General features: G+C 41.4%; 1 protein-coding gene, 1 long non-coding RNA gene and 1 other non-coding gene across 13 annotated transcripts; all 3 read right to left on the bottom strand.

Annotated features, from left to right (window-relative positions):
• LOC110402084 lies at nucleotides 9,497-25,875 on the bottom strand. Its single transcript, XR_002440886.1, has 4 exons — nucleotides 25,662-25,875; nucleotides 22,899-22,914; nucleotides 22,551-22,689; nucleotides 9,497-9,732 (listed from the first exon to the last, which is right to left on the bottom strand). It is a non-coding gene; the product is annotated as an uncharacterized LOC110402084 (long non-coding RNA).
• On the bottom strand, nucleotides 34,918-43,554 carry LOC110402044. 11 transcript variants are annotated; one of them, XR_002440848.1, is made up of 4 exons: nucleotides 41,991-43,552; nucleotides 39,661-39,747; nucleotides 35,604-35,771; nucleotides 34,918-35,237 (listed from the first exon to the last, which is right to left on the bottom strand). XR_002440848.1 is itself a non-coding variant. In XM_021403698.1 (4 exons), exons 1-3 carry the CDS (start codon nucleotides 42,497-42,499, stop codon nucleotides 39,661-39,663), a joined length of 747 nt encoding a protein of 248 aa, XP_021259373.1. In that variant the 5' UTR covers nucleotides 42,500-43,554; the 3' UTR covers nucleotides 34,918-35,237. The 11 variants fall into 11 exon arrangements, 1 of the variants encoding a protein (XP_021259373.1); XR_002440844.1 differs by lacking the exon at nucleotides 41,991-43,552 and adding an exon at nucleotides 41,656-41,911; XR_002440843.1 differs by lacking the exons at nucleotides 39,661-39,747; nucleotides 41,991-43,552 and adding exons at nucleotides 39,798-39,858; nucleotides 41,656-41,911.
• Nucleotides 41,789-41,861, bottom strand: TRNAT-UGU. Its single transcript has one exon. It is a non-coding gene; the product is annotated as a tRNA-Thr (tRNA).

The following is a 72,089-nucleotide window of genomic DNA, read 5'->3' on the forward strand; positions in this document are numbered from 1 at the left end:
CCCCCTCAGGGCAGCTGGAGCATCTGCAGAGGGCTGGTAGATGGGACAGGACCTCTGGGAGACCCTCAGTATTTGCAAAAGCAACTAGAGGCCAAGTGAAACCCTTGGGCATAATAGCTGACACTGGATTCCTGGCTTTGGGTAATGAATCCCACACCATCTTCCAAATGGCTGTGTAATGTCCTGCTCTTTCTTATTCAGATGTCAAGTCTTAGCCAGAGATGGCTACACCCTCACACCAGATTGACCAAATCCCAACATCTCTTATTGAGCATTTTTCAGATCCTCCTTGCTCATTTAATTGCAAACATTATGACACATCACTTCTCAAATGGGCCAATTCTACGAGGCAGAAAGCACCAACTGTGCTGGGGAAGAGTGGGGAGCACTCAGAAGAGCCTTGGTTCTCACTCAGCACCTGAGTCACTGCATCCATATCTCCATCTAATCAGAGTCTCCAGTTTCCACAGAAGCAGTTGTTAGAAATATTTGTTTGTTGATTATTCTCTTATTTATCTGACATTTTAAGCACCTTGTAATTATCTAATTCTCGGTCTATTTATTTATTGCATTTCTCTTTGGTTTAAGTGTAATTAGCAGCAGAGCTGCTAGCAACACCTGAATGTTTCTGCAGATATTGGAAAGAATAAAATACTCTAATTTTCTAAAGAAATGCTGGCTGTGATGTATCTGCTACTACAGATGGCAAAATATAACTCACAAAGAGCATGAGTAACTATGATTTTTTTAACTGTAATTCTCATGTGGGTCAGAGCTATCATGCCTGATGGGCAGATTGTTGCCCATTGATTTCCATCAGATGATAAGACAGAGCTTCTGGTGTTTATGAGGGACTCCATTTTACATCTGCCAATAGCTCTTCTCATCTGGGCTTCAAAGAATCCAATCTGCAAGAGACCTCAGGATGCCCATATCCAATAGCCTGCATGCAGTGGCAGCAATGGTAGTAGAGTTAGATGATCTGGTCTTCAATGATTAAGTGAGTATTTCAGATATAACAGCATCTGCACATAAAGCTCCACCACAAATGCAAAAATTTCAAAAAGAATTACAATTCTTTCTGTAATAATTATTTTTGAACACTGAGGAGTAAGGGCATGCTTTCCAGTGACAAATTTTCAGCAGCACAGTAAGATTACTGGAAATTTCTCCAGCAGAGTATCCAGTCAGGTGGAGGCAGATCACAGCTAATATTTGTCAGAACACTAACGTACCCATGGGCTCAGTTGGGCCCCCTGTTTCACTGGGTGTGTTTTTAAGCCAATAGCTGTTTGCACATAGCAGGCACTGCCTTCTGGGGAGAGGATATGGTAGATGCTGATCTGTGCTGGGGATGTTGGGCAGACTCAGCAGCCTTTCTGTGTCCTGAGTTTGTCACTTGCTGTGGAATCAGCAGTACTGCAAGCCTCTGGAGACCAACAGCTCTTGGGAGAATTAAACGTTACCTCTTTGTGTTGAACTTGACCATTTTCAGCCTCTTATTTTCTGGAAGCTTTTTTCCATCCATATGTACAGGCATCCACAGAGACAATTCCCACAGACTCATGGAGAAGTGGCTTTTAGGCCATGATAAGGAAAACAAGGGCCAAAGAGTCCTTGTTTCTCCCTCTTGTATATATACTGATGCCTGGAACACAACATCCTCAGCCAGAGGAGGAAATTTAGCCAACCCAGCCTCAGCAGAACCCTGGCTCAGGTAGAACTTCAGCTGCTGCACTTATACAGCTCTGGGGCCTGGGATGACACCTCAGAGGCTGTGTGGAGCCCGCATTTCCCCATCTGTCAGACAGCAGAACGGAGACAGCAAAAGAGGGCAAAACTCTTGGAAGGTCTGCAGGCTTGCTACAGAACAAGTGGAACATCTCTTATTTGGTTTTGACAAATGAGCAAATTTAAATGTCATCTGCACCTAAATATCCCAGTGGCTGCAGAAGGCAGTGCTCTGAGCCTCTGAAGGACATTTTATCATAGAATCATAGAATGGCCTGGGTTGAAAAGGACCTCAAAGATCATTGAGTTTCAACCCCCCTGCTGAGTGCCAACCACTAGACCAGGCTGCCCAGAGCCACGTCCAGCCTGGCCTTGAATGCCTCCAGGGATGGGGCGTCCACAACCTCCTTGGGCAACCTGTTCCAGTGCATCACCACCCTTTGAGTGAAAAACTTCCTCCTAATATCTAACCTAAACCTCCCCGTCTTAGTTTAAAACCATTCCCCCTTGTCCTATCGCTATCCACCAAGGGAACCATTTTACCAAGGGAACCCAACCTTTCACTGTAACCCAGACTGTGACATGTGTTTGTTCCTTTCCATTAGAGGTGTAGTTGATCCATTGTGCAAACTAGTCAGTAAGTACCATGTGTGTGCACGTGTCTATAAAACCCTGGTATTTTCAGGCAAACAAAGACTGCCATAATCCAGGCATATGATGAAGTACAGATCGTGTTCCTCCTGTAACCTCTACATTTCCTTGTTTTTGCTTGCCTAAAACCCCGTCCTCCTGTTCTTCTGATTGAAGGAGTGTGTTTTGGCAGGGAATATAAATTGCATTTTTAGCTCTTTGGTTGGACAGTCTTAAAATATCTGTCAGCCTTAGTTCTTTCACAGACTGGGTAGTGTGGATAATTATAGTAGAACAGATTTGATGGGTTAAGACTAAAAAATTAGAATTTATATTACATTTCAAAATATTACTGTACAATTTGGAGACGCTGCCATGGAGACTGCAGTATCACCCTGCTTTACATGCAGGTTCAGTCTCTAGGTCTCCCCAGGCTTTCATAGCAACTCAGTCTCCTGTAGGTTTTTTCCCCTTCTGCCTGATGGCTCAGATATTTGCCAGGTCCTGTCAGAAGGGCACAGACCTATACACTTCCCAAGCCTTGGCACTGCCAGTTCAATCCCAAGTGCTGCTAGTGCAGCTGCTTCTAAGCGTGGCAAGAAGGAAAGGGGTCTGGCCTCACACATCCCCTCTGACTCCAGGAGGAATTGTGGATGCTCTGTTACTTAAACAACAGAGATAAGAAAAGCCTGTTCACAAATTTAATAGAGAAAACATTGCACCTGGGGTTTCACCTTAATCTCCTTTGTAAGTCCTCTGGTTTGGCTCTCAATGACCCACAGAAGGATGCACGTACCCAACTGACAGCCCATAACCTTCAGGCCAGGCTCCTCAGTTTAGGCTTGTGATTAGGAACACATTGATATCTTCTTGTGCCCAAAGGCCAATAGTTATATATGTGTTATCCTGAAATTTCTAGATCAGAACTGTATCATCAGCAGAGACCTCATGAATCACTACAGGTGAAGCACAAAGAGGGCTGTAATGAGAAAACCCCATAATAATCTTTTCTTCTATCATCCCTAGGCTATGCATCTGTTGGAGCCATGAGATAAGAACCCCAGCGTGTACCAGTTGCATTCTGTGGAAGAATATTCCAGAGGAACCACCAGCTGCAACACTGTCAGGGCAGGGAGGCTCTCTGGATGGCTCATACACACATCTTGCTTTTGAGCTTGGACCAGAGCATCCTCGTAATAGGAAAGGATGCAATTCCATGCTTTCATCCTACCTGTTTGCTAACATTTTCTTCTATACAGTTATTTGGGGCACAGGGAGAGCACAGAGCACCTGGGCTCCCAGCCTTTGGGAAACTGTTCCACCACTGAACTAGGGTTGTGTTGTATACACATTATCTTGTTGACACTGAACTTCTTTGTCCCACTGCAATGTAGTTAATAAACCATTTTCAGTAACTGCCCACATAACCTCAGCAGCATAAACAAAATCACTACCTGAGAAAAAAGATTACTTCTGTCTGGTCCTAGACAGAAGGAGAAGCACACTGAGGACTACTCAGGGTGTGAATGTGTTATGGTCATGTTCCAAAAGCCACATGTACCCCAACATGCTAAAAGTGTAGCACAGTTCCAGTCTTCAGGCTTCGACCCACTTACAACACAGGCAGCAAAAACGGAACAGCTCCCATCCCGAAACACACAAGAAAAAGAACAAGTTCTGCTTAGATGAAGTCCTCTGAAGTGATGATATCATTGCTTCCAGGACAGTAACTCCAGGGAGTCCCTTCTACTGCCAAGACACTCTTAGCACTTTAAACAGTTCACAGACTCAGCAAATTTCGTAAGAATTCAGCTCCAGAGCAGCTGCATTTGCTCCCAGAAGACTGGCCCACATCCTCCTAACTGCCTAGATGCATTAATTCCTTCTGAAACCCCAGAGGCCAGAGTGGGAGGGCATCACTGTGGACACTGCAGCTTCAGAGCTGATCCCACAGAGCACAAGCACTGCCTCATGCTGATGTAAATCCCATCAAATCAGCTCAAGTAAAAAAAAAAAAGTAAAACAAAACATATATTTCCTCGTACCATACAGGTTGCTTCCATAATTTATACGTACCCACTTAGGTAGAAGAACGATTGTGAATTCACAGCATACAAGATGTGGCATTGGTAGGCAATTTATCCCTGGCATTTCTTTAAATGCTGTCTTTCAGTTGGACACAGCTGTTACTTCTTTCCTTGGACCTTGTCACAAGGTCAGGAACATCACCACATTACCTTTCTTGATTTCCTGCCCAAAAGAAAGCTCTGAGGCACCCAGAGCCTCTGCTCCTGCTCAGCTTTTGCTGCTGTTCACAGAGAGCCCAGAAAATTCTTTGTAGCTTTGAATTATTATCATCAGGAATAAAGCACTCCCTAAAGCTGCAACTTTATTGTGATGGGTACTGGTGATGTTCAGAATTGTTTTCCACTTGCTTCAACAAATACATTACACATCACCTTTTCTCTATTGGGCAAAGTATAAAGAACATTCAATATTTGTATCCAGAACATTATCTGTATCAATACTTTTTTCCAATCATTGTGAAAGAGATAAAGAGGTTGTCAAAACACGTGGAAAACTTCAATGTTTTCGGTTGGCGCAGCCAATAATAAATACCGTTACTTCCCCTATGCCATAGAAACACTGGGGAGCCTGACAACAGCTTCAGTCACTGACTTAAAACTGAGACTCAAAAAACCTTATAACGTCAAGAAAATTCCAATAATGTAGCTACTGCTTGGCATACATCCAAGATCATATTTATCACTAGAAGTGCATTCAGACTACATCTGCCTTCAATATCAGTTGTCTGTCATACACAATAGAAAGATGCAGTTACACCTGTATTTTTGCTATCAGTTTTTGTAGAGAGCTCTAGGTGCCTGTGGGAGCAGGTTCAACCATGTTAACTGTTGACCTGCAGGAAGGAGATGAGCAGTTTTGAGGTGACCATTTTCTGATGCTGACCACATGCATATTACTGTGCCAGCCTCACACATTCAGGAAGGGCAAGACATTTTCTCCATGACTTTTAGACATCAGTTCAAATATTCCTGGTGAAAAAGAGGACCTCTCTGAGGAAACAGAGGCATACTGTATATTTACAAGTTGGTATGACTTCTCTAGGCTGGCATATCACACTTGCAGTCCCTGGTGAGCAGAGCAAAGACACAGTCCCACTACCAATTGTGACTTTCCCTAAACAGCAACAGGACTGAAAGACAATTGCAGCCAACTATGAAAGCAGATAACTCTCTGCTTCATCTTTCTGTCAAAGATAGTTTCCAGCAAAGGCTGGATTCTACAATTGATCATCCTCATGAGACAGCCTTTGAAATAGGAACAGTATTTTTCTCATTGTGATGCCATAGCATTGTCATGACTGCAATATTTTCTATAGTGAATTAAGCTTAGCTATTAAAGTGGGTGCTGTATTGACTTTTCTTTCTTCTCCCAAAGGCAGGCATGTGCACCATACAAAAAGCAGGAGGGATTTGCTGCTTTTCTGTATTTTCAGAAATACAGTGCTCAAAAAGTCCTTTCTGGTCATGTAGTCCCACTTCCTCCACCTACAGAAAACCAAAACACCAGCTTCTCTGGTGCTGCAAGAATGGCAGGCAAGGCGAGATCAAAGACGTGTTAAGTACTTACAGCCTTCTGGGCGAAGTCTGATTGCATGCAGAATTAATCCCTTATCATGAGGACTCACATTTAGAAATGTGAATATGAGATAAAGTGCTTTCTGGGACAGCAGAATTCTTAAGCAATGCCCATGGCTATCAAGATACTGCCAAAAACACTAGCCACCAATTTGCCATGATGTTTAGCTTTCCATCCTGGAACCAGGCTGTTGTCACAGAGATGTAAGTTAATGCCAGCATTTCCCAGCTTTCTTTCTTCACCTTTTTGAACAAATAATTGTGTTGTCATCTACTCAAGTAGCAGTAGTAAGTGACTTTTAAATATCAATACACATGGCCTAGCTTATGAAAACATTCCATCATCCTACCATAGGTTTTGATGTGCTAAAGTAAGTTTACGCAGGGGTGGTTTCAGGCATATTCTTAAATATTTAAAAGATTTTTGTCTATGATTCATCCTACTAGCCTTGGAAAGGGGTTTTTTGTTGCTGTTGTTTGTGGTTGTTTTTTTTTGCCAGAGGGCACAGTTTTAAGTTTGTTGCATTATTCATTCATAACGTCAGCTGACACTGCGTCAAGACAGGTAGGTAAGGATAAAAACTGTAATATGAACTGCAGTGTTTAACAGGATCATTTGTATATGGGGAGGAGGAGTAAGAGAGCAAATAGTATCTGAGTGTCTCACAAGGATCGCAATGACGTTCTTAATGTGTTTGTGTTTAAGGACAAAAAGGATATTTTATATATGTTTTCCCATAATGAATTTCCTACCTGGTCATTTAGAAGCTATTCATAGTTTCATAGCTCCCTTCCATGACATCTCAGGATGACAAACACACCAGGAAATGTGATTTTCAAGGTGCGTAGTGCTGATTGTGATGACTAACAGTGAATAAGGACTTTCTGAGAAATAAACCTTTTATCCAGGCACCAGAGAATGCATTTGTTCATGAAACATAAATTTGGAGTTTGGGTTTCACGACCAGCCTTTTACAAATCAGACTTTGTACTTCTCCTAAATCAAATAGCAGCTACATCCAGAACAGGGCTTAAACCAATTCAGATCAGTTTGAAAGCAAGAAAATTATACAGAGCAGTATCAAATTTCCTTTCTCCTCCCTGATGCCTTGGAAAAAGCTGTTCCCTATAGTCATCAAGGGAAAAGTTATCAGTTCTGTTTGACTGACACATCAATGCTCTTGCTGTCACTGGGCAATCATGCGGCAGGAAGATAAGTTCTTCAGAATCAGGGGCATGAACAACACTTAGGATGATTTTGCAAACTAGAAAGTTTCATGCCTATTGCCAATCATACAGTGAATGGGAAAATCACCTACCTGAATGTTGATTTTGTTATGAAAGTTTTCTATTTTTCATACACATTGGATCAGCAGGTGTCCTCTTAATTATAGTACAATTATATGAAATCTCCATAGGTGAGATACTTACTTCAATGGAACTGCCTCTGCAGGAGTTCTTCTGGAGAAGTTACGACCTTCTTAGCATCATTGGAGCTGCAGATTTAGTTTTTCTGGAGTGAAACACAAATGCCAAGCCCATAATTCTTAGCAGAGTCTCCAGCTCTATGGCTTGATGTGCAAATGGCTTCATCCTTTGCACTTTCCTCTTGCTTCAGTAGTAAATACGGAAAATTAAGAAGAAAACCTTAAAAAGAACAGTCAGCGCAATACAGAGAATTTGCGCTTGGACTCCAGCCCCAGGTAGTGAGGCTCAGTGGCAGCCAATGCTGCCTGAACTTCTGGGGAAGGCTGCTGGTGGGCAGTTAGGAGGGATCACCCTGACATGGTGCTAAGGCACAGGCAAGATGCACACCCAGAGAGATGTACTTTTCATAACACAGAAAGATGTACTTTTATGCCTCATCCTTTCTTTTACTTCCCTACCCATCTGTACTGGGAGAGGAGGGCTATCAGATACCAGCACAAGGCAGAGAAGCTTTCACCCACTCTAGGGTTGGGATTGCCATAAGTCTGGCAGCTGACCACAGCTGCTTCACAACTTTCCAGCCATGTGTAAACCTGGGGAGTGAACTTTCATGACCTAACTTACACCACCTGGGCCTGTAAGTCAGGTCAAGGCCTTGATGCTAGTAGGGCCCATCAGGAACAGTAATTCTTTAAAGTGGCTTTAAAGTGGTGGGATTGCCTGTGCTCTAAACAAAACACTGGCAAGCAGGCAGGCTGGCTATCTTGTCAGGCTTTGGCAAGCGAGCAAGGGGCATGACCCCATGCTCCTCAACTTCTCTCCTGTCAGAGTAACTGGCAATATCAGCCAACCTTCCAGATCTACTATGAAGATTTAACTTTCCTTTACATATCCTTATGTCCTACAATCCTTAAAGATTTCCTTTACATAAGCAATCTGAAATCTTGTACTGGTGGCTACTAATATACCCTCATATATGATAATATACCTAATTTTAAATCAGAAGACATTTTCTGCCCTTCTAGAATTCTCACAGCAATATCATTCATTAGAATAACTAATAAATGGCATGCATTTTTTACCATTCCAAGTGTCTGAAGTACATTTTTTCCCTCAGTTACATTAAGTCATGCAGTGAGAGATGCAGAAAATAGAAATTCCTCATCATTAAAAGTTTTGAGACTAACAAGTCTTAACTGTAAGAATACTTTTCTCGGTATTTCTCCTTCTTCCAGGGTGGGCATTAAATGCCATCCCAAGAGCGTGCTTTGCCTATTAGAGGATTCTATTAGATGGGGGCACAGATGCTTCCACATCAGGAAACTCACAGTTCATTAGGTGGGAAACAACTGGTGAACCTGAATTAGCATCACAGTACACTTCACAAATGCTGCTAAAATGAAAATGATTAGTCAGGGTGAAATTGCCATAAACTTGGAGTACGAGGCATTAGGCATCACTTCACTTCTCCCTCAAAGTTCTTTAGATACGGATGAATGTCCAACATCAGAAGGAATCAGAACTGTGGCTTTTCAAAACACAGACATCAAAGTGCAGACAGACAAACAGCACTGTGTTCCCTCACAGCTGAAACTCGACCCTCATAGGCTTGGATTTCCAATGACACATCTCAACCTACAGCAATTTTTCATGGCTGAGGTATGATGCAGTACTCATGTGGCCAACTCACAATGCATTTACAAGAGACAGGGCTCCCCTTCCTGCACACTTTGATCACCTCTCAGATTGAAGTTAGGAAGCACTCTGACAAGCACAGCTGCTGAGATCATTTGCCCTCCTTACTCTTTTTTCAGGGTCGGGGTATGGATGAGGGCTCTTCCTGGTGAGAGCTGCAAGAGGAGCGTCACTGTCTCCTCACCTGAAGGTATTCTGAGAGGGAAATATATCATTTGGTGGAATGCATCATTTTCAATAATTCCTCTGAGATCTGGGTTTTGGTTTTAGCCATAGGCAATGCAGCTTTAATTTTCCTTGACAGAACATCAGTAAATCACAGAAAATTCTAGTAGCAAAGCTGCAAAATTTCCCTTCCCTGAGAAGCACAGCACAGGCACAGTGTGACCTCAGGACATGGGGCTCTCTAAGACAGTGTATCCCACATTGGGTGCAGTACAGAGTGGGCAACATCTGCAAGACAGCATGGGTGATGCAACTCTTCTTATGCCTGCACGTTGTCCAGGCAGCCTCACCTTTCCCACACTTGCCCACACTCTAGGGATGCTGGCCGTCATTCAGAGGACTCTTCCAGGTAGCAATTTATCTGACAGAGATGAGGCAAAAGGGAACTAAGATAAAAAGAACAAGTCAGAAATAAATTAAAAAGCAAAAAAAACAGAGAAAAATCCAAGACTTTCAATTCTTTATGTCTCCCTATAACCAGAATCCCTTGGCCCAGAGGGATTCCTTAATTTCCATTTAGCAGGAAAGACAAAGAATAGCTCATTATACCATTCTACTGTCTTAAAACTGAGAAGGCATTTTGATTTCCTTACATATACATCAGCTACCTTCCATACCTGGACAGTACCTGAAACTGAATTATATAAAGTGAATTATTCCTGTAACAGCAGGACAATTAACATGTTTAGCAAAGCTAGCAACATACTCTTCTCAAACAGCAGTGCTTTATTGTCAGTCCCCTTCCAGATGAGGAGCCCAAGGGCCCACTGAGGCTTGAAAGATGCTCTGTTGAGATGACCAGGTGACAAAATCACCACCAAAGAAGGCTTTCTTAATTCAAAAGTACACTGGGATTATTCAGAAACAACAGTTTCCTCTAGCCTCTAGCCTACTCCCTTTCTGTTGCTAATGCAGCCAGACTGATACGTGCACCACTTCACAAAGGAGAGAGATTATTTCATTATTTATGCATTGCTACATCCTACTGACATCAGTATTGCATTTATATACAGCCTTCATGAGGACCAGCACCTTGAAGATGTACTTACTGCCTTTGATTTATTATAGAGATACTTAATCTGAAAGGAACAAAAAAACCCCAAACCTCTGCATATTCAGTATATCTCACTGTTTATTACTGAGTAATGACCTGTCCTGCTCTTCTGGATCAGTCTGGAAGGCTGATCTTAGAGAATTACTTTTACCAAATTAAAAAACACAGGATGTTCACAATTTCTTCTATACTCCAATTTTCTTATGCCATGCATGGCATTTGGTTTCCACCAATACTCATTCTACAAATGCTGCAAACCAGAGCTGAGCTGCACAGTCTCCTGTATTCCTAGGAGAATCACTCCAAGCTATGCTGCCGACAGACAAAGAGAGGCATAATTCTGCCAGAGTGACAAAAAAACAAAGTGGGAAGGGAAAGTAAAAAGGCTTGGGAACTGCTTGAGAAAGAAAACTAGCACGCTTTCCACACAGACTTCAAGTAGCATTTGTACTTTAGGGTCCTCATTTTGCCAGGGACCTACTCATACTATCCCAATAATAAGAGACTCTCAAAATTAAAGGAAGAAGTAGTCATAAAATACTATATCTCTCTATAGTAGGTTTTCATCTGCATTTTCACATTGTTTTCATTACAGCCAGCTCTCCATTACACATGAAGGGATTATAAGGCATGTGGTAAACTCTGCCAAAGTCACAAATGATATACTATAGAAATTTTAGATGATATGTCTGGAGCAGGGTATCCATCTTTGTTGTCTGTGTACTGGTTCCCTGTTACAATGCAGTCAAAAGTAGACTTCTTCAGCCAATATTTTGTTCCTTTGGACTGTATGTATGAAATGACACATCAAATAATCCTTGTTATCTATCATTCTGAGAACTGATGAGCTTAGAATGTAAATACCATAAACTTTCAACCTTTCCAACCAGGTATTTTTGATCATGACTACTGAAGTCAAAGTTTCTGGGGACAGATTGCATACACACTGAACGTGCATGTATGTAATCAATAATTCTACAGCATACACCAACTGTGCAAATACCGCATTTTTCTACTGCACCTTATTATGGCTCCATGTGGAGGGAACCATGGCCCAAATGGAACATGTGGTCTTGCATTTCTCAGAATATTTCTGTACATTGTCCATTTTTAACTATAACTGTAGACAAGGAGCAGAAATATTTCAGTTTAAGTTTTTTATTATTGTTATAGTTGTAAGCAAAATTCATCTGTTGCTCATTCAAATCCATCTGGCAACCAGCATATTCACATTTGTTACAGGAAGGAATTATTTCAATTTATTCCAAACAACTGCTAGTTGAATTAACTGAGATCACAGATACATGCAGATTTCCTCCATTTCATAGGCTGTCAGGGAGGTTTCAGGCACAGTGGCTGATCTTGGAGATACTTCTGTACTTAGCACACAAGGCACAGACTTCTAATTGGTACACACCACAAATACTGTGTATTTATGTTAGTGCCTCTAGAAGTGAACTCTCTGTATTGTTCACTTAACTGTGCTTTGGAAAGCTGTCCTGGCACACATAACCTGGATTCTTTTCAAGTGAAACTGAACTAGAAGGTCACTGACGAACCACTAAAGGAGACTTACTTCTCAGGACCAAATGAGAAACAGTCTGGAGCAAAATCCCTTGAAAGGAGCATGGCATGGACAACCAATCACAGCATCAGCAGTTTTGTTCTAGCCACCCACTCTCATCACACTGTACTATTTGGTAATATAGACATACTTAAAGGCAATCATTTTCTAAAAATCTGCAGTGCTAGGTTACTGTCACTTGAAAAAAAAAAAATCACCAAAAAAGAACTAGGTTAATCTGGCAGCTGATGTAGTTACCTATTCCTGTTTCCCCTGCCATGAACTTGGGGATAATTCTAGTTACAAAAGTTGTAGATAGAAGTTATTTATTATGTTTTCATGAAATAGATTTGAGAAATAATGAAACAGTAAAGAAGTCCTCGGTGGGTGTTTTGCTTGCCATCACATCTAAAGCCAGTGGCTAAGCCAGCAGCAGAACAAAGGAATTCTCACCACAGTAGTTCTTGATTGCTTTAACTAGAAAAGTTACTTTACAAAGCTACCAGCAAAGGACAAAAATATCCCTCACACTTCAAAATGTTTACTCAAATTATTCAGGAGTTAGCCGTGCAAAGAATAGGACTGATCACATTGGGCTGGATTTCAGCCTAAATCACTCTCCATCCAATTGGTTTTCTTTCTATACCCTACAGAGCCACAAGAGTTTCCAGTAGGATTCACCTGCCTCTCTGCAGCACACATTAATTAGCCAGATATTTCTGACTGCAGCCTCACGACGTGGTGGCCTGACTGAGTTCTTTGCCACCGCACTGCAGGCACTGTAGCATTGGATGTTGAGAAAGACAGGTGTATAGTGGGGGACTTCCTCTATTCTCCCAAAGGAGAGGAAGAATCATAAATAATTCTTAAGCCACAAAGTACTAATTGCAATGGGTTTTTAATCAAAGGACTTTCTCCACAAAGTGCACGTAAGCTGAATGAGCAGCTCCCTGTTAAAAGACACTGCTGTGACACTGTCCATCACATGCAAAGCACCACGAGGACAGGCAAAAGTTCTGGAGGTGCTGAAGTTGCCAAGTTTTATATGATCTCACATTATCTCCTTACAATGAATCAATAAACAATAACTTGAACTAAGCAGGGTGTGATATCAATGATTGCTCTTGACACAACACACTATTTTTAAATAAGAGCGTGATGGTCCGGGTTACAGGTAGGCTACAGAAAAGAGGCAGCAGCATGCTGAGTGATTTCCTTTGGAAGACTATAGGTGCAATGCAAAGCATTGCTGCAGGAGCCTGTGCAGCCCAGAGAGTGGTGGTGAATGGAGTTAAATCCAGCTGACAACTGGTCACAAGCCGTGTTCCCCAGGGGTTGGTATTGGGGCCCATCCTGTTTAATATCTTTATTAGTGATCTGGATGAAGGGATTGAGTGCACCCTCACTAAGTTTGCAGATGACACCAGCTGGGAGGAAGTGTTGATCTGCCTAAGGATAGGGAGGCCCTACAGAGGGACCTGGACAGGCTGGATCGCTGGGCTGAGGCCAATGGGATAAAGTTCAACAAGACCAAGTGCAGGGCCCTGCACCTTTGCAACACTACAGGCTTGGGGCAGAGAGGCTGGAAGACTGTGTGGAAGAAACAGACCTGCGGGTGTTGGTCAATGCTCAGCTAAACATAAGCCAGCAGTGTGCCCAGGTGGCCAAGAAGGCCAGCAGCACTGTGGCTTGTACCAGAAATAGCATTGTCAGCAGGAGAATGGAGGAGATTGTCCCCCTGTATTCAGCTCTGGTGAGGCCATACCTTGAGTACTGTGCTCAGTTTTGAGCCTTCATTACAAGAAAGACATTGGGGCCCTGGAGCATGTCCAGAGAAGGGCAACAAAGCTGGTGAAGAGTCTGGAACACAGACTCTATGAGGAGCGGCTGAGAGAACTGGAATTGTTTAGTCTGGAGAAGAGGAGGCTTGAGGGAGATCTTACTGCCCTCTACAACTCCCTGAAAGGAGGTTGTGGTGAGGTGGGGGTCAGCCTCTTCCCTCAGGTAACAGAGATAAGACTAGAGGGAACCACCTCAAGTTGGGCCAGGGGAGGCTGAGGTTGGATATTAGGAAAAATTTCTTCTCTAAAAGAGTGGCAAGGTACTGGAACCAGCTGCCCAGGGAGATGGTAGAGTCACCATCCCTGATGGTGTCCAAGAAATGTTTAGATGTGGTACTACGGGATGTGGTTTAGTGGGGAAATATTGCTGGTAGGTGGATGGTCATACTAGAAGATCTTAGAGGTCTTTTCCCGCCTTAATGATTCTATGCTTCTCCAAGCACTGGGCTTAGAAAACCTCAACCTCACGCTCCAATAGAAAGATAATTTGTGTCACTAAAACAAGCTCATCCTTCACTGCTTGCACTGAAGGGACTGAAACAAGTGTTTCCATGGTGCAGAGCAGTGCTGCATATGTCTCAGTAGATCAGAAACAAAACCCTCTTCTCGCTATTGGGTGGGTCCCACTATGCAGCAGTAACTACTAAGCCATCAGATCTTGCTTGCAGTTTTTCAGAGATTGCACCTAAGGTGCATCTCTCTCATACTTTTTTCCCCTCTGCAGAACAGCTGGCAATATGTAACTTGGTATAACTACTCATATTATAATTACTATAACTAGTTATACTGATGGGGAAAATAATAATGATGGAGAGAAAAAAAGAGAAATGTTTATATCAGTGGAAGACTGTCCTATTAACAAATACGATGGGTCCCTGAAATTGAAACAAGGATGAACAATATAAGCTTCCTGGATAGTAATAAACACTTCATTATCCCCTCTGTTTCCATAAGCTCGTAGCAACAGATGGAATGAACGGAAAAAGTTAAAACAACTGAAAGAACTAAGGAATCAATACAACCTATTCTTAATGTTTCTGAAAAAAAAAATTAAAAACCAGAACACAGCATCTTGGGCAAGTGAGATTGAGTAAACATTTTTTCTTCACCAGAGCAAAACTGCAAAAAGCAGACTTTAAGGTGGACCCAAACAGGGACATTCCTACAAGGTGTTTGTCTCTCTTCTCGGCACGCTTAACATGCATACCCATACTGTAACACAATTTTCCCATTGCCTAATATCAGCAGTGAATGTTTTCTGCTTAGACATATTTAAAGTTGTGCAGAGGCCAAAGAATATTTATTGTTTCTGTATGAGCTTTTTTAAAAGCATAAAACACGATTGGAGTCAGCCACAGAATTCAGTAACGACTGACCAACTGGCACTATCATCTTTCACAAAATCACCTAGCATTTGATTTTGGAAACACATTTGTTGCTTAGACTCTACCCAAGATTACTTTGATGGGTCTACATAAAAGTCCAAGTTTCATAGGAGAAGGCCTTTCCACCGCTTTATAGAGCGCAAAGAGAAAAAAGAAAACATGTACATACTGGGAAATCACCTTCTTCACTAATCCACTAGAAATACCAAGCAGGAAATGAAATCCTTTAGCAAGAAACCTTAGAAGACAGGGCTGCTCTGCTCCTCTGGTATCAGTCTGCTTAGAAACAGAACTCAAGGAACATCAGGCAGTTTATGCCTTGGGGAGTCTGGCTGCAGATAAATGTGGTTTTTTGTAGCCCTGCACTGTATAATACTAGCTTACCAAACAGTAAATTAAAGTTTTGCCTACATAACACCCATACTGACATCACTGCTTGAGAAAGTGCCCCACAGGGAGAATTCTTTTTTGAGATCTGACAGCAAAGATATAGCTTTAAGATATTGAAGCCCATCAGTGAGAAGTCATTGTCCATGAGGACATTTTATTGTGAATCACGATTCTTGGGTGGGAGTCAGATGAAATGAAGGTTTGAGGCATTTTTCTCCACAGTACTGTGCCTGGCAAATTTCCAGTGAGGCATAATCCCAAGATCCCAGAGACAGACTGAAAGCTTCTCAAAGACAAAGTGAAAAGCTACATTTGGCTCCATTAAAAAAATTATACCAATTTAGAAGAAATGCAAAATATAAATCTAGTTGGAATGAAATCAGAGCCTGACTAAAAGCAAAATTTCTCTTGCAGATTTTGTGGCTATCATTTCTATCATCGTATTTCATCTACAGCATAAACATAGAAAATTCTTTAATGCTAGGCCTAAAAACGCTTTAAAGCTGTTCCCTCTCTGAGCAATGCATTTCCAGCACTCTCTGTATACAGTATTTGCAGAATGTTTTAAACACTGTCCATTAGGCATACAGATCCCCAGTGTTCTTTTTTTGACAAACTAATGCTTCAGCTGCATAACAAAATCTTGTCTTTTAGCTTTTCTAGTGGAAGGATTTCCTTTTTTTAATCTCAGTGATGTCAGATTAGTGAGGGAGGCTACTTCTTTCCTACTCCTGTTACCCAAGATTTTGTTGCATGTGGTTAGTTTCATTTTTCATCCTCTGCTTTCAAAATTAACTCAGCTATGGATGAAGATATATATCCTATTAGTGCTATTCCTTTGGGGAATGCCTACAACAGCTGCAGCTGCCATTTCATTTCTCCTTAATACCTTTGTATCCTAGAACACAAATAAAATAAATTCTGGTATCTTGTCCACTGCACACCCCACATCATATTATTTTAAACATATTGTACAGCTAAATTAAATTCCCCTGATAAGACAGTGTTAATTGTTTTCAAAGGAGCCATTAGAATAAGAGTTTGTGCCTCCATAATCCACCCAGGAATAATGAAACTTCACACAGAAAAGCAATGAATGATCCAAGATCTAATAAGTCTTCTTAACTCTGAACAGCGAAATATTAAAATAATGTAGAAATCATGACAGCTGACAAGTGGAGTCATTAAAAAATGTACACAAACCCAGCAGCAAATGACTGCATAAAATAAAGGACGTTGCATCTAATGACTTATACTGATGCACTGTCCCATGTTCTGAAAAGAAAGCATCTAACATTTACACTGATGACAAGTAGAACGGTAATGCTTAAATTGAGATATCTTCTGTTCTGCGCTGGGCTCAAACTTGGGACATAAACTTAAAAACCGATTGCTAGATATCTCAGATCTCACTTATACATGCATTTTGACATGTCAGCTTATGAATTTAAAAATCAGCTAAGGATAAGAACCCAGCATATCATTAGCGTTGAATTTCCATCTGCAAGATACTGTTGCTGACTAGAATAAGACTGTGTCTTATTTTTGTGCAGGCAAGTAGCATAAAGCTTAATGAATTTTAGAGTCTTTGTCTGATACTGTCTCACATATTTGTTACCTCTCACCCTAGCTGTCTTGCGATATGCTGAGAGAGGAGCTGATGATGCCCTGCCTATTGGTAGGCAAACTAAGGAGACATTCAAGCAGTTTATATACAACTGCAGGGACGGAGTTCATGATGCTAAATTTCCTCCTGCAAATGAGGATACAGACTGGGACCTAAGATTAGAATTCACAACCAAGTACTCTCAAAGGAATAGGATGGGAAAGAAGAACACCCAAACTGACTTGAGAGGACATGTGGCCTGCCTAAGGCTGCACAAAAGCTGTCCTGTACATCACAGCGAGGTGCAAAGTCTAGTTGAAGGCCAAGAACCAGCCGTTAGCTCTTTTTCCTAAACCGAAAATATTTATTCTCTGACAAAACCAGGAGTAGGGGCAGTTGTTAGAATTCCTGCTTTTTAAAGTTTTATCAAATTTATTGTCCCTATTCTAAAGTATAGCACTAAGCGTCTTAAAATGAAGAGACAAGAAGAGGTCTATTCAATTAACATTCTCCTAAAATTGAGACATACTCAGATTCTATGGGATTTCAGGATCAAAGAAAAACTGATTCAGAAGCTTTGCCACTTTTAATTGCTTTGAGACAGTATTTTTAACCTTACCACTCTATTTCTGACTATGTCTGTATTTTTCTTGAACCTAATTTTAAAAGTGTACGGTGTAGATTTAGTAGATAGAGATTATAAAGTCAATATTTTACTTAATATAAAGCCCATTCAAAACTGCAAAGCTTACTCTAATAGCATTTCTTTCATCTATTCAGTTACTTGTACCACACTAACTGGCAGCATCTTCAGCATCGCTAACAAATTCAAACACAGGAACCTCCCTGCACTCACCAAATCTGAACAAATTACCCAAATAAAAGGAGAGTTTGCTGTGATTTAAGGTGTCTAGATGCTAAACAATTCCAGAGAACTGTTCTTCCTGAGGTTCCATTGATGGTCTTCTCAAAGTAAAATAAAATAATAAAAAATAAACTTTAATCATCAGCTTTTTTCAGAGCTGTGTGGCTTAGGCACTTCTACTAGTCATCTCCAACCAATGTGCAATAATTGGTACTGGATGTTGTGCTTGTTTCTGCAAGGACTCACAAGGCAGTAAGCACTGAGCATTTCTGCAGGTGACTGTCAGTGCTTAGCCATGACATTTGCTTATGACTGACCAGGGAGCAGAAGCTGGAACCAAGAGCAGGTAGGCTGATGACAGAGGGGAAGATGCTGTGCTCATGGCAGGTCTCTACAGAGCATGGCAGAAGAACCAAATGGGATTCTTTTTGACACTGTGCCTCTGCTATTCTCAAAGCCTGAAGCAACTCTGTAATCTCGTGATAACTGGATTCTCCGACTTTTCTTCATTCATGTCCTTCCTCAGAGTTCTTCCTCCACTATTTGTTAGCAACTGTATATCCTGGGATAAAGGATACTCAGATTCAGTTCTGCCCTTTCCAGCAGGACTGATCCCATGCTTTCTGTTTTTCCTACTCTCTGTGCTGATCAACCTTCTAGGGAGAGCTGGTGTCAGTGTTTCAGGCTGATACAATATCATTTTGCACAAATAAATAACAAGTTCCCAGAACTGAGAATGAAAGTGCTTTCCCCAGGCTAGAGTGTGATTTGTACAGTCTGGCTCCAAGGCAAGAAAATCTTCTATCATCACCAGCAACACCTTCCTGGCAGCACTGTGAATCTAGCCATAGAAATACAGCCAGAACACTCCAGCAAACTCAGGGTGAATGTACAAACAGCCTAGAGAATGACTGAAAGTGTTATTCAGCTACTAGTCTTTGTCTTGTAGGCTGTACTGTAAAAGACATAAATAAAATTAAGGCAGCTGGAAGACCCCAAACTATCATTAGTATGGTTGTGTACCTCCTGCATGGCATTTCTCTTTACTACTTTTTCTGTGTGAAGGAGTCAGTCAGCTGATTTTTTTTAAAATGCAGTAATAAAGGAGATGTACTATTCGTTGGTTTTGCAGGCTTCCTCGGGGCATCAAATTTACAGATCAATCTGATAAATATTACTTCCAATTCTACATGAAATGGAGATAACTTCTGCTTTTGGTTGTGCTGACAGTATCCATAACCAACAAAGTGATTTCCAAAGAGAACAGAAGGCAGGAAGCTTGCTATGAGAAACATGTAGAATCCACAGATAAAAACAAGAAGCGAATGGGCAATGTGTGGCAAAATATGCTTGGGTCTCTAGCAAAAATGTATCATGTACTTGAGAAATGACATATGGCACTTGCCTACAACCCTGGCTGGCTAAACGCCCGGTGCAATGTGGAATTGCTTCACACCAGTGAAAAGCCCCTTCTGCACATTATAAACATATTCATATTGATTCCTTAGTTATGAGACAGGAGATTTTGAAAAGGAAAATAATTTTAGAAAGGAATGAAGTCAGGCAGTACAATTACAAAGATGTAGCAACACTTTCTGCAATGTGCAAGAAATGTCCAAATATTAGAACTTTCTGATTTCATACTCCCCATTGAAATAAATATTATGAAATAAACACAACTCCTTTCTATATAATGTGCAGAAGTCAGTGACTATTGAAATGTTTCTTGTTGAATATAAGACATCATAAGAACCTGGGCAGCCTTCCTCAATTTACATGCAATGTAAAAAGCTCAGGATAACTTATTAATTTAAACCAGAGCCATTGCAGCAAATAAACTAATAATAATAAGAAAAACTCACCCACTCATCGCTCCCTACTTTGTACTGATTTTTATATCATTTTCAAATTAATTTTTTCAGTGCTACTTACATGGCTGTGGCCGCTAGCCTGCCTTGAGTTCAAATCAGAGGACTTCTGCCATATCTCCCAAGCTAACTGTGGGCCAGGGACACTTCAGCTCCATTTTAGGCTATACACTCTTGTTAATTACATGCTCATTGCATGTTTTTATGTTTTAAAGCTTTCTATCTGTGACTTCTGGGAACACTGCAGGGTTTCAGCGGCAGTAAGATGCATGCTCCCAGCTCCACTTATTGGCTGAACAAACCTTCCCTCATCTCCTTCCAACACCACCACTTCCTTACCTATAATTATGCTATTCAGTTCTTACAACCAAGTGCTAGAATTATAGAAACAGCCCATTTGAGACATACAGATTGCTTTCTTGTAAAACCTTTAGCTCTACCCTTGCAGGAATACAGCTGTTTTGTGCTGTAACTAAGGAGTAGGTTGTAATGCCACATGTCTGCTCATTATCACTGCATGAAACTTTCAGTAACAAAAGCCCGTGGCCCATGAGTTTAATCCAAAATGAAATGGGCTCAGTTTCACCAATTCTTCCATTTCCACTGCTGAACATGTATGACTGTGGGACACCCAGCAAAATAGCAGGAGGGGAGGGCCAACAACTGTCACTTGACTATAGTAACCAATACCAGGAAAATCACTGGATTTTCATCCAGATTTCTTCAGTTGCCTTCATGAAGCATATCTGTCATTATTGATTCACTGACAGCTATTGCTGCTAATCTGCTGCTCCAGTTATATGAAAGTATATCTGAAAGTAATGCCTCCTATTTTATTATGTTGGTGTTATGACAGTAGAAGTTGAACCTTCCCACCAATATTCCATTACATGTTGTTGCTGTGCAACATGGCAGCAGAGGGGCAGTCTGACAGAATGGATGGAAGTGCAGATGAAGCAAAGTTGCGTCACTGAATTCCTCCATGCAGAAAACATTGCACTCATTGACATTCATCGACACTTGCTGAAAATTTATGGAGACCAAACAGGGGATGTGAGCACAGTGAGGCAGTGAGTGGTGCATTTCAGCAGTGCTAACAGCAACAGTGGGTCACCTCCAATGGTGCAGAATGTTTTGAGGGCAGCACGCATGCTCTTGTTCATCACAGGGAAAAATGCATAGCTCATGGTGGTGACTGCATTGAAAAATAGTATTTTATAGCTGAGAATTTGCTCTATCAAACAGTGTTATTGTGCTTTTTGTAGTTGTAGTTTCCATGGAAATAAAATAGGAGGCATTGATTTCTGAGCAAACTTTGTGTGTCTGGATGTTGTCAGGGTCCATAAATCTGAGTGCTGACAGCTGTTATCCATACAGATTTGAAAACACAACATCATCAGATTTAAATTTATCAGAGTAAGAATTTGATCCTGTTTCCAGTAACATTTACCTAACTTCTGCCATCCATATCAAAGGTAACAGATCACCTGGAAAAGCAAGTAACTTTGTTCTTTTGTTTGTTTTTCAAAGGATATCTCAGTTCCTTATTTCTACATTACTGTTTCTTTACTTTAAAAAAAAAAAAACATAGAGCAATAATCAGCAATTTGCATCTTTGATACACTAGGTAGATATGACCGAACCGAGTTCTCACTGCTTTGTTGGTAAACTACTTGAGTTTTTTTTTTTTTTTTTTAAATTAGAGTATCATTGAAATAATGTCACAAATGCAACAGTACATCTACACTTGATGAATCCAATTCCATTATGAAGAGACAACAAATAAATAAAATTTTGCGCTAATTGGACCAAATTTAGTTGAAATCTTAAAAGACTTCACAAATATGGATGCATGAAATGTTCCTACTTTAGAGGCAGGGAAACTGAGGCACAAACAGATTTTAAAAATGAGAAGAGCAAGCAGCAAAACGTGGAAGACAGCCCATATTTCCTGAGTTTCATCCCATTACTCATTCAGTGCACTAAATCGGAACAGCCAGACTGAATTCTGATCTGGCTCTTAAATGCTTATACATATACAGAAGCTTTTGAAATTTGAAGGGTCTTCTTAATAAATTTGAATAAACAAGTAGCATATAGAAAGCTATCCTTTTAGAGATGCAGCTAATGCCGCTCTCTCTTACAGATCACATTTGAGAATTTCTATCAGTATTATGTCAGATGAACAAACAGTAAGAGGAACACTTTAAGTAGTGCACACTATGCTGGGAAGCTTTTAAACCACAATTTACCTCTTTCTTCTTCATGGTCTCAAATCAATAATCCCAGTACTGAGAAACGATGGCAAATGTTTAATCATCTGCATGTATAACACTGCAGATTCAACACACATGTGCACATATGTGCAAAACCCCCAACCACGCCAGTTTCCAGATGAAGAATTATCAGTTCACATTAACACAAGAACTGCACGCGCCCTGGATGCTTCCACATACCTGAGCCCAATAAATGTGTCATCCAGGTCTTTCACAACACCATTTTAGTTTTCTTTTCCCATTGAACATGGAAAACAGAACAGATGGTTCAAGACAAGTGACTGCTGCTGATTCTAACTCACTTGTCAATGAAAGACCCAGATATCTGACCTTTATGCAAGGGCTGTGAGAAACATGGATGCCTGCTTCCTTGTGCAACGGGCTTCTCAGTCCCAGTTTGTACCAGACTTGTATGATGAATGTTTGCTGGTTGATTGCTTTCTTTTCATTAACTCTGAACACCTGCCATCTTGGGAAACAATACAATACACAAGACAATAGAGATTCGAATCACAGACACTACAAATGTCCATAGAATGACTGGGGATAGAGGAGGGAGCAACACCCCTAAGTAGTGCCACCATCTTGGTAAGAGTCAAAGGAGCTAAGAAATTCACACATCAGTTTCATTCCCATGTGTGCCCAGACCAGAACTATGATATTCAACTTTAAATGTACCTCAGCTGAATCCAGTCTTTTCTCCATCGTTCGTTATGGAGAGAGGAGAAAAAAAAAAAAAAAAAAAAGAAAAAAAATGAGAGAGACTTTCTTGCTAGCTCTGAGTAACTTTTGACACTGCCAAACCTCTAGGTTAACACTGTTATTTCTTGTGGAAAGAGCACATTATCCTGTGTTTGAGCTGCTTGTTCTTTAAGTTCAGTGCAATTTCTAGTATTGTCTGTGTACAAAGATTGTACTAGAATTTATACAAATAAAAAGTATCTTGAAGTATTTTAACAGAGATGGGAGGATCTCAGATTATGTATGTTACCACTGTGAGTAAGCATCACTGAAAATAAGTGAAGAACATTCTGCCGAGTCAGGTGGCATATTTTCCTCTGTATAACTATGACTATCTGAGTAGGATATGTTTTCTAACTACTGATCTTTTACACTTAGAGCTGAATACCAAAAATACAGAATCTAAACTGAAATGTCATAAGTAGACTTCAGTTCCAGATGCCCATTAAATTTTGGAGTGCCTTGACCAGGACTAAGATTTGGGTTTGGAAATTCACCTCTGGAGGAGAATCACCATACCTAGTGGGAGAGCTGATCTGTGCTGGACCCTGTGTTCACAAATTCTGAGTTTCTAACTTCAGAGAAGCAGAAAAGTCTGATCAGAAGTTTTCTGTGCAACAAAATCAGCTCTGAGCTGTCAACTTGATAGCTATCTAGCAGATATGGGTGGCCTCCCAGATGACCAGCCAAAGATCAAGATAGACAGTAACTCCAGCTGTTTCCTGGCTTTCAGCAATGGCCTGTTGTGTCTCACCCCTGTATGCCTCTTGGTCATTTAGACCTCAGACATTTGTGGATGACATTTTTAATTAGGGGAAAACTCAGCATAAATTACAGAGTGCTGGAGTGAAAAGTATATGGAAGAACTAGCTGGGCTGGATGTGTCAGCGTGTGGATGAACTCAGAGTGAATTTTGAAATGAGCCATTCATACATTTTATGCAGAAACACAAGCTAAAAGTGGGCTAGACCCTGAAGAACAAGCTGTTTTTCTGTCTTGCATTCAGGAGCCTGAATCTGGGTCACTGAGAACTTCATCTAAACAACTCCTATGTCTCATATGTCTCCCATATCTCTATGTCAGGCAAATACGCAGTTCAAGTTAAAATCACAGCAACAATGAAAACAACTGAGTTGGGATGTCAAAAAGGTCACTGAAGTATACAAAACAAGATTTAAAGAGAGGATACTAAATATGTACTTATTATGTAATGGCTATCATATACATTGCTTCCTTCCTCATGGCAAGGAGCTTTCCACCTCCCCACTGCCCTTGTCCAAGGGCAGGATTAACCTACAGCTCTGTAGCTAGTGAATAATTTCTAGTTTCATGACTATAAAATTTAATGAACCACCTATTCATTCACCACCACAATTGTTTTCCACATATTCTTACTCATAAAATATGCATATAATCCTGACTCTTCACTTCCTATTTATTCCAGTAAATAGATCCTCTGTTCTGCACAGGCAGTCCTGTCACTGTGTTTAAGTCTGGGGACAGGCAGAAACCTTTGTACAATAATCATGGAAAGTTAGTGGGGTAGAAGGAGATGTTATCAGCCATTATCTCTCTCTCCAGAGGATGTGAGGAGAATATAAATAAATCCAGACACTGCAAATGCTTTGCTGCAAGTGAGGCGATTAAAGTATTTCAGATTCCTACAAGTCTATTTAAAGCAACTTAAATCTTTTTGATGGCCAGTAGTTCACTGCAGCCTAGCTGCTTGCATAGGCTGAGCCTCCCCAGCGCTGTACAACATCTGCAGGAAAACGGCTTCAGCTCCTTAGGTATATTAATACAGATAAGACCTTAGGTTACAGATATGTCCTCAGAAAATATTTCAGGCTACTTCTGTTTACTTTAGAGATACATAAACTCCCTTATGAGGCTTAGTACTCTTTCTTAGGCTTGTATACTTGAACCTTCATCAGCATCGTTAAGAATTCCACATTCAGAGCAGTAGCTGGTCAGAAGTTGGTTTTAAAACAGTGTGTAGAGGTGGAGAAAAATTTAACTCTTTCCCAGTTAGAAAGTGCTTGCTGACAAGACTGAAGGCAGAGGGATGGACACAGGAGCCAATGGAAGTGAATAATATTACTTGCCTATATTGGTTTAGCCACGCCTAAGAAACTTGGAGAGAAAAAAAAGGTATCTTACATTTTATAGCATGTTTCCTCCCTGGGATACAGTACAGAATCCAAATCCATCCTCAAGAAAAATGAGGAGTATGAGAGTCACCTATCACTTGCAATAAATCTACAGAAAAAAAATGCTCGTCTTAAAACAAAGCAAAACAAACAAACAAAAAAACCAATAGACTCATCATTACCTAACAAAGTCTTCTCAGTAACTGGAGTTATGGGGGAGAACTACATAATGCTTTAGCAGAGGCTACAGGAGCACAGGAATTCAAGAGGAAAAACAACAAGATAAGAGTGTACATCAGAACAAACTGATGGGCTAACACCCTGGAAAAAGAGAAAGAGAGAAAGTCTGGGAGTAAAGAGCTTCTTGAGTAACTTGGAATCAAGAGCAAAGATAAATTCAGAGAAACACATTTTTTAAGATGTTTTCTGCTTTAATTGCATGAAAGACATGCAACTCCAATAAGCTGCAAAAATATTGATACTGCTGGAAAGATTTGCTTTCCCAAATGATTCCAGAATACTATATAAATTAAGAAGAAGCTCCACCTACCTAGCATGTTCTCTCCTCAGAAACAGAAGGCAGCAGCCAATGTAATGCTCATGAGGCCTGCTCAGGATAGGCTGCTCACAGCTGACCCTTTTTACCCAAGGCAGCTGACAGAAATCCAGGCACCTAACACCTGCTGAAGGACAGTAAGAAAAGCCAGGTAAACACTTGTAATTTTTATACAGATAGTGCAGGCTCTTTATACTGGTTATTTGATTCCTTCTTCAAATATGTAAGTAAAGCATGAAGGACAGAATATTACTGAGTAACATTTTCCCTCAACAAATAAAACAAAGTCTTGGATGTTATTACCACTGTGAACATATCCAAATGTCAGGTGCTGGGGGAGGTTTCAGCATGTCCTTCATAGGGAATATTTGGCCTTCAGCAGTGAAACCAATCATTAGACTGTTTTTCCTCAGCTACCTGACAATGTATTTGAGAGGACATGATGCAACAATAGGCAATGCAAAAAACCAAAATGTTTTAAAACAGGGCAAGCAATTCCTCCTCTCAGTTTTTCAGACTTATTTTCTTAATTCTTTTGATTAAAAATCAAGAAAAGAATAGCTGAAAAAAAAATTCTAGCATAGAAACCAGTTTTCTTTCTTGTGTTAAAAAGAACTGGAGGGAAAAATACTTCCCACATTCCTTTTCCGTGTCTCTTTAAATCCTCTGTCAAAATGATTGCAGCTTGTGCTGCTGCAAAGGGAATCTCAGGAACAAACTTTTATTCTGCACTCATCATTTTTCTCCCTTTCAACTACAATTCTTATCAGTTTCTGTTATACATAAAAATAAATGAAAAACTTGAAGACATGCTCTGCAGTGAAAAATCTCACAGTGCTTTCCAATGAGATCAAAGCAAATCAGCTAATAACAGCTACAAAATAAAAGCTCAGCTCTAGATGTTCTAAAGTGAGGGAAAAACAACCATGTCACGCAATCCTAATAAGAGGTCCAGTTCTTTCAAGTAACAAAACCCATTGGAAGATTTTTTTTTCTGTGTTTGGGAAATGAAGCGTTGAGATGACTAAGGGAGATAAGTATACAAATCATGAAAATTATTTTGGAGGTCAGTAACTGTTTCTTCTTACCTTTTGTTAGCACAGATGAACAGTGAATCTGTTGCCAAGAGACTGAATTCATATTGTTCATGTTTTCTACAGCCGATTTTCAATGGCCAGTGGAGACTGATACTCTGAAGTTTTTATTAGAAATACTGTTTGTGGCATATTCTGCCCATTGCATTTAATCTAACCATATCCAAAACCATTGTGTTCATTTTGCTAACCTCAAGTCACAGCCCAGGGTTAGAAGAGCATCGTCACAAATAGATGAAGGCGCCCAACCACTGAAAAATGGAGGCCATTTGAAGCATAGAAAGTGCATTTCAGAGTCAGCACAAGGCACTTGTTTACAGAGGCATACAAGTAATTTGACAGTATGTCCCTAAACAGTATTTGCTGCCATAACTAACCTTTTCTCGAAGATGAGCAAGCATAAGTACAAGCAATCAACAATCTATGAAAGCAGAAATTGCTCAAGAGCGATGCTATCTTACGTTACTTATACCAAGACTGAGCATTGCTGACAGAAACAGATGACTGACTGTTTTCAGCATAGAGATGACACTGAGCTATGACGGAACTCAGGCACAAGGATTGCTTCCACTAATGTACTATTTCAAAGTTCATGTCCTTTTTATTTCCTAAAGTACTGTACTGCTTCAATACTGTACTCTTTACACCCACACTTTTTGCATGTTAACTTCCAGCTTAGCTCTGCTTCCATTATATACAAACCATGGCAAGCAAACAATGTTTCAGCACACAGCCTCGGTCTTAGGCCCTTGTAGTATAATAACTTTTATTTCTTCTGCACTAGGTAAATATTATAGCACATAGCAGGGTTGGGTGCAGTGTGAGGAAAAAGCAGCAACCAGAGGTAGTTCAGAAGAGCAAATATTCCAGTCAGAGAAATGCAAGAGCCTTCAGATTTCTTGCTGTATTTATTTTTTAACTTGCTCTTTCCAGCCTTTTCTGATTAGCTGCAAGAATTATTTCAATCGAGATCCCAGCTGTTCAAGGAAACTCAGCTGAGTCCCATCTGGTCTAAACTGTAATACAGTCTGATATTCTCGGCTGCTGTGAGCTAAGTCACAGCTGGTTTGAAATTCAGAGCTAAGACACACCAGAACATGTGCTGTGTCCAGTGTCAGCCTGCGTCAAGTGCTATTGCAAAGCACAAGGCAAAGCTGAGTGTCTGAATAAAAAAATGCCTTCAGAAGTGACATCTATCACAACACTAGTCTTGTGATGCCTTGCTGTAATCACAAGAAGTTTGCTGTGTACTGAACTCCACAACAGGCTAGCTGGGAAGATCTCTTCCCACCTAGTTTTGTATATTCAGAGATACGAGCCACAATGTATAAACCCATCTGAGAATTAGCTGAGTTGGACATCCTTAACTTACTGCTCACATCTCAGTCATACAACAAATCTCACTTGCTAAGAAAGGTTTATTCTAACAAACTCTAACAACACAATATATTCCTTGTGAAGTGTACTGCACAGTTTAGAAATATTCAGTTTTTCTCAAAAAACTGATTCTCCACAAAAATATATCCTTTGCTTTGTATCCGTTATGCATTGCTCCCCTGGCTGATGGCTGTCTGGGCTATCTGTATAAAACAGTATCAGTCTGACTTGATGACTCCAGATATAGCTATAACCCTCATTATGTCTGTTACTTCATACATCCAATAACACAAGAAGAGGTAAATCTTTGGCTCGTGGGCTAAATACAGCCTGTAAGGAAAACCAACTCAATTGAGCTGCTCAGAGTTGCCTCCTCACAGCTGCCCCAGGCCCTGACACCATCCTGTCCTGCTGAGCTGCACAGCACAAGTGCACGTATGTCTCCGTTTTCTTCTGTCACCTTCAGAGCTGAGGCAGTGCCAGCAGAGTGAGCCAGGGGCATTAACCTCTCCCCAGCCACCAGAAGGAGCCAGGGGCCCAGTCCTGCAGGAAGGCTGGATCCAGCTGTATCACATCACTCAGCTAGAAGAGCCGAACACTGTGCCATCGTGTCTGCTGTGAAACTGGAGGAGACTTTGGGAGTATTGATGACAGCATAACTTTGCTGGCGCGGGATAATGAAGACAGCCCTGCAAACACTATTGGTTTTGCTAATGATGCTTATCTGCTCTAACAGTCTCAGAGAATTGGAAGTGACAGAGTAGAGAGAAGAAAAACCTCAGGGAAATCAGTTTGAAATAAACTTTTGGAGCTGGTCAGAGAATAGGAAGACTCTAATTAGTGACAGAACCCTATTATTGATCTCGCAAGACACATAAACTTAGAGGTGATTTTGCAATTCCTGTTGTTCTCTAAAGGCTGTCTTTAGAGCTGTACATCTGATGCACTGTACCTACTAGCGAAATAGGCTGAATTTAAAAGAGCTTAAACAAAGATGTACAGTACTTTATTAAACTTTTCTAAGTCCTTGAAAGATGCAGTTATTAATCAGAGTGTCTGTGAGGTGGAGGGTTCTGCAGGAGGATGTCCTTGAGCTGCTGGGAGTTGGCACTGCTCCTGGGGGGAGGGCAGCTGGACTGTGGGGCTCCACATGCCCAGAGGAAAGCAAATGAGCAGACGCCGTGCAATGCCAAATTAAGATACAGAGTTCACTGACAGATACTGAAAATGTTAACATGTATGACTTCTTCATCAGTGTGATTTAGTTCAGCAGCAAAGCAAACCTCTAGAGTAGGGATCTCAGACAGATTATAACAAGTTACAATTACAGTCTATTCAAGTATAATAAGGAATAAAAACAGGACTGATTTTCAAAGGTAATTAATATGTAAAGGCCAGATATGCACCCAGCGGGTCTAAGATTTCCTGTTTCCAACAAAGCATTTTCCACAGTTTTGATGGTTCTCACTGACTGATTTGTTCTTATTTAGATTTCACTTGAGAAATTTTACCACTTAGCTAGAAACAAAAGGACTGGAAAAGGAAAAAGGTTCACAGTTCTAGAAAACAGACCTGGAAGATTATCAGGGATGACTAGGGCCCATAGAAAAGGTTTTTACAGTTCTATCATCTGGTACTACAGCTCTAATGAACTGCATTCCCCACTGGCCTAAGGGCAGAATGCTTGTTCCTTGGTACAGATCTCCCTCGTGCACCTATGTCCTGCAGAAGACAAGAAGGGCTTTCTTTGCCAGCTCCCTGCTGCCAGAAAGTCTTTCAAAGCATTGCTGTAATGGTGTATTATCTGTTGTTCTTACCATGTTCTTAGATATAATCAGACAGGTTTTATTTTGTCTTTCTTTCCTCCCGTTCCTGTGAATGTTGTCAATTTTTGAAACGCTGTTATTAAAATAGCAGCTGGCTGAAATAAGTTTCATTAAATCATATTTTAGTCTCATATGCAGTCTGTCAAAATCGACATTCTTCTGAAATTTGATGGACTTGCTATGCTTTCTTTTTTATGGAATAAAACTAGAAGAAATGTTCAGACTGTTAAAATGTCCTTTTGATATTTTTGGAATAGAATGCTGCAGCGTTGTATTTTGAAACAATAGTTGGTTATCCCCTGCACAGGAGAGATAAGGATTGCAAATGATCAATATCAAGAGCATCAAGAGCTTTCTAATGACCTAAATATCAAAAATGAATTGTTTAAAAATGGAAACATGGACATTGACTGAACATAAGTTAACGTGATTTGCAGATTCCATCAAAAAATCTGAGGCATAACATGGGCTGCTACCAGCAAAGGACATAAAAGGGAGTAAGAAAAGCTTTACAGATACATTTGGGATAAAAGACAAAGAGCATTGCTCTGGTCTTAAGCAGGAATGCTGAAAAATGGTGGGAGGAATACGAAAGGACAAAATGTGCACTTCCTGAGCCTCCATAAAAAGAATGGCTGTGATCAGATTGTTAACATATTTATTTTGGAGCAGCAGCTGGAAATAGGAGAGAGCAGTGAGCAAATATTTGGATGAGACATGCATGGCAGTGGAGCCGGCTGAAATTCACCTTAGAAGATTAAGAATTGAAATAATCCGAAGTACTTTAAGACACAAAGAGGACCAATGACAACTGTAGTACTCTGCTACAAATTAGGAAAAAGAGGAGCTGGAAAACTGTAGGCTAGTCAGCCTAAGTTTCATACCTGCAACAAAATGTGAAACAATTTGTGTGTAAGTATCTAGACATAAAGATGATAAGAGACTGCCATTTTTTATTTTTCAAAACAAAGTATGCTAAGCCAAGCTCATTTCTTTCCACGTGAATAACTTGGCTCTTCAGAATAACTCGGTTTTTGGGTGGAGGAAGGTGTGGATGCTCAGCTTAGCAAAGCTGTTGCAGTGTCAGACAATCTCCTCCATAAGCAAATTCAAGGAATGTGGCTTAAATTTTCTCACTATAAAATAAACCTGTCGGCTGTGGAAAAGACATGCTCAAAGAATAGTCAATAATATTCTCATTCCTGTCTGAAACTGTGCTGTCTTATGAAATACCAAAATCCTTCACAGTGTGCAGCTTCTATTCTCAGCACACATGCAATTAAAAGGGGCAATTTCTGGTCAGTAAAGAGCACCCTGTAGCAAAGGAAGTATGTCAGACCATAGCTGTGCTTATTGTCACATCACAGGACAAACTGATGGAGACTGGGGCAGATGGTGAGTCTGGAAGCACTAAAACACCTCTGTGGGAGAGCAGCCACTAAGCCAGCTCTCTGCCCGCGCAGTGTGACTAGCAGTGCTGGGAGAGACAAGGAGCCACGGGATTTGTCACCACTGATCTCCAGTGACCCTGACATATTGATTGTCGGTGACTGTCAATGTGATTAAAAGTTTTATCTCTGGCCAACATATTCCAAGGAAGTGATTGCATTGCAGTACTGGGACCTGGCTATGCTCAAGTTGCATACAAATTCAATAGGGTTGTACCACCTTTGATGAAATTCTCAGTAACACTGAGTCCTAGATGGGAAGGGAAAGGCACATGCCCACATAAATTCATCTAGCTGGTCTTCACTGTTTACAATCTAAAGCTTCTACAACTTTATCAGAATATTCACTGATTCACAAACTGTATGTCAAATGTTTGTATTAATTCATAGTGACCAAATTGAAACAGTCAGGTCAATAACTACAAGTCATAAAATTTGATAAACATGCAAAGTAGATAATGCGGGAAGAATGAATGGATTTTTGGAATACAAAAAAAAAAATATTATTTTGCACATGTACATCTGTTTACAAAAAATATCAGTAAATTACTTATTAATATATTCATAAGTTACTGATTGTCATCAACTGAGATACATTAACTGAGCAACTGAGTGACCAGCTGAGGTGTACATCCAGTCTCCTATGGTAACTTCAGCTGACAGGATGCCATAGTTAATTGGATCACATTGGATTGGATCACACATACCTAAGCCCTGCATTACATCTTAATGTAGTCCACTATATTTTATGCATCTTTCCTAAAGTATTCTTGGCTTTTTTATTAATACATTATAATACCCTGTTATTAATAGAAACAGGTAAGACTGTTCCTTTTCTCATCTTTATAATAAGAAAATCAAGTAATTTTTTCTTTTCTTACCATAAACTAAAATACATCTTTAATAATAGATACTATGTGAGTAAAGTTCTTCTCTTTCTATCAGCTTTTATTTGAGTCATTTTATTTCAATAAGCAAGGTCAGGGACAGCCAGTAGACCATGCTGCTAGATTAATCTCTCCCACAGGAGGGTGTTAAATTATAATTTAACTTATCTGATTTAAGTTTAAGTAGAAACTAATCTATAGTTTCAGCCTGTGAGCTCTGTGGCTTTGTGGTGTCACAGAAATGAGGTTATTAGCAGGAGTCACCTAAGGGCTTTTCTACAGTGGATGCTCAAAAAAGGGACAAGATTTCACCCAAAAGGAATACAAAGGCAGAATACCTGTAACAAACAAGCAATTAAGATGAGGGTGTAATGGTAGATCATTGCCGCATCTCAAACAGCGAATGTGATGACACCTTTGGCTTCTGTGGTTCCTGCTCTCAGCTTGATGAGGGTGGGAAGCAGGGAAGTGGGAAATCTTCATCACCAGTACAAACTACGGCCCATAATCAGTACCCCTGTGTTGATGGTAACATGTTCTACAAAATTTGCAAACTCTATCAAAACAGTACCATCTACATTAGCAAAATAATCTTACACAAAATATCATTTTAGGAAAAAGAGTAATGGCAAGAGTCTAAAGCTGCCTTGCAAGTTTATCATCCAGACAAAACCATTCCTAGCTGGAAAGGAACAACAGAGATTAGAAAGCAGTCAAGAGGCCATGGATAAAGAAAAAAAGAAACCTGTTTTGTCCACTTTCAGGATTTTGAAGAAATCTTCTCCTGTGCCTTCTGCCTCACCCGTTAGTAGCAATGACAGAAATGCTAGTGTAAAGCAAGTCTGTGTGTGTTAGTACCAACAGCTTACATTGGAGGAGATGAGTAGCTTTTTTCCCACTGTGCTTTGTACTCAATGAATGTCAAGGTGATAGAGAGAAGCAGCCCCTGAAGCACTGCAGAGTTCACTATTGCTGATGGCACTGCTGAGACCTCATTAGGGATGACTTGCAGCTCAGAAATTTGCTAGTGTGAACATGCCTGATCTCTGGATCCAAGAGACTCATCAGTTGTTCCTCCAAAGCATTTACTTCTCTTTGTCCATCCAACCTCAGCTGCCTGGGGTGACTAACATTTCAATGAATTCATGCTTTCCTCACCTTTTGGGCAAGAAGGCTCTGGTCAATTCTTTACAATATTGCATGGTATTCCACTTGTCAAATGGAGAGGAGCAAACTGAGCTAGATCTTAGGTTTGAAATATAGGCTATGCATTAGGAATTTAATCATAATAACCTCAAGAACAGTGTTTTGAATAGTTCTCCTAAAATAATTAGTTAACTGGCTTTTCAAAGCCTAACTGTTAATAATTTTATTGTCACAGATAATAATTTGGAATGCAGCTAACAATCAGTGTAATTATATCCTTCATTAATTTTTCGGTAGCTAAGCCTTATCAAGATAATAGCTCCCATCACCCTTTGCATTATCTGGCATCTTATATTGTTATTGTGCTTTGGATGCCTCCACAAAAAGCAAAACCTTGTCTGAGCCAAAATCTCTCAATGTCTGTAATGTTTCCTTTGCTCCATTTTCTCACCACCATTCTCTGTTATCACAAAACTCTGGTGCTAACTCTAACACATCAAAAAACTCATGCTTCTTTCAGGATGAAAACTACTGACTAGCATTAGAGAACAACCTGCTAGAATATAAAAAACAAATTGGCTGAACTTTGCATGGTAGGATCAGAAAAGGGTGGCAAAGCAATGTTTTGAGGGACTGTTTGGCTTCTTTGGACACACACAAAAATTAGACAAAGTTGAGAGGCAATAGGAAGTAATGGAATATGAAGTAATAGGAAGTAATGGCTGTCATTGGGAAGGGAATTAATACCTTCATTTTAAAAACATACATTAATCTTAATTTACCTAGACGTCAACCATTTAAATGACTAAAAACTTATATCTTAGATTTTTAAGCATTGAGCATTTTTAGAAGTTGTCTGCATCTTTGACAAAACCACATCTCAGAAATTCAAAGTGATAACCAAAGACAAGCACTCTGACTACTGCAGAACTTAGTAACTTTCCACTGTGGTGCTCCAGGTTCCCAAATGGTAACTTTTAGCTTACCCTTAAAAGTCAAAGCATGTGCAGAAATCATGGTAGAACTGCTGGTCTTAGTCTTGCACCTCAGCAATATTCAGTGTTAGTACAGTACCTTCAATGCATAAACTTTTTACACAAGGACTTATGTACTCTTAACACTGAGAGCCAAATGCTGAACTCTTTAGCACCCAGCCCACACTTCCTCTGCATGAATCAGCAGGAATTTTGAGGTAAGTCTGAGTAAAATATTGAGGATGCTGCCACAGGGCACCGAGTATAAGGGAATTGATATTGCTTTCATTGTAATGAAACATGCTGAAGCAAGAGGCATAGATGAATGCAGTAGGTTTCAAGTTCTAGCAACTCAGTCCTACTGGACTTCAATTTTGCCTACTAAGTCACATTGTATTATTTCAACCATGCTATTAACTAACTGATGAGAATGTCATTTTTTACTTAAGCAAATGTCATAAATTTAGCAGACAAAACAATGTACATGTCACCACAATCTTATTTTAGGATTTTATTTTCAACTTAAACTCTGTGGGCATTGGTGGACAACTGTATTTAGAAGTTTGGTGATTCTTGATGGCTGGAGAATATACTTGGGTCAGGTATGTTTATTAAAAAGCAGCTTGGGTAAATCGTTTAACACAGCGTTGAGAATTAAGCAAACTACACAGACTGAATGCACATTGTCTGTAATTCTGATGTTTACAGAGGTCTCCGTATTGCCCAGAGCCTCAGCAAACTATTTGTAGTGGCTAATTGTCCAGCTGCATTACATCTTCATCTAGGTTCTCTTTCTTGGCCAAAAGGAAATTGAACCCCTGAGGAAGCAGAAAAAAACAAGACAAGTATTAAATGACACTGGGAATGCTAGAATAGTTGGATTTAAATGCCCTGGGGAGGAAAAACAGGAAAAAAAAAGAAACTGAAAAATCACAGGACAATCTCTTTTTTAGGGGATAGTTTTAAGAAAAAGATTGATCTTGTCTGTGAGGCAGTGTTGAAAAAGCACATCTAAGGGCTTTTGTGATGGGATAAAGAAACAAAGAGATATAAATTAAAGACCAGCTTTTAAAAAGCAGATTAAAACACTAAGAGCTAAATGCAAATGAAGGGTGAAAGCATGAAGCCAAGAGAGCAAGGATGTGTAGAAAACCCAGGGGAGGAGGAATGGATGAAAGACATACTGGATCAGAGGCCTGAGTTGTTGCAGCAGCAGTATGAAGGGCTGGATGAGATACGGGCTCCTGTCAGTGGTGGTTTAGCAGTATTAGGTTTGCCTAACCACCCTGACATTTCCACAGATGTGTTCATCAGCTCTGTTTAGAGCAGCTGGCCCCCGGCACTTTGCAGATCTGAGGGGAGGAGCAAGAATTGATTCTTTATGATTGACGTTGCTGTGCTTGAGTGCAGCCCCTAATTCCTCTGCACAGCTGCAGAGCAGTTCCCCTCCGCCCCCAGCACAGCTGGAACATGAGCTGTCCTCACTGCATGCACTGCACAGCCCCAGCTCACAGTGAACACCTGCACCACTTCAGCTGGATGGAGAAGAGCTCAGCAGACATGCCGTCATGCTGGGCAAGCTATGCAGAACAGGGGCAGAAAGGTGAAGATCAGAGCACAGACCAGGCAGTAGAGAAAACTGATTATAATGTCAGGGTTTATTTGCACCATTTCTATTAGATTCAAGCTTGGTTCTGTGTTGATATTTCTTCTCTGCTGCTCAGACCTTGGAATTTAGGCTATTTGTGTTAGCACTGTAATTGTAATAACCTCACAGGCAATGTTTTGAAAAGCTTCACTGAACTAATTGGCTGACTGACATTTATAAGCCAAACAAGCAGCAGTGGTGTTGGAGCTCATCACAGCCAGTACCCTGTTTCAGGCTACATCCCTGTTTCTGTGCTTGCTCAGGATCTCAGCTCTGCACTAAACTATCTCCTTCATCATCCACAACCTCCTTAACCACCCGTATTTTGGGCATCTCAGTAGCTCGAGTCCTGAGCAAGCAACCTGCTTCCCCACACAGGAAACACAAGAAGGACCAGTGCAGGTTCATAGGCTGCTTGATGGAGTCAGTGACCTCAGGGTTCCAAAAACCAGGCTTAAGGTAACGTCAGAACAGAGAACATGAGGTTCAGTTTGGACCGAGAAAGCCAGCTCATGATGCTGGACACCTGAGTGCCAGGCTCTTGGGCTCTAGCTTGCTCCTCTTTCCCAATTAGCTGATCTGCAATTGTACAGGCATTGGAGACACTGCCCAGGCCAGAAGCAATGTTGTCAAGGGGCAAGAAGGTGATTTTAGAGTAGCTGTGACAGTGCTTTCCAGTTCTGCTTCCACTCATCTGCTGGTAAAGTATACACAGTCTGTAGAACTCCAGTAACTAAGCAGTTAATTATAACATCTGAACATGCTTTTTCTTTCTATTGAAAAACTAGCCACAGCAAACAGTAATAATGATTTGCATAATTATAAGAAATTATAAATAACAATCATTTGACAATAATTATGAATTCAAACTTACATACCATAAAATTAAATTTATGAATTGTGTTTAAATTACCGACTCTAGCACGTAGCTCAACCTTACAGCTCTTTAATGCTATATTTTATCAATCTAAAAAAATATTAGCACGTTAGTAGTGACAGCTGTCCCTGTACAGCTGCTACATGCAGCAAGAAATACTCATCTGGGGGGTTTTGCTCTTTATTAATCTCTATTACGAATGGCTTTTGGTGTGGATTAAATTTCTCACAGTGGCAAAGTGATCAGCAGCACTATTGCTCTGAAGGGAATGAGCAGACATACTCACAGACTCTTTTTGGGAGGGAATGTGTTGTGATTTGAGGCTGTGCACACGCACAGGCACCATGGTCATTAGCAAGGCTCACGTTTTCAGCCAGGGGATTGCAAGCAGCTGCATTCCTGTTCAAAAATAGTCTGTAACTTGGTGACCAGCAGAACAGCTCCTCTGTTTATCTCCAGAAGGAATGAATGTGCTTTAGTTGTGAGCAGCCTGTATACAGGGTCTGTCTGAGGGATAATCAGGTAGATGGAGGCAGGCAGACAGACACACGCAGCATTAGTTCGCGGTCTGCCTGCTCTGATGTCAGCAAAGCAGCCTCTGTGGTTTGAATGGAGATTAACAAAGTTGATGCCAGCCTTGTTTCATGGTAGAAGTTTTCCACTTACAGTCTCCTTTATGCTCTTAATAAAATAAGTTGAAATGGATAAGTCTAGAGGACAAGTCCTAGAGAAGCAGGCAAGAATGTTGAATCATGCTCTTATTCTTCCTCATACTTTAGGATCATATTTCTAAAGTTTATTTAAGCTTCACCTTTTCTAGTTCCTAAGACTAGTTCTGCTTGCATACTAATTTTTGTCACCTGAAAACAAGAAACTTCATAATAATCTGAAGAGTCTATTGAGCTTATTGATGACAGCAGGATTTTTGTTTGTATGTACATAGGACGCACAGATTCTAAGTCAACAGTGCTTTGTCCTTGCTAAACTTGAACTTCTTCACCAATTCGGAAGCCATAATAAATCACACATGCAGAAGATTTGTAAAGGGCTCTCCTCTCTACTGCCACATGCACATCATTATATTCAGACCTACTGAATTATTATGCCTAAATTCTGTACTGTCAGGGCTTGGTGTTGCCATCATTAAATTGTAAACTTCATGGAAAAAAGGTCATATGTTATCCTTGGCAATATCTTTCTACAAAAGTACACCACTGAAATTTACAGATAGACACGTGTCAGAATACAAGCAAGGTGAGGATCAAACATTGCACAGCTAGCTAAATACCTTGGGGAGCTGCAGTAAAACATTTCTGTTTGCTTCCTGCTATTCTTTGAGTCATACCAGTAACACCTCAAAATACATATATGCGTGTGCCTATAATTACAGATATATATATATTTGCTTTACTAATAGTAATCCGTAACAATGTATGTAAGGAAAAATTCCCTAACTATATAGAAAATGTTATTTTTCTTTAAAGCAGTAACTCTCCTGGCAAACAATGAAAGATTTAATTCATCTGTACTTTCTTATTATCAGAGGCCCCTATTCCTTTTCAGCATCTTTATTCCTATGCTATCATTACAGTAAATAACATCTATACTAAAAGCGAAATAGGTTCATTAGTTGTCTCTTCATCCATAGCTAACTGGCTCAGACATAGGGTCTTTCGCCAAAAATACCAGTAAGCACAGATTCATCTACTGTTACTCCCTGTGAAGATTGCTGCACATCATCATTCAGAGTCCTAACGCACTGAGCTCCCACACTGGGGATAAATTTGGCCTGCATCTAGTCCTGAACAGCAGCATTATAATTACTTTAAGACGGAGAGATTTCTTGACAGATGAAAGTGAGCAAGGAGACAGCTGGCTCTAGAGGTCAGGATGTAGCAGACCAGATGAGTATTATAGCTGGTGGCTGCATTCAAACCTCTGGATCATGTTTCTTTCCATCCACCTTTAAACAACACTTGTGAATTTGTTAATGCCACTCTCTGAAAGGAGCTTTACACAGAGTAACAGGACCATTAAACTTGTAGAAATAAATGGCTAGGCATCAAGGTGTGACACGTCCTGGAAGAGCCTGACTAGGTGGGTAATAGTTTTGTCATGCATGAGGAACTTTGGATTGTTTTAGCAGCCAGAAGAACAGAGTTAAAAGGGCAATGTCTGACTAAAATAGTATCTGTAGCAGATAAACACATTTTCTCTTTTTGTTGTTACTATTAACACCTTTGATTACTACAAGTGAACATTTTTACTATTCATTGAAGGCTTTCTTGATGGCTGCATTCACACCAGGTGAGGAAAAATATGTCTTGACTTCTGCTTTTTGGCTTTGACTCACAGGCATAGGCCTGAAGCCATCAAGCTTCAAGTACTTAGGAACAAGACCAAAAACAGAAGTCAGTTCTTTTCTGACTAAACCAATGGAAACATGCTTTATTAATCTCAGATTTTGAAAGTACTTTGAGTTTGGTGGGAAAGAGATTGTTTGGGTTTTTTTGTTTTCATTTTTTAAGAAATGTATGATGTCTTGAGAACACCTTTGCAATACTGACACGTGGTATTTTGAAAGGGTTTATATTTAGATTCTCCTCCAAAGGCTAAACCAGCTAAAGTCAGTGACTTAAATTCCCTATTCCCTGTACCAAAAATGGTATCACACTGCAGTACACTAGGCTTAGATATGTCAATTTTTGCTACATACTTAGAAAAATTGTGCTCTCATGAAGAAAACAGACTCTTCTTGTGTGAGGCCTCCTGCTGCTGGACAGAGCAACTGGGTATGCATTTCCTGGGAAAAATAACACAAAAAAAGAACACAGATCTCCAAAATGAACTTACATTATCTTGCAGTGATGGCAGACATCTGTCTTTCCAGATACAATGGTAATTCCTAGGGGCTCTGCTAACAGTCAAATTGAAAACACAATTAGTACAGCCAGGCTCCTCACCACAGCTCAGAGAAACAAACCATGAAAGCATTTTCTAATGACATTGCCAACAGATGTACCACTGAACCCAGTGAAGGTCACCTCAGTTTCTCAGAGCAAAGCTTTGACTCATTTCTCACCCTCAGTAACAACAGCTGCTAAAACTTCCTTCAGCAAGAAATGGAGACCTTTGAAGACATGGCTTGTAAAGGACAGTGTTTTTTTAGGTCACTCCTCAGCTGGGATCACGGGATGGTACTTAGGTGTCTCATGGGGGATGGAGAGGCTGGCTGCATCTCCTGTTTTCCACTTGTGTATGAGTGAGCTGGGGGACCCTGAAGCACTACAGACTGCTCTTGCCACACACTGCTGTCTGCAGGTTTCTGTGGGGCCAGCTGTGATAGGTCTAGTACATCCATACAGTACCACAGGACCACAATTACAAAAGACAATTTTTTTTAATCTGCTGTTTAAAAATAGGCCCTGTTTAATCATAAAGGCAGGCCTCCGAAAAAAAAAAAAAAAGTCTTGCTCACATCAGCAGAAAACTCAGTCACACATTCTAGACCCCACTTTCAGGTGCTCTGTGACACAAAGCATCTGATCCCCAGGATCGTTCCCAGCCTCTGAGGATGCCAGTGCGTGTCCAGAACTCTGGCCCAGCACAGACCCAGGTTTAGTGAGCAGGCTCTCCCTCTGGAGGCCTCCAGGAGCATCTGCCTCTCTCCTGCACTTATATAACAGCGTGCAGTTAATTCGGAGGATTCGGTTAGTAGATTCCTAAAATGGAAGCACAGTTTAAATGCTGACATTAGGTGGCTTAGCTCCCACTCATGCAGCTTCCAACCGCTATAAAGGCACATGTATCAACCTGTCAGTGTTTTAGAAAAGCCTTCCATGGTAGTTTTTATATATAGCTACAAGAAGAAGGAATAGACAAACTCTATTCCTATTACATTTGCTGGAGGTGTGGAACAGATCAGCCACTTATCACACATATGATCTGTCCTTCCATGATGAACACATCACTTTCCCATCACCTCAGCTCAGACACTGACCACGCTGTGCTACGCCAGGCACAAGCACAGAGGCCATGCACAGACAGGAATGTTTTCTGGGTGATTTTTTGTAAGTGCGTGAATGATTTCTTCAGGCAACCTGCACAAGCGTCAGCCCAGAGATCTGATGTTCCCTTGATGACAAAACCCAGCTCCTCTATACAGACACTACAGCCGCACGGCATCACACCTCTGACAGCCCCCACGCTGACAGCAGGCTCTCCCAACACCGGCTTGTGTCACCACCTCCACCAGCCCATTGCCAGGAGTCTCGGAGGACAACAATCCCAAAACACAGCACAGTGAGCACTCTTTGGCCCTCTTGCCTGGCTGTATGCAGCCAGGAGGGCCACACGGCCTCTAGGGCCACACCATGCACCGCCTGCATGCTGTGGTGACACATCAGACTGCAGCCAAATAATGCCTGCACCTGCACCTGCTCTGCCCAGCCTCCTGCACAGACGTACCCCAGCAGCTTGGGCTTCCTGACAAGCTTGGGCTTCCTGACAAGCCGTGAGGGCTCAGATAATCCAGCCCAATTTATTCTCCACTCCGGGGCAATCTGCTGCTTTTAATGCCCGTAACAGCAGTTTGCCAAAGCTCCCAACATACCTGTCTACCCCTGTGCTCCTTCCCAAGACGCTCAGCTGCCACTCTGCTCACAGCCAACGCTTTGGAAACAGTGCGAGAACTGTCACTGCCCATGCTTACCATTTCATCCGTACTGCTTACTTCCTGAGCGCTCTCGAAACAAATACCCCCTCGTCGACAAGCGCAATTCATGACCACCAACAGAACGCCCTAAAATAAGGACAGATGCCGGGGGGCGTTAAAAGTAGCACGCAGGCCCCAGCGAGGATCGAACTCGCGACCCCTGGTTTACAAGACCAGTGCTCTAACCACTGAGCTATGGAGCCGCCGCTAAAGGATTTTTCCAGCTCCACCTAACAGCACACACCACCCACTCCCTGTCCCGCCCAGTAACCGGTATAGTGGTGTCCGGGTCTGCCTGCTCCCCTCCGGGCACGGCGGGGCGAGGCCCGTACCCTGCGGAGCGGCCGCCGCCGGGAGGAGCCCGCGGCCCGCCGGCAGCCGGCCCAGTGTGAGCCCGCAGCGCCGCCCTTCGTCCGGTGGGAACCTCCAGGCCAGGTGTGACATCCCGGCCGTGCGCGCAGGGTGCCCTGGAAAACGGTGTTGTGACGGTACACAGCGCTGCGCCGCGGAGGCATTCTACAGCGGCACCGGGACTGCAGTGCTCAGGGTGTGTGACAGATCTCTCTGAGGTGTTACAATCTGGAGAACTGAAAAAAAATCCTTTACCTTGTAAAGGACCCCTCCGTTGGTCCTGTGTGCCCTTTTTCACGCTCAGCCTGACTGCCGGTACGCCCACCTGCAAATGGGGGAAGGTCATCCCCAGGACAGGCCATCCTGCTGGTGTGTGCCTGCACAAGAAGTCCATCTCCTGCTTAAGTACTGATAGAAACAAACAAGCAAACAAGCAAACAATAACAAGGAGCCACGTCTGAAAAGCACAACAGTAACAGCAAAAAGCCATATGGAAACTGGTTGCGTGCTACCTTGTTGTTCTCCTGAACCTCTATTGTGTTTTGCTGCTACTACATGTCTCTACTGCTGCTCTCAGTAAGGTATTAAAGTCCCAGTGGAGATGGACCTACCATCCTTAGGGCAAGAGCTCTGAAAATAAAATAACTGCACCAGCTTTCCACAGACACTAAAGTGAGCACAGCAGCTGCGGTACTCAAAGACAAAACCAGTGTGCTGCATGTACCACAGAGGAGGAAAGTGCTGTCGGCATTCTTCAAAGGGAGCATGATCGAGAAAAAAACAGCGATAATTAAAAAATATATGCTTACCTCTCTCATCATCATCTTAAATGGCTGGAAGTTGGAATTTAAAAGACCTTTCCTTGCTGTCTCATTATGCTGGGGCCATTTACAGCAATAAAACCAGATTGACATTTGGTCATTTGGTCCTTAAAGACATGCGTAGAAACTCACAGTAGGAATCCTGCTCCGGCAGTTAATGAGTGCAAAAACGAGCAGCCAGGTTGAAGATTTCTGAATAGAAAATAAAAGATCAGACCTGTTTCTCAAAGCAAAGCTAATTATGTATGCTTGCATGTACTTGGTATGGTCATATTTAGGGAATGTGCAGATCATCTCTGAAAACCCTCAGATTAGTACAGAAATAAAAATCAACAAATAAACTGATGTCATTCACATTCCTATCAGTAATCTCTCATTCCTCTACACTCTATCACCACCACCACATGCAAACACATTTCCAGAGCTGAACCAATAGCTAGCTGTCAATATTCCTTTTAAAATATGTTATTACTGAGCATCCCGTCTAAAGCAGAAAACAATTCTCTGCATATGAAGTCTGAAAACACTTATCTAACGTAAGCTACTCAAATCCATTATTGCAGTCATCGCTCCCTCACTAAGTCAGTGCATCAGGGCTTGAGCTGGGAAAAACTCTGCTCCTTCAGAGCATTAGTATTGACAAAGCTGGTCCTTCAAATACATTTTTAATAACCTTTTTATATGGTGCAATATCACTGAAAGTTCACCGCATTTATTTTTGTCAGTTCTGAATGGTGGATTTCATATTATTGAGGAAATTATTCTATTAGTGCTCTTTGTTTTAAGGGCCCCAAAAACTTAATGCCATGATTGTTAATATCCTGGTCTGATGAGTAATCTGGTCCTGCACACATTGCAACAGGGCTAATGGCAGGAACCAGAAACATAGCTTTGTGGATTGGGAGTGCTGCAAAATTGCAGAGATCTCCTCTACGGTTGATGATTTATATCCTTTTTGATTTTTTTGGTGTCACTGTACAGGAGTGGTGGCGTAGGCTGCCTTTCATGTTAGCTGAGACATCAAAGGGAGTTACTGAGGACTCTGCACTGTTTTCCACCTTTTTCAGGAACTGACACTCATCCCTAATGAGCACAACACACTGTGAGCACAGCATCTCTGTATGAGTTGCATACTGGTCTTTCTTGTGTCCTGGGCTTCAGCTGACAGCTTTCAGGCTCTTTGATGCTCTGAGCCCAAGCCTGGTCACATCAAACCAAATGATGGACATGCCCTTGAGCAATGAGATGGTCCACAGTGGGACGTAGCATGGGAAGGACTCACAACACATGGAGTGGGCAGCAGTGCCTGACAGTCTGTTCCTCCATCCATGATGTTGCACTGCAGCTGACTTTATCCCTCAGCAAAACCTCTTGCGCTGGGCAAGTGAGATGCCAAGAAGAAGGCTGCAACTAGAGCCACAGGGAATGCTCATGTCTGAACAGTGAAGCTCCTGGAAAGAAGTTGGGGACATGGTCCAGAACTATGAGTTTGCAGGGTCAGTATATGAAGGCTCCAAAGCTCTGTCTGAGCCAGTTGCTTGAATTCCATGCAAGTAAGGGAAGAACCATCTCTTGGTGAGTCAGGCTGTGTCCTCTTTGGCAACCAGCAGTGGGGCTGGAATATCAGAAGTTTTCCTGGCAGTCTGAGCAGAAATGTGAGGAACCAATGGATTGACCCTGTGCATTTACAGCTCACTTCCAGACTTGGCTCTGTGGCCAGGGGGTGAGTTCCTTAGAAGATGACATGCTTCTTCTGTGAATCAGCAGCGGATTTTGGCATCATCCAGGGCCTCTCAAGAACATGAAATTCATTTTCCAGCTGTCACAATTAATCTGTTTAATCATTCAAAGGGGTAACATTCAGTTCTCCCACATTACATAACTGCAGAGATCACCTGTGTGCTTATTGTGCCAGACTATTGCTGGAGGTAAGAGTTTCCCCTGAGTGGAACAAGGCTACTTCTTGCAAACAGAGTGCCACAGTCTCTTTATTTTCCATCAGAATTAAAAAAGTCCTTTTGCGTTTCTCTCTTGCTCTTTCTTTCTGCATTCATTTCCATTTTCACTTGATCTCTGCACTAGAAAGTTAGGCTCACTGGCCAGCTATGATGTCTGCATGAAATAATACTATAACAGATGAAAATGCCAAAGCCAGCTTTTGTTGTTGTTGTTGTTTAATAGGAAAGCTGATAGAAAACGAGTTCCCTATGGGACAGAACAGGAGGAGTAGACTCCATATAAGATTTTCCACACATCATTTCATAGCTATCCAGTTAAGAACAGCACCAAGCTACAGCAAGGGTCAACAGGTAATTTTCCTCTGACACAGAGAGCATGCTGCTCCTGCCATTAAGCCAGGCCAAGGTAATGCAGTGAATATTACACTGACTCACCAAACTGCATTAACCGTAATGCTTTCTCTCCAAGACTTTAAGGTGATGCCTCTTGGAATAATAGCCACATGGGGCTGCTGGGAAATCTGACTGGATATTAACATCTCTGCAAAGGCTGGAACTTTTCAGCCGACTTGAAGCAGGAAAAAAATCTCCCAATGAAGAAGCACCATTATATTCACATAAAATACTGTATTAGACATTCAAAAGGGGCAAGAATGTGTTATTAAATGCACTTCACCAATACTGTACATTAAACAAAACAGTACAAGTTTTCCTTAGTAAAGGAAAGCAAAAACCCCCACCCTTGAATATGACTTCAGACAATCATGGCTGTAAAATAAACACAGGGAGCTGTCTCATCTATAATTTTAATTTTGCACAGTATCATATTTTAAGGAAAAGGAACAACTCACTAGAAATATCACTGGGCATTACTGAAAAGCCAGGAAAGTAGGGCAGTCTCTTTTGAGAGCCCTGAGAGCAAAGTCCTATTTCAGTTTACATGTAATTCCAGCATATCCAGAATTTTTCATTGCAAACTGTATCATATGGCCTTAAACATCCAAGAAGATGTTTAAGAGGAACTTCTACGTGACATTGATTTGAATTTTTAGGCAGTTTTAGTGTGTAGCCTTCTGATCAATCTCTGATTTCCTGAGCTATTGTCATTGTTTAGTGTGGGGAAGTTACCAAATCATCTGCTACATATTATTCAGGTGAACTCCCTGGAAAGAAGTACACTATCCTTCTTTACCTACAATTCATGTTGACATATTCCTGTGAAAAATGGCATGTGTGCAGGGCAATTTTTTTTTACTTATGCAAGACTTCTTTTAATAGTGTGTTAAAAAATCCTCATTGGCTATCCATGCTGCTCTTCAGTGGCTAGTGTAGAGCTCTGGGGCTATTCTATTCTGATTTAAGAGCAGTGGAACCTAAAGGTCTGTGTCCCACTAACAGGTGTATACCAATAACACCATCTTCTCCTGATAAAACATCTCAAGTTTTTGGTCAAAAGAACTCAAGTGTTCAGTTTGGCCATTTGTTACCACTGCAAGCAGTCTCTTGCTCGCTTACTGCCAGCAGCAACATCTACTGTAAATCAAAGCTCCACCAATTCATGTCAAACAGTCTGAGAGAGTGCTTCATCAGCACCAAACTGAGACGCACCTGAACCTCAACCCAACAGTCGATATTTCTGCACCCTGTGACCAGGAAACACCCCCAGACTCATGAGCCACAGAGAGACTGAGAGGACAGGGCTAGGCTAGGCGCAGTCACCCCCCAGCCTCTCCTTGCTGGTGCTAGTACTTCTGGGAAAACTGTAGCAGGCAGTAGGTAGAGTTCTCCTGATTGTTCGTGGAAATGAGAAACAGGGCTGTAGCACTTTCCTAGTAACAATGAGGAGTTTATGAACTTCAGCAGTTTTCCAGCTGGAGTTTTGTCTAACAAAAATCACAGTCCTGGGTGTCTACTTATGAAAGTGGAAAAAAAAAAGAAGTTCTAAACCAGAAATTAATTGGTATGGAAAGATCTGGCTTTTTAATTAAAAAATGAACTTGCAAATAATTAGTCCAGTTTCTAAAGCAGATAGATTAAGTTTTTCAAATTTACTTTAAAGTTGGCACTCGTACATCCTACTATAATTTCCTTGTTAAAGTACTTTTTTTAATGTATTCTCATTAAACCATTCTCAGTAGTTCATGCAGTTTCTAACATAGAACAGGATAGATGCAGCACTGTGGAGCATCTGTCAAAAGGCCACGGCTCTTGCCTTGAAAAAAAAAAAAGCCCAAAGAATTAATTTAAAAATACAGAGGTTTGGAGAGGCTATTAAACATTATGCAGTAAATAAAATCGGTCTGTTTTTAATACAGTAAATATCATTGGCTGAAAGTCATATCTTAGAATACATTCATTATAAGAAAGTACTTAGATAATGAAAGTAAAGAAAATCTAATTTAATTTTCATTATTTGTGCAGTTTGGTGTTTCTTTTTTTGCCATTTAATTCTGCTTGGATAATGAAAACAGACCTCTTTTTTCCCTTGGCAGTATCATTTTTCTGGATGTCAGGCACATACCAAGGCTGCAGCAATGGGGTTGTAGGAACCTGAGGGGAAATGGTTAGATCCTCTTTTTGATGGAGGTGTGAGCAGGGGAATTCTGGAAAACAAATACACGTAATTTGGTCAGAGTCTGCCCATGACCGTCAGCCAGGCAGCACATAACAGGCCATGCTGTGAAGGTTTGGGTCACACCTTCCAACTCTCAAACACCTGGGCAGGGTCCTCTTCAAATGGCACCTACAAGCTACTCCCATCTCACACTCACAGTCAGCAGCCAGCTCCTGAGTTCTGGTCGGACTTTGGATACTTGGACAGAATGCCAGAAGCTGAACTGCAGTTTGGGTCCCAGTAAATCAGCTCAAGTGGTCCATCAAAATGAATAGTTCTACCTTGTTTGACATGATGGGCAGAACTTGGTGTAAGTAAAGTCACACCTGAAGAATGAGATGTGAAAGTGATCGATGGGTGTTAGGAGAAGTTTTTCAAAGGCATTTCAATACCTAACTCCAAGCAACAGGATGTGGGCCACTGTCAGAAGTTAAGGCCTGGCTGCTCTGACAAACTGGGCTGCGGTTCCCGGAGGGCAGTTACACATGTGTCAGGTCTACATCCCCAAATCCCCAACCTGCAGTGAAACACCATTACAAAGTTTAGCTTGCTAATGGGCTGAACCTTGTTCCAACATCCCTAAGATTCAGAGACGTCTGGATTCGAATAATCTGTTTTCAGCACAATATCATTTTTTACTGTAAATCCTTGCAGCCTTCCAGTGCAATAAACATCCAAGTCTGCAGAAGCAGTTTTCAGGTCTTAATAGTTCTCAGTACAGGGACATGAGGGACTACACTCAGGAAGATCTTCAAATTTACAACCCTTTCCCTTTAAAATGTTAAGATTGTAATGGGGAGATTCTGTTATGATTAAACATCCTCATTCAGCTAAGGCTATTATAAGAACAAGATTTCTTGCAAATTCCTGTACACTAGGGGGTGCAAACATCCTTTTAATGACTGCTGAAATAGCTAGTCTTACCAGTACCAGCAAGGAAAGTGGCTGGTCCTGCACTAAAGCTTGTGCTGAAGATACATAATATTTTGTCATGTTTGGCTCATATAAATGAAGAAATAAAAGCACTGCTTTCAGTAACTGCTTCTTGATGTTTTTTTGAGTTTATATATGGAGCAGAGAAGATGATAATGTAGGAGTTACATAAGAGGACAAGTCAGACCCAGCTCACTTTGCATGGCATCGCCTGCAGCTTTCTCACATCCCATGGTGACTCAGACACTGCCGTAATCTTCACAGAGGGACAGTCTCAACTTTTCACCTCCACATTTTCATATCATGTTGTGATGATATACTCCTCTGATTCAGGCAGCTGGCTGAAGTCCTTACTTCCAAACACTCTTGCAAGTCATGGTGTGAGGCATACTGAGCTAAGTAAGGGACCACTGACTCACCTGTATGGGCTGCATCTGACAAAGTGCTGGTTTCTCAGCTAGTGCCAACAGAGCATTTAAGTTTTTATATGACAGCAAAGTGTAGTGGTTCTGCTGAATGCGATAGGGGTGCACACATGCATGAGCTTTAATCATAGGTCTACACACCCATTAAAATAATAGAGAAACACTGCATACATGTACAGAATTCTAGGTGCAGTAGTATGCCCTCTGTGCCCCTGTTTACGTGTCCTTACTTACAAGTAAGGAACAGAGCATCTGAAGAGATCTCATCCTGTCATGACAGTGCTCCTAGGTCACTGAAATCACTCCACAGCTGCAAAGAAAGATGTATGAATGCAGGTTCCTGCATGTTGTGCAACATTTCTTCCTTTGCATTTATGCATTTGCCCATTTGTTATCTCTGCAAGTCATGAGCCAGTTCCTTCTCCTAAATCATGTACACAAATGGCTAAAATCTGAACTCATAAATTAGGATTGGAAAAACTCCCACAGTTTAATGCACTTAGGCTTTTATGTCTTGCCTAGATTTTGGTCTTCCAAACAGAAAAGGGTTTTACAAATGTCTTTGCATCTCAGACACAAATCCCAGCTTCTGATTTATGAATCCCTTCCTACATACTTTTCCTGCAGCTAGGTACCATTCATACTATCAGTTTTTATTTCTGCAGAGTGTTTCGTATTACTCTCTTTTTTCCCGTGTTACCTTCTATGCCTGTTCATCATTATATCAAAACAAAACAAGTGGATTAAAGGGGTTTAATGCACTACTGATAAATATTTCTTTCTAAAAGAGAGCAGGCCATTCAGAACACCATTAAGACAGAATCCTGACTGAAACTAGTGCAGCCATAAACTATCTTAAATGAATGTTAATAGAGAACTACACTTATTGTTGACTTCAAAATGCAAACAAGAACTTCAGACACTGATTCCTATCAGACCATTAGAGCTGGCTGAATTCTGCACACTGTTTTAACAGTTGCTTAGCAATGGAAAATAAGCTGTTCTGTCTCTTATCACTAGAGGTATAGTTAGAACAATACCTATTATTGAACTGAATAGGTATGAAATTAGTTTATATTGTTCCTCTTTTTGAGATGGCACTTGGCAGCGAAGTGAGTTGTTTAGGCTGCAGGCAGAAGCAGTGATTTTTCTTTTTCTTGGAGCTATCTAGGAGATAAAATGAAACTGAGGATTTGCTGTGGCTGTTTATCTGAAAGCATAATAAAAAAAAACTTTACTTGTGTGTGTTTGTGTGTGCAGGAATAAAGAGGTTCTCCATCAGTTGTCTTCTTTAAGTGAATTTCCAGGAATGTGACGGCACTAATGACTTGAGCCTATTCAAAGAGCAAATACAGCAGTACTGCACAGCAATGGCTCCTCCTCTCTGTCCCCAAGGGCATCTCTGATGAAGTACCTCAGGCCTGCCCTGGGAAAACAGACTGGAGATAAAGCCACCAAAGCCAGGATCCACAATGACACTTAGGCACTTCAAAAACACTGTCATAATGTCCCTCTTTTAAGTATGCACCTTCCAAAACTGAGCCCATACAGAAGCATAGGCAAAAGCTGATTCCTGCAGCAGCATTCACATCCCCGCATACAGGGTGCACTGTCACCGTGATAGAGAAGGCTTAGCAGAGTGCTGCGTTTTAATTCCCGGTTCTGCAATGTCTTCCTTAAATCTTTCTAGTTAGTCATAGATTTATAGTCATAGCTCCTGCCTCCCACTGGCATGCCCCAATAACATGGCTGAAGGCTACTTTGAGGCAGATGCTTTGCAAGAGAAATTGAACTTAGGTAAGGGATGTACACCAAAGCAAAAACCTTAGATTTTAAGCCATCTTGTCATCTTCTGAGTCCAAATGAAGTATGAATTATTTTAAGAACAGTTAAGAAATTTCAACAGAAAAAATGAAGAACGCTTCTACTTTGCAATAGACTTCTTTTGTAGCCATTATTTCGGAATGATGAAAGGTACAGGTTTGAATACCTCAGGTAAGGAAATAATTTAACTTGCATCTATGTGGATTGTCTAGCAACTGAGCTACTACACAGACAACATGCTACTGCCTATTCTGTCTTCAGTCACGTTTTGTAGAAAACAGCAGTAGTTGCTGTTGGATCCATATGCCTGACCCATATAGCTGGTTCTCAGCTCACTTGCCAGGCTTAACCAGGACAGACTAGCAAAGCAATCCCTGTCTCTGAAACATGACTGTAACCCTCTGTAGGTGAACTTATGTACCTGACTTCTGAAGTTCATTGGCACTAAAGCACTCCTGGGCATAGGAACAAGCAGACATCAGATACATTTGAAATGCCACATCAGAGGTGAAACAAGATGCTTTGGACTCCCAGTAATCCACTGGTAACACTGCAAGGAGTCCAGGGAGCAAAGGCACACTCAAGGAATGAGATACAGACATACGCAGAGACACAGGGTATATACAAGCTGAAATTAAGCAGCAGCTGAATGCAAGGTTGGCAATGTACAATTTTGAATAACACAGTCACTGAATGTTTAAGGTTGGAAGGAATTTCTTGAGTTGACCTTGTCCAAGCCCCTGTGCTGAAGCAGGGTGACCCAGAGCCAGTTGTCCACGACTGTGCCCAGTCAGGTTTTGAATACTTCCACAGATGGAGACTCTACAACCTGTCTGGACAGCCCCTGCCAGTGTTTGCCCATCCTCAGAGAGAAAAACTGCCTTCTTGTGCTCATGCCAAGTTTCACGTTCTTTAATTTGTGCCCACTGTCACTTATCCTGTCAGTGGGCAATACTGAGAGGAGTCTGGCTCCCCCATCTTCATTCCTTCCCATCATATATTTGTACACATGGATGAGATCCCCTCTGAACCCTTTCTTCTTCAGTTTGAACAGCCTCAGATGCCTCAGGTTCTCCTAATATGAGCGTATTCCAACGCAACCATTATCAAGTCCATGGCCCTTGCCCAGACTCATTCCAGTGTGTCCTGGTTTCAGCTGGGATGGAGTTGATTTTTCCTTCACAGTGTCTGGTATGATGCTACATTTTGCCTTTAGGAGAAAAACAATGCTGATAACATACTGATGTTTTAGTCGTTGCTGAGCAGTGCTGCACAGAGCCAAGGACATTTCAGTTTCTCAGCTTCTCATACTGTCCCACCAGCAAGGAAGGCTGAGGGGGCACAAGGAGTTGGGAGGGGACAGAAACAGGACACAGCGGCTCCATGTTTCTCTTGCATTGGGGAGCCCAGAGCTGGGCACAGTTCTGACACAGAGTTGAACTTAGGATGTGGGCAACTCTGGCTCCCCTCTGGACCCAAGCCTTTGTCTTCATACTTACTTGCTTTTTCAGTCTTCAGCCCTTTAGCAAAGTTTACAAAAGTGTGCAAAGTATAGCAGTGATGTTTTATGGACTGTGCATTTTTCCTTCAGAAGCTTGAAGCCACCAGATTTATCGTGCCCACAGAAAAACACCCATAGGCTGGGTATGATTTAGGGCTTCCTGGGTGGCAATTCTCCCTCATTCTCTGCAAAAAGAGTATCAGAAGATCATTACCAAACTCAGTGCCTTCCAAAATGTGCAAAATGCTCCCCATTCCATTAACAAGCTATCTAGATTTCCAGTGCACCTCATGGAAAAACATATTCATTTTAAGCTTGTGCTACTGGGTTCTTTCAGTGCCTACAGTATCAATCAGTCATTTACACTGATGCAAATTATCCCAGTTAATATTTCTGCTAATAGTTTGATTGCAATAATAAGGCACAGCAAGAGCAGTTTAACCTGAACTTAAAGCTGGAGTCAGAGAGGAAATGTTTGATCATTCATTCCTACCTGAATTCCTGTCCTGCAGCTAAATGACTACCTTTCAGGTAACTAAATGAATAAAATCCAGCTCTCAAACAGAAATGTAAAAAGGAGCGGAACTGCAAAATTATCCACTCCAGAGGGAGAAACCCTTTGTCTGCCCTGTCTCCAGTCACTGCGCTGGGTGAGAGCTGTTCAGGGGCCAACCAAGAGCAGGGCCTTCTCCCCAGCTCTCCAGGTACTAGGGGAAACTAGGGGAGCATGTTGGGGTCCCAGAAACATCCAGCAGCAGTGGCATATCCCGTGCCAGGGGGTGTGAGAGACAGAAATGATCTGTGGCCTTGGTAGGCAGCAAGAAAGGGCAGAGTACCTACCACTCAGATTTTTCAAACCAGTTTTAACATGAACATCATGAGCATTTCCACCTTGCTTGATGGACAAAGCCTCAATTGTGCCGTGCAGTTTTGGTGCTGTAAATATTCTTTCCCAACTTCTAACATGTAGGTTTATGCAAACTGCAGTCAGAAAAGTAATGAGAAATCAAATAATCAGAACAGTCAACAACATATTTTAAAATAAATTCTATAGCAAAGCAGACAAACAAGACAGTCCTGATCACATTTAAATCAACAAAAACTTTTTTTCTTTTTTTCTTATTTGTTTATCTTAATGAAATATCACTGCAGGAATTTCAGTGTGCCACAGAATTTGTCATGGTGCACTGCAGAAGCCAGGTGGGGCTAGCCCAGGTTTGATGTCAGTTATAATTAGGAAAAAAATCCAGTGCCAGTAATCTGATACTCAGGAGAAACTCTATAAAAAACAAATCTCTGCTCATAGGAGAGGAACAAGATAAAATCACAGAACAGATTTTTTTTCAGATGAACACAAGGTTATAAATAAGAGTTCACTGGCTTCAGCATCATGACTGCAGGATACAGGCTGCTGGGCAGATGCACTCCTAGCCACGTACTATTTAAAAACTTTACTTTAAAAAGATGGAAGTAGTTGAAATTGCAGATGACTCGTTATAGCAAACCCCTATGTGGAAGTGCCTCAAAACGGCTCTCAGAAGGACCAGAGCAGGCAGTGATGGATTTGTGATGGATTAAAGAAAGAGACAATATTTCAGAGTATTTGAGCATGACCATAACTAAATATTGTGGGTCTGACCCATGATCCTGATAGTGCCAAGTCCCCTCACGCTACATACAAATCTGCTCCCAAGGCCAGCAGATGCTCCAAGCCACCTCTTGCTTTCTGTTATGAAAACTCTTCAGCAAAACTGCAATCTCATTAATACTCACACCTGAGGCTTGCAAGCCAGATTATGGCTTTAAAATGCCAGACGTTCAGGTATCTCTTTCAAAACCTCTACCATCTATGTTGCTGTCTCACATTAACAACATTTCCAAGATTTCAGATTTAGATATTCCTCTCCAGAGCTATCTACTTTGCCTAGCATGAGCAATGTTGTTTTCATTTAAATATCACTACCCACATTGCTCTGCTTTTAAAGCTATGTCAACAGTTGTCATATCACCACCAGCTAATGGCAGGATCTGGGCCAGTATCTGTCGCCCACTGAAACCCAAATAAAATTTTGAGGATGATGTCCCCTCACTTCCAGCAACCTTGCACACAGAAATTTGGTGTCTTAAATCCGGTATAGATTGAATCCAGTATAGATTGAATATCCACTATTCACATTCAAGTATATCCAACATAGGAAATAGAATTAAAAAAAAAAGAAAGAAAGAAAAAAAAAAAGAAAGCCAACATGAATTGCCCACACAGACATCTGCAACAACTTTGCACTCCACTTTCCCTGTACTGAGGGGAGATCCTCACACAGAAGATTTCACTGCCTGCTTTTACCTCTATATATGTTTGCTAATGTTTCACATTTATAATTGCTTTTTTTTGCTTTTTCAAGTATTAGCTTCTGTCTCATGAGCTCTTAAGCAGCATTTTCTGGAGAAGGAGGGTTTGAGTCACTCATCAGTGTGGAATGAGCAGGAATCTCATGCAGCTCTCAAAAGAACATCAAATTCAGGAGTCTGCAGTATTTGTGCTACAGGATAGATCTTGCCTACAATCGAGCCCTCTGCATTTCCAATCTCCTGTATTATACTGCAGCTGTCTGCTGAAATTTGAAGTTAAAATAAAAATATAAAAATCAAAAAGCCAATAATAAACAGGAAAAAACCTGTCTGTATGCAAACTACTGTCAATTCCACAAACAGATATTTCTCTCCTTTAATGTGTTACTTATCATTCTCTCAGGTGTTAATTAAAACAGCAGCACGAGCTTATAGTACATTTTGTGGGGATTTAAAATATTTTTTAAAAATGAAAAAAAGTTGAGGGTGTCTCTTTGAATCAGACCTGCTATTACAATGCACTGTTTGCAAGAGGTTTCTTTGCCTTGTCACAAGAGAAATATTATGCACTACGTATTTTGCAGTTTTACGTCCTATCAGAAGACAAATATGAACATCAACATTTCCTAATGAATTAACACTACATATACCACCAGTACAAGCTATATTACTGTTTCTCATATTCTGGCACCTAAGTTTGGCCTTATCGATCTTCCCCATCAATCGGTGCACACTATGCTTTGGTATCGTGTCATCATATTTCCATAATCATTAATCATGTTACCCAGTAAATCCTCGAGCAATTATTTAAGCTACTCTCTTAACAGCTACTCACTTTGCATATTGCCACCTTTGCTGCTCATTTACCATCATGCCTTTGATCTGAGAACTGTTCAATCAGATCAATAACATGTAAGGAAAATGCTAATGGTTTGAAACAAGAGAAATTCTTTCATGTGGAATTTTCACACTTGGAACAAGCCTTTCAACTCTACAGCTAAAGTTTTTCTGTAAGGTTTGATAAGGTTCTTTATAAGGATGTAACAAATTACAGTTAGGAAAGGGCAAAGCACAGCACGTTCAGTAGCAAAGCGGTGGTGTGAGGAGGAGCTGGAGCTCCCAGTCGCACGCACATTGGCAAGCCTCCTCCTTCCCAGTGACATGGGAGATGACATGACAGACTGTCCCCTGTGGGACAGATGTAGTGACAGACAAAAGCCATCTGCATGTTCAGGTCTGTGGGAACCTGCCCCATTTATCCATTTTCCTTCCCACAGATCTCAGACTTGCCTTTTTCACCCTTTGTGGGTCCTGGTCCACATTTCAGACTCTACCTCTCCCTTTCCCATCTCATTCTCAGACCTTACTTTGGCATTCCTGAGCTGCCACAAACCTGTGCTGCTCTCCTACATGCTGCTGTCACTGTACCACTGACCTTAGGGTGCCGCGGATTTTCCAGGGATTTAGAGCCGAACAGCTACACGGTGCAGGAAGCATGACAATCTCAATATGAGTACGCAAGCTTCAACTTTAATGGAGTACTTCACAACATATATAGAAACTGAGTTACACCTGGCAAACTGCCATTGGTGGGGCTACCCCAGCCCCATCCTCTGATTGGTGATGACAACTTGTTGAACAAACAAAGCCAAACAGCAACCACCCCCCCTGTGCCCAACAGTTAACCTCCTGATACTTCTGTCCTTGGGCTCCGCCCCACCCAAGGACCCCTAGGCCCTGCCGACCGTCCACCCAGAGCTACACCATACACACACTCTGCAGTACTTCCTTGCTCGTACAGTCACTCAAGTGATCCGTGGCCACCCTAATCCTGCAACATTAGGGGACAATTTTTGTCAGCCTGTTTTTAACCACAGGTTTTGTCCTGCACAAGAGGATCTCTGTGGCTGCAAGCAAACGCACAGCTCGTTTCTGTCTGTCAAGAAGATGCATGAGGGATATATAAGATTGCTAAATACAGTTTACTATCTGCAGTGACTAAATGCCAAACACAGATATAAATTGTAATGCACTTGGAAAGGTGGTTAATTAAAAAACCTCAAACAACACAGACAAATGCTCAAGTTTCAAATGTTACTTTATCAGCATCTTCTTACTCTTCATAGAACAGATTATCATCAGGTACTTTTCTGCCTTTTCTACTGAAGCATTCTAAAGCGTTTTGGTATCTTGAAACAGTACTATTTCTGCAGCTCTGCTTTCCAACTCTACCTACTCTCTTAGCCCCCATTTACTGAGGACTTGTATAAATTTCCCCCCTAAAAAAGACTAAAAGGAAGAAAGAAAAAGTAATATACATCGTTATAGACTATGATATTCCAGACTTTGTATGTTGAAGTGAAAGCCAGGTGATAAATAATACCACGAGGCTATGCAGTTTATCATTTTACCGCAGATCTGCACAGCTTACATCGATATTGCAATACCACCTCTGGGCCTTCAGTGGGCCAGGCCCCCTGTGCTAAACGCTGCACACTTACAATGCGTACAGTGACAGGCCATTCTTCAAAGACCTTACAAGCTAGAGACACAAAAGAGATTCCTGCTAATCAATGATGTCTCCTTCCTCCAAATAGACGAGCAGCACCTTTTGTTCCTGTGGCCTTTGTAGCCATAGGTAGGCTGGGAAGGTGGAGAACAGGACAATTCCCATGATGCCAAATGCAGAGGCAAAAGAAAGAAGTCTTCCTTTACAAGAGTTAGGAGGGATGTAGTGGAGAGTAATTCCCATACATAATTTGGAAGTATTCAAAAGTAGCCTTCATGAGATACATGTAGGACACTAACTTCTATAGTGCATCAGCATGGTTTCACTGGCCTTCATTCAGGATAACTTACTGACCTCTTGTCTGCCTTTACCACTCATAAATCATTTCGTCCTGCAAGTTCCAGCCAATAAATACACAATATATATCAAGAGATACAGAATCAAATATACAACATATGAAATAAACAGCTGAGTACAATACATTATTTTAATATAAACGGTTACTAGGATATGATAATTTATGCAGGAGGTATGACAATACATAGCTGTGTAGTATGTATATCATCTAGTTAATATAAGGATAAATTACATGATAACAAATTCCATATTTCCTTTGAAAAGTTTGACCAAATCTGATGCAATTTGATACTTTCCTCTTGATAAAGTACACTGCAATCTACACTGGAATAAATGGGAAAAATTGGAAGACTGTCAGAAGGAATCATGTTACATGTAACTTAGACATCCAGTTAGTTAAAATCCAGGCCACCTTCCATTCAAGGCAATTGGAAAACTGCTATTGATTTCCAAATGGATAGTATAACCTTCAAACAGAATATTACCAAACGTTTAAGCAAGTGACAGATAATTGAGAAAGAAATTGATCACTGGACAGTCCTTCTGGGGATATACTTCAGACATTCTTTTATTCACACCTTGATGTACTGCTCTGTACTGAGAAAACCATCCTTATTCCAAGGATTTTGCTCTTTAGACATGCACAAAGAATGAGAAGATGCACCTATTACAACAGCAGGTCATATCATGAGCTGGCATAAGTTCCTTTGGCTTCAGAAATTCAAGATTCCATGATTTCATTTGAGCAATGAGAATTTCTACCACCAAGATGCCACTTATTAAATTTTTGTGAACAATACTAGATACAGTGAAGTTATGAGATCTGGTAACAAACAAAATGATGAAATTTTGGAGAAAGAAGTTAACAACAGCTGGGGAGCCATTTAGGTGTTCAAACACAGATATGTGGTACCTCAGAATCCTTTAGGAATCTGAGACATTTCACAGGATGATGGTAAATGTTACTCAGGTGATCTATATCCTTTTTGAAGTAATGCAAAGGGAGGTCGGGTGATGTCTCTTAGCTCATCTGAGTGCAGTAACACTCAATAGCTGCCACCAGGAACTAAAACCCCACTGCAGAGAAGAAAGGAAAAGATGTCTAAGTGGTAAGCTGGAGCTCGGTAAAAGCATACAAACATAATTGGAAGAAATTATATGTAGGAGGAGTATTTAAATTGATAGAACAAAGATTGAGAGCAAGAGAAAATCAGAGGTGGTTTTGGGGATGAGGGGATAGCATGAAGTAGAGGTTCCCTTTGTGATGTGCAAAACAGCACCACTACAAAGCCTACTTCAGAAAGGCCCATGGCCTGGCGCAGACAAGGAGCTGCTGCTGCTTCTAGCAGTAGCTAGCAAATAAAATGTGGTAAGGAGGCATGCTACAAGGAAATGAAGCAGCAGTAAAGGAAGAGATAATGGTTGGAGAATGAGACATTGTGGCATCTAAATCCATCCCATTTTGTACAGACTGCAGTAGGAGCATGGTGTTTCCTGATGATGTGAACCAGTACTCCCCAGCCTTGCTTTATAGATGCTAGTTCACTGTTCCCAAGGTTGAAAAAAAAAAAAAAAAAAAAGAGAGAAAAAACGAACAGCCTGACCTTCTGCCTGCATTTACTTCTACAATTCACAGTCACTTGTATCAGTTCTCCTCATTGCTTTCCAGGCAGGAGACAGTAAAACAAAGGTGACTGTCAACTTTTAAAAATAGTTTTTAAACTGAGATCTTCATTTTCAATTTTGATGAGTTTAGGGAGCAGGATTTCCTTACTGATGTAAACAAAGATGCTCCAGTACCATACTGCAGGACCTTGGTCATTCACAAGGCTTACAGATGACTTACAGACACTCTATGAAGCAAGGCAACCAAATATGTGAAAAGCTGCAAGCATCAAGCACCACAAGATGTTACCTGAGACTTGTGCCTTAGTTCCAACTGTGTTATCACTAAGTTCTACTAAGGCTACTGAAATATACAAAATGACAAAAATCTGAGTTGGTTTTACTAAAAAACAGTAAATCTTTTGTACTGCTGTGAGAGTTGCCTATGAATTAAAAAAATGTAGGTTAGATTAGCACATACATAATATGTGATCATATACAATAATTGACATTTTTTTGACAATTTATTGACAATTTATGACATTTTGAGCATGTCAGAGACTAGGAAATAAGGAGTGAAATCCTGGTCCTACTGAACCTAATGGCAATATTCTCAGGTACCTGAGGGGCTGTCTTCTCACTCTCTACATTCTGTACCATTTAGATAAATGTTTTACAATATGATTGCATTATTCCTATATCTGTATTGTTCTCTTTGCAAAATGTATTTGTTCATACGAATTGGTGCTGTTGTTAGTAGTAAATGTCACAAACAACACTGCACAATTTTTCAGAGACAACAAACCTATTATAACATTCAATTTTATAGTAAGCAACTGTGATTACTTTTTTTTTCCTCCTTTCTGTTTGTTTTGCAATTTGTTTGGTTTATAAAACTTTTGAAACCAGTCCCAGGACTTCAACAACATACAGTTGTTGTGACTGGATCTCAGCTAACCCATTGAGAAGGTTTCAGAGAGCTGGTCCCTCCCAGTGACCCTGGCAGTACGAGTACCACTGTTAAAATTTTACAGCCCAGCATGATGCAGCTAAGTTTCCCAGGTTTCCCCTTTGGCTGATACTTTTTTAGTTCTTCTGAGATGCAGCTTGCCAAGATGCTCAGCTTCCAGTTGTGGTTCACAGTTCCTACTAAAGAAACTGCTTTATTTATTTCTTAAAAACAGGCTTGCACTGGGGATGTTAATGACTCTTCTTCCAGCATTGCTGGCTGGTTCTACCCGATAAACAAAGCCTCCTACCCCAAAATGGTGTGAAAGCAGTGGAGAAGTGTAAATAGAGCTCAGAGAAAGGGAGCAGCTATGAGAAACTAGCCAGAATCAATCCTTTTGGAAAATTCCTAATAGCAATATCTCCCCACACACATATCTCATCCTACTAGAAAAAAAAAAAAAAAAAAAAAAAAAAGAAGCGGGCAGCAAAGCACTCCTACAGCTCAAATGCAAGCAGAAAAATTGGGCTCCGGTATAAATACAGACAAACTGCAAGATGTAAAACTGTTTTTAAAATAACTTAATGCAGCAAACCTCCACCCACAGGGAAAGGTCATTTGTAAGGTTTGTTTAGAGCAATGCAAGACTAAACATTCTGCCAAGTCTTATGGCTTTCTGAGGCTGAAGAGCTTTCCCACAGGCCCCAGTGCCTTCTTCAGGAAACACAGTAAGATATTTCAGAAGCCTTGTCTAAACATCTGCAGTGAGGGATGTAGAAAGTAATACAACAGTGTATTGAGTCAAAGATGGGTCGGAACAGGAAAAAAATGTCTTCCCAGCAATAAAATACATAAGTAGATGTAGAAGAGGGATCTTAGAGAGATCACACATTTTGAGAACTGTAAAACCAAGCTGACTTTTTAAGCACATCTCTACCAAGTAAGTGGATGAGGCTTTAGCTCTCTGTTTTCAATCCATATTCTGCTGCTGGAATTAGGAACTGTATTGTTCAACAGATGTCTCTTTTGGAGAAGACTTTCCTTTCCTCCCCCACTGCAGTTCCTGCACACGTAGGGAAGAAGCATCCAAATGTCAGCTTGCAAGCTTGCAGCTGTTCAACGCTTCCCATGTGACCCCGGAGGCTTCTCTCACCTGCCTGGGAGCTCCCTCAGCACAGCATCCCCTCCATCAGCTTTTTTGCAAATTCAAGAGCAAATTTGAGGGACAAAGCTGGCACTGGGGTTTAAGGTAATAACTGCTACCTGACACACGTACCTCATGACATCCCTTTGAGTTGAAGATGCATGTAAAGCACCAATAAAGCACGCTCTTTGTCTGCTGAATGACAACACTCAACACTCAAAGCAGCCTGTACTGTGCAGTGTAAATAGCCATGCCCTTAATTTTTTAATCCTTCCTCTCTAGTCTCCAGCACACAAGACGTGCAACACAGATAATTATTTTTCCACTCAATCCTCAGCCAATTTCAGCTCATTTCTGTTCTTGGAGATCTCTAACATGCATTTTATAAGTTTAATACAAATATGCCATCTGTAATTGGACCCCAACCAGACAACACTAAACTATCCTATTTTTCACTGATACTCAAGACCTGCAGCGAATGAGTGAAGGGCTCTTCTCTATGTTTCAGCCCATAATGAAAAGACACAGGACTATTTGGTGTCTCAATCCTTAGGCTCCCATTTCTGCGTGAACTGTAGACATTTTATAAACATGTAACAAAACCGTACCAAGAAAAATAATTTTATGCTGCAACGCAACTGGAGAAGTTACAGATAAAACATGCCAAGAAAATGTTCAGAAAAAACAGTTACTCAATTTCCTATTTATCATTTACTTAGTCACATAAAAAAAAAAAAGACATTTCTAATACCTTTTGCTTTAGTTGAAGTGCCACCTTTTTCTAAAAGGGCAAAGTCATTGCATTGTTAGTCAGATGCTTCACAGCAGCCACATGTTTCAGGATATGAGTTCAAATAGAAAATAATTTACCTAGCCTAAGAAGTAGCAGATCTGGAACCTGTTTCACTGATTATTTCTACTTCTCTCAAGATGAGTGATGAAAATGTACCAACCAGCTTCATGCTCTGCTTATTTGCACCAAAGCAAAACTATTCATGCTGCATTCACAACTTCGTTGAGCACACTGCATTTTATTAGGTATCCTTTAGGCTTTTCTTCTCCTACTTTCTGACCACAAGCTTCATCAGTTAGTTTTTTAAAAAAATAATGTTTCTGGTTATTATTATGATATTCCATGAAATTAATATTCTGTTATATAGTAACGGGAAAACAACATCAGGTACTATGCTATGTAAATTAGTTATCTAAGAGCTTTAGTGACCTGTTGTATTTCTCCCTTCTATTCTGGTTTCTGTGTATAGCACTTGCATGAATGTGTTTTTGCTGTTTCTTTCAAGTATAAAAAGGCTTCATTACACAGGATCTTGCTAACTTTCTCTTTGGACAGTACCAGCCCACCCTTGTATAGGTCTACAGGGAAAGAGATGGTGCTGGATTTCACCATGAATACCTTGTACTCAAGAATCCCCTTGTATCTCTGACTGACTTACCAGACGTCCTCTTCTATGGAAAAACATCTTTTCATCTCCCAACCACGACACAGGCTATGGTTAATTCTTCTTATAAATATATTAACTCAATTGAGAAAAAGCATGTTAGGATGACTGGGGAAGAAAAAGATGGAGAAATAGACTGAGGAAAACATCTGAGCTGGAACAAATCAGAGATGTGGTTTGGACAAAGAGGATGTTACAGCACTCACAACATTTATAGGTGATACCTTCAGCCAGAATCCAGCACCCAGTCTTCCGGTGCAGCATCCGGAGCTAGAGAAAGAGGGTGAGGTTCCCTTTTCCACATGTGGTCACGGAAGTCAGAGGACCTAAATAACAATTTTGTGCTGCTGACTGGCTGCTGTTGGACAGGGAAGGAACCACTTCCAGCCTAGTCACGGTCTAGGTCCCTGTGAGCACTATATTCCAGCGTGGAGGCCAGGAGAAAAATCCATCACCTCTCAACATAGAAAGAGGAAAGACCTACTAAGCACAAGGCCAGTCACATCACCATCAAGGTATCACAGACATGCAGCATGGGAAGAATATGTTACATTTTCTGTTTGGGTTTGGAAACTTGCCAGCATAACTATTTAATTCCTTCTCACGTTGCTTTTATCCATGCTTTTTAAGTAAGTTTTATTAGAAGGCAGGTTAATTTCAAATGACCTTTCCTCTTGTCTTGTTTGCTTGTTTATAAGCGTTAGAACTTTTGTATGAAAGTAGATGGCCAGAAGGCAAAAAATAAAAGCTATAGATTAGCATGCCACTTACTCTGCAAAGAACTTAAAAAAAATTCCCTTGTGCAAAGTTAAAAAGAAGACAGATCCAGACAAGGAGAAAGACTTCAGTATTTTCCTTTTCCCTCTGCATCGTCAGAGAAATGAAAGAGGTTATTTGTGAAAAGCCACCATGGACTGAGCCTGCAGTCTGATAAACAACAATAACCTTTTTCTTGACACTAATTCCTTTATTATATTTTTAGAAGAATTTAAAAGCCACTTATTTTTGAAAACTATGATTTCAGGAAAAAGTATAATTTTCACATTTCCTCTGATGTGTTGTGTGCCCTGCTGTGTTATGACATTTCAAGTTTCATCAAGTCACATTAATTTACATTCTCACATGTTTTCTCAGTGGAACCTGCTCTTTGGGTCAATTTTCATTCATTGTTTGATCACTTTAATGTATTTGTATTACTGAATACTTGGGCCGTATTAACTGATTTTCCCATACCCCATGCTTGCAATTCATTAGCAATCATTTCTCCTCTCTGCATGAAGATAGAAAAAACAAATGAGAGAGAGAAAATGAGAGAAAGACGAAGACTTAGAAAGAAAGTGAACAGCAATTTAGAGCAGAGCCTGGGATGTAGCCCGATCTGTCACTCAGGATTTGTTTATACTAGTAAATTTTCTCTAGTGCAACTAACACAGATTGGTGACCCAGTAGAAACCTGTATAATAAACACCGTTCTCTGGTTTTAAGACTTCCTTGATTTCACTCTTCTGTGTTTTGACAAGCATGCTTGAAGCAGCACATGTTCTAGAGATTTGTATTGGCGTTAAGTAAAACAGCGTGCTGGATCCCATCACTACAGAAAGCCATCCTATTTTCCAGGCTGAGGCAATGCTGATGTGAGAGCTGAACACCTTTGTGATGTTGGACCTCATGGTGCCATTTGGGTCACCCGTGCCTTTCCCATGGGCTAAGGCACCACACACACTTGTAGGGCTCATTGCAGCCAAGGTCAGTCACTGCGCCTCTTCACCCAAACCCACTGAACCTCACTGCACACAATGACTAGGGTTTGGGGTTAGAAGTCTGTGCTAGTGCCCAGCAGTGCAAGCACTCAGATTTCTGCTGCCCATCCACACTCCCTCAACTTGTGCCTGAGAAGCCCAAACACCCAAATTTGAACCGCTTAAATTCCCAACTGCCATGGAAAGTTGGTCCAGAACCACAGCTAAGGCACAGTATCATTTTTCTTCCAGCTCCTTGCATAAATGAAGGTCAAATGACAAAACAGTAAGCAAGGGAAACAGCCAATTTCATCTAACCTTTCCTTATATTTATTAAATTAATGAGTGAATGACCCATGGTGTTCCCCATCTCTTCCCATGCTTAACCCTGGAAGTGACAACACCACATAGAGTCCAACTGTTGAACCGGACTTTAAAATTTTTGTTGGACTCTCAAACTTCAAAATCCCTTCTCCTGTCCTAAAACCAGCTTCACCAGTGGAAGGGGACAAAGCTGGGGATGCGGGCTTGTCCAACGCAAGCATTTCTGGCCTTTGGGTAGCATTGTCTTTAACCTGTTTGGAGCAATGAGGTGATGTAGTATGAAATCCGCTCACTGATGAGTGGATTTCAGTGCAAACCTCTCTTCCAGCCTCTGCCAACTCTGGATGAGCTGCCATAAAGGCAAAAGTCTGGAAAACTCCATAGACAGAATGGAGACTCCTAAATATAGCCACAGCCACTGAGAAGCCGGTGAGAAGCCCACTGCAATGGTCTCCTCTTCCTGACTGAGGATGCTGATAAAGCCTCCCCCAGAGGGTTGACTGAAGCAACCTGAGGCATCAAAGCTTTGGTATTGTGGGCATAGGCGGCTTGTTCTGGCCTTTGTACCACTGATGGCAAATGGGCCAGTGATGTGTGCTCTGCAGGAGGGAAAACAGCGCAGCTATGACAACACATCCATTACCTGCTGGATGCTGGTGACAGCAGGTGTTTACATTCAGAGATTAAAGCCAGCCCCAATACGACATTCTGTCCCGAGGAGGAGCACAGCAAAGGATATTAACCTAAAAAGGCAGTGGTACACCAGAGGTAGAAGCAGGCTCATTTCTCCTGTGGGCAGCACTGAAAGGGATTACTCTTCTGGTGGGGGCAGGGGAAGCAAGGAGAGCGAAATTAGGAGTCCAGATGTCTGCTCTCTCTCTATATATATAGTTTCCAAGGGATTTGGAAATAAAACAAGGCAAAAGAAATGCTGTGCCACAAGGTAAGAAATGTATGTAAGGAGTTCACATGTACTCAGGATTGAGGTTGTGTTATATGACCTTAATTAAGCAAAAGCAATCATCTGGACAGGGTCTTCTGTCTTCTCCAGCCCCTGTAGACCTGAAGGGCATGTTTTGCTTTGCATGTGTCCAGCCCGGTCCTCCCTTCCCTGTGATGCAAGCGTCTTGGTCCTTGGAGATCTTGGAGCACAGAGTGGGATGTCAGTATGAGAGGCTGGGGCTGCTGCACTCCCCTCATTCGCAGTTTTGGCAGCTACAGCCAGCATTAACACCGCTTCAGAAACCAGTGGCCACGGAATAATTCAACCCATGCTGAAACCTAAGTGTAAAAAGGTTTCCCACAATATAGTCAATTCAGGCTTAATTAGGACGAAGGGAAGGAATGTCAAAATGCTGGAAGATGCCTCGCCTCACCTTACCCCTTCACGAGAAGCATGATTCCTGACATTGGCAGACTAAAAGAAAGCAACAGTTTAGAAGCACTGATGGTTTCCATAACCAGGTGCAGCACCATCAGTATCTCACCTAGACCACACAACTGGCCTCATAGCTTCTCTTTGTGTCTTTTCTCACATCTCTGTCCTGCTGAAATCAGAGAAACTGCACATGACCAAACATTCATGAAATAGAGAAGTGTATAAAAAACAAAATAAACGGGCTCAGTTCTCGCTATCACTTTCCTGCCCCAGTGTCTCTGTCCTTACTGATGCTGTCCTACTGGTGCCACAGCAAGGTGAGAGGTGCTGCAGGGAGCCCATCACAGGAAGGCGTGCTGAAGTTCCCTGTCTTCCTTCCTTCCAGTTGACAGCATGACAGAAAATCATCCCAGCCCGCCAGCACAGGTGAGTTACATTTTAAGCAAAGTGCACTGCACAGAGAACGAGATCAATGGAGGACAACAGAAATCTCAGTTGACAGCACACTAATAATTGTGGACATTAACTGATCAGATGGGGGTTTAAAGTTCACACTGTGAACATTCATATTTGCTGTGTAATGGGAAGTCAGTTTGAAGTGATATTTTTCCTATTAATAAGTGTTTGAAAGGCTGTTAGAAAAAATTATTGCTGTAGTAATCAGAATGCTGTGTGAAATTGCTTCACAGGCTTAGAGTTTTATAAAGCAGGAGAAATTCTGTATTGAAAATAGTATGAGCCCTTTACCTAGGCACCTGAAAGCAATCTTTGCTGTAAATCATCTTTTAATTCATTCACCAATATGCTATTTCTACAATAATCTCTGGAAGAAAGAAGGCTACTGAAGAAACGTGGGGAGCAGTATGAAGGAGTTGGTGCAGCCAGCACTGGGTGCAGGGTTGTTTTCTCAGGAGTATCCCTCTCTTCTTTGCCTCAGTTTTAAATGCACCCTGATAGCATCACCAGCACAGGAAGATACAGGCAAGGCAACTGGACACCTGCGCTTCATAAAGATGAGATGTTCATCACACATCTACTTCATGAGCATGCATCATATTTGCAATTAGTACTCATAGTTTAGCACCAAATGGCTCCACACAATGGCTCCTCTCTCTCGCTTGGACTGGGAAAAATGCTACTCCTCTTTCTCTGGGTGGGACTGAGATAAATACGGTAACCAGTACTGATGCAGAGCATTACTGGGCAAACTACTGCATATGACATCCAAACCAATCTTCCCTTCACCAAGGAATTGTATTTATGACATAATGCACCCACAATACTACACAAGGAAGAATCCGGAAATAAGCATTTGACACAGTCCATACTTTTCAGTCAAGGAAAAAAAAGCTGTTAAAACCTACTGAACCCCCCCCCCCCCACACACACCAGCCTGCTGCAAGGGTGAACAGATTCACTCTTCCTTCAAATCAAAGCCTTTTGTTTTTTTCCTTGTGTTTCCCACTCTTCTTTCTGCCTTTACATTGTAATCAATACAGTCTAAGCTTAGGGAATATTACCAGAGCCATGATTGCAACCTCTAACATTATAATCCATAGGGTTGCTGGGAGCATTAGAACACTCAGGATAAATTAATTCAGGGTAAGTTAAAGCTTTGAAGCTAGGAGCATCACCAGGCTTTTGAAGCTTAAGCCCTGTTTAGATTACTTGATTAAAGTAGGTCCAATCAATATATTTGCTTAGGAGCAGAGTTGATACAGAAGCATATTTAATGGGATCTGCAGCACCCCGCCCAGAAGACAGTCCTTGAGAAAGAGATAACATGCTGGGGGGCGTGGGTAGAAGCAAAATCATTGCCATGTTTTGTGCATGCCTGCAAAGCTTACTTGCAGTGGCTGTAAGAAATACCTTGTGCAAGGAAAAAGGGAGAAGAGCAACGACTAGGAAATTACAGGCTTGGGAGAGTAACTGAATCTTCTTTTAATCTAAAATTCTAAGAAGTGACCTAAAGTGAATAGCTGTATTTTTATCCACACATTATTAAAGGCATGGTCTTGCTCTTCAGCCAGTTTCAGTTTTGCCACCAGCTGCAGCAGAATTAGGGATGATAGTTTGGTTACCTGGATGGTAGCACCTCTGAAAAGATCACTGACATTGTACCTACCAGCCAGCGTCGAACAAAAGGCTATTCGTTGCACTAAAATAAAGAGCTACAAGTGTCTACCAGTATTTAGGGTTTCCTAGCTCCCATAAGACTATAACATTTACATAATCTCTTTAAAATACTACAATTTTAACAGCCTAGTGAACTCTGCTGGGCTTTCCACAAAACTGAGATGAGACAGTACCAACAATGAATTCTGCCACCAAAATCTAGAATATTGTATCCAGTGTAAATAAGGTTAAAGGCCAGACCCTGAACTGCTGAAAAGTCTTATTATCTGTGAACAATTCAGCTGGAAAACATGTATTTTAGCCTGAGCATTAGACCATGCTTGAAAAAAGCCAAAAAGACAGTCTCATGATATTTTGTTGGTCATCTGAGAATATGAGAATGCAACAGTACTCCCTATCGAAACTTACAGCAATGGGGGAGAGCACGGGTTCTCCTTTGCCCCTCTTGCTTTACTCCAGTTATATCTGTCTGGTGATTCACATATGAAGTTTCCCTCAAGTAAGGATCAGGGAAGGACAAATTAGGAGGTCAAAACAAATCAAAGAACACCCACAAAAATGCTTTGCTTTCTTCAAAGAGAATAATTGTTTTACATCAGTAGAGCACAGATGAAGCTAGTGCTGCAGTTGGCAGAATGCAGGGCAGACCTCTGGTTAAGGGCTGCTGAAGCCCTGGTTACAAGGGGAATGGTTTGACAGACAGTGCTTGAGGGCCTGGGCCGCCACACAGGGAGCTGTGCTTGCCCATGCAGTGGACAGGAGGTGACCTCCTGCAGGGAGCGGCTCTTGCTAGGCAGAAGCTGTGGGCATGTGGGGCACTCAGTCAAGGCAGGGGGGAATGACAAAGATGGCTTCAGTACCAGCCCTGGTGGTTGGAAACAAGGCTGTCTTTTGTACTCCAATGGAAAACATAATCCCTTTATATTTCTAATTGGACTTGATTAGACACCTAGACAACTTATCTGCAGTAGCTATGTAAATGAATTAGCTGTATTTTCCAGCCTACTGAGTAGCTAGAGGGTTCTCACTTCAGGGTGCAGCATTTCCCCTCCACTTTCACCCCAAATCCTAGCCCTGCTTCCCATGACAAATTTCTTAGGGAAGTACTGCCTTGGCAACACACCCCTCAGCTTTGGCAGCCCCTCTGCAGCCTCCTGGTGCTGGAGTTCCAGGCGTTTCTCCCTCCTAACCCTAATGGTACGAGTGGGCTCAGTCTTACCCAAAGAACTCTGCCCATGCCCATCTGAAACACTTCTGAGGGGATAATCCTTTTGGCAGCCACTTCTGAGATTCTCATCTTTCTCAAAATCTACATTTCATAGACTTTACCTTCTTTTTAAAACAAAATATGTTTGTCTTTTAACTTTTTTTTTTTTTTAAACACATCACGCGTTGATCCTCATGGCGAGCTCTCATGTATTTTAATGACATTAACAGTCTGCATGAACAAACAGCTGGAGGTTCTGTGAGGGATACAAGCTCTCCCTGCCTTTGGGCACATAACCTTTTCTTCTCCCCCAAACCCTCAATGAGAAGTGATTATAATTCTACCTTACAAATACATCTAGGCACAAGTCATTACTTGGCTGTTGCAAGGTGAATTGCTTAAAAAAAGTTGCTGACTCTAGGAAATAATTAATGCTTTTTTTTTTTTTTTTTCCTCCACTGACACTTAATACTTAAAAGAAGCTGCCTAACATAGGCTTCAAGGCCCAGGTACTCTGTGACGGCCATCACAGGGCCACTGACTGATTCCACAGCCTGGGGTCCCCCTGCAGCCCTTCCAGTCACAGTGAGTACAGCTGATTTGGATTACATTACCAGCCTGGTGTAGATCAGTAATTTTCTTCCAGTTAGATACATTGTCACAGGCTGTTAATTTTACTGCAGGCTCATTTGAAGGGAGTGGGGAAGCAGCATGGCAAGCAAACAGCTTCTGCACAGAGCTTGGGATACCCAAGCAATTAGGCTTCTTGCTCCTTTCCCATTTGTTTACAGTCCACCTTACTAAGACAAACACAATGCCTGTGTAAGACTATGCCTTTCTGAGAGGTCAGACTCTAGGCTAAGTCTAGGTAAATAGCTGGTGGTACAAAAATGGAGATAAGAAAAAGAAATGTGAAAGGCACTCAGCACCCAGATTTTCTACTAGAGGCAGTCAGCTTGACATCATCTAGAATATACTGCAGTTGCCCAAAAAGAAGAAAAACAAGATAGTGAGGAAGGAGAAAGGAGGATGGTGATGTGACTTTTCAGAAGTAGAAATGCATCCTGACATGGTCCCCAGGAGTCAGTTGATAATTCTCTTCCAAGTCATTTAATAAGTGGCATAATTTCTAGGCTGTGATTTTGTTCTCACTCACATCAGCACTCACCAGCCTCCAGGCCACTGGATATAGTGACGCTGAGGCTAACCAGTTCAGGAAAAGCCCTGCAGGCATTATGTTAATATTACTTAACTTTGGTAGCCGGTGAGGAACCAGACTCCTTGAGCATCCCCAGAGCCTCCAGATGGTGATCGAGAGCAGCAAGGTCACACCTATGGAAGCTCTTCCAACACCCAGGGAGCCTCACCTCATAGTGTGAGCACCTGTTTTAGATGTTTACAGTTAGGAGATGTTAAAATGGCTCTGACTTCTGTCTATAGGAAGTTAATACTAAAATTGGCACTGTGTGTTGTCACTTGGGGGATAATCTAGTACAAACATTAAGTGAGTGCTCTGTCACTGTAATTGCATGTTACTGTTCAGACAGTGGCACTTCATTACGGAGGAGGAAGAAGTCACACAAGGCAGCAGTGGCCCAGATCTCCGGGAGCAGCCGCAGTGCTGGGACAGGGGCTGTGGTGGCACAGAACAGGCAGCCACAATGCTTTAGAGCAGGTAAAATACTGTGAGAAGTGGTGAAATCCAGCAAGGTTGCCTGTCTTGCCCGGAGTACTCAGGTTCTCACTGGATTCTCCTTTTTCCCCCAGAAATCTCTAGCTCAACAAGGATAGTATCTATGTGGAGACCCAGCCTGAAGCAGGGTTCAACGCTGGTCAGGCAAACCTGCCTAGGGCATGCTTGCATAGTTTCAACATCCTGAAATGTGGTTCGGATCACCATTCATGCCACCAGGATGAAGTCTCTCAAAATCAGAAGGTCTTGCAGAGGCAAAGCCATCCTGATTTCCGGAGTCAGACCCTAGCACTTGCTTCTGACAGGGCTTCCTTTGCCCAGGGCTCTGGGATTTCTCAGCCAGCACCAGGAACCTTTGTGCTGCGACCTCTTTCTCCTCTGCAGTCAAAGAACACTTTCCTTTCCCTGCTCTTCCCACTCATGGCTTGCAAAGCTCAGCGATTCAAAATGGCTGACTTCAATGCCTTTTAGACCGTAATCCCCAAATCCGGTTTATGCATGGCGGATCCCCAGCTGTAGAGGTATGGCCCCTCCCCACTGCTGTGCCAGGAGGGACAGCAGGCAGTGCCCACCTGCAGCAGGCCAGGTCTCTTCTTCCAGTCAACAGTCTCCTTCATCCATCACTGGGTTATACAAATCCCACTGTATATGATTACACTCCCTAGTAGTGCGGCTTTAGTAACTGAGGTGGTGAATGAATTAGGTTAGAATAAGCAAGTGCATTAATTAGTATGCTGATGGCAGAATAAAGCTATTTTTAAAATCATGGAACAGCGCTGCTCTTTACTATGATTGCAGAGATTATGTAAGACAATGACTAAAATCAGGTTCCTGCATCTCAGACAGATCCATGTTTTAGAGGTACAAAAACAAAATTGCAGAAGAATGAGAGGAGATAGCATTATTTTAATTGGCTCTGTTTGCCTTTCCTAACAAAGTGCAAAGCAGCTGTGTCACCAACCTCTTCTAACTCATACTACTTTTTCTAGGGAGTGTTTTGCCCAAGAGCCATTTGTTTAAGACCAGCTGTGTACTTCAGGGAATGTCAGCTCAGGAGAAATCTGCTGCATCACGCCCCACCACTCAGCAGAGTCACCGGGCATCCCTCACATGCAGTGCTGATACCTACAGTGCCTCTAGCAGAAGTATTTCACTCA

This window comes from Numida meleagris, chromosome 6 (assembly GCF_002078875.1).
Source record: "Numida meleagris isolate 19003 breed g44 Domestic line chromosome 6, NumMel1.0, whole genome shotgun sequence".
NCBI lineage: Eukaryota > Metazoa > Chordata > Aves > Galliformes > Numididae > Numida > Numida meleagris.

Coding starts and splice junctions, on each gene's coding strand:
- LOC110402044 (XM_021403698.1), bottom strand. CDS start 42,499: ATGGCTTTTTGCTGTTACTGTTGTGCTTTTCAGACGTGGCTCCTTGTT. Junction 41,746..41,929: donor ACCCGGACACCACTATACCG/GTTACTGGGCGG, acceptor TCCTTATTTTAG/GGCGTTCTGTTGGTGGTCAT. Junction 39,748..41,655: donor TAAGCAGTACGGATGAAATG/GTAAGCATGGGC, acceptor TATTTTTCCCAG/GAAATGCATACCCAGTTGCT.